This window comes from Metopolophium dirhodum, chromosome 1 (genome assembly GCF_019925205.1).
Source record: "Metopolophium dirhodum isolate CAU chromosome 1, ASM1992520v1, whole genome shotgun sequence".
NCBI classification, from domain to species: domain Eukaryota; kingdom Metazoa; phylum Arthropoda; class Insecta; order Hemiptera; family Aphididae; genus Metopolophium; species Metopolophium dirhodum.
Window position 1 is genome coordinate 23,329,619 of NC_083560.1, and position 72,089 is coordinate 23,401,707.

The 72,089-nt window shown below is 28.0% G+C and overlaps 5 protein-coding genes and 1 long non-coding RNA gene across 8 annotated transcripts; 4 read left to right on the plus strand and 2 right to left on the minus strand.

The window, feature by feature from the left end:
* Positions 1-6,034: 6,034 nt before the first annotated feature.
* On the plus strand, positions 6,035-9,923 carry LOC132934477 (uncharacterized). The gene is made up of 3 exons (XM_061000780.1): positions 6,035-6,351; positions 8,251-8,917; positions 9,825-9,923. Exons 1-3 carry the CDS (start codon positions 6,035-6,037, stop codon positions 9,921-9,923), a joined length of 1,083 nt encoding a protein of 360 aa, XP_060856763.1.
* A 2,933-nt stretch (positions 9,924-12,856) lies between these two features.
* LOC132936444 (uncharacterized) lies at positions 12,857-15,318 on the minus strand. Of its 2 annotated transcripts, XM_061003176.1 has the most exons (7): positions 15,243-15,318; positions 14,616-14,709; positions 14,209-14,319; positions 13,953-14,144; positions 13,723-13,885; positions 13,570-13,658; positions 12,857-13,508 (listed from the first exon to the last, which is right to left on the minus strand). In XM_061003176.1, exons 1-7 carry the CDS (start codon positions 15,255-15,257, stop codon positions 13,300-13,302), a joined length of 873 nt encoding a protein of 290 aa, XP_060859159.1. In that variant the 5' UTR covers positions 15,258-15,318; the 3' UTR covers positions 12,857-13,299. The 2 variants fall into 2 exon arrangements, with proteins under 2 accessions (XP_060859159.1, XP_060859160.1); XM_061003177.1 differs by lacking the exon at positions 14,209-14,319.
* A 335-nt stretch (positions 15,319-15,653) lies between these two features.
* LOC132936010 (uncharacterized) lies at positions 15,654-21,595 on the plus strand. The gene is made up of 5 exons (XR_009663383.1): positions 15,654-16,182; positions 19,294-19,498; positions 19,555-19,671; positions 19,815-19,923; positions 19,987-21,595. It is a non-coding gene; the product is annotated as an uncharacterized LOC132936010 (long non-coding RNA).
* A 9,084-nt stretch (positions 21,596-30,679) lies between these two features.
* Positions 30,680-35,321, plus strand: LOC132937134 (protein Mdm4-like). 2 transcript variants are annotated; one of them, XM_061003964.1, is made up of 6 exons: positions 30,680-30,774; positions 30,982-31,032; positions 31,099-31,245; positions 33,025-33,191; positions 33,539-33,724; positions 34,743-35,321. In XM_061003964.1, exons 2-6 carry the CDS (start codon positions 30,984-30,986, stop codon positions 35,100-35,102), a joined length of 909 nt encoding a protein of 302 aa, XP_060859947.1. In that variant the 5' UTR covers positions 30,680-30,774; positions 30,982-30,983; the 3' UTR covers positions 35,103-35,321. The 2 variants fall into 2 exon arrangements, with proteins under 2 accessions (XP_060859947.1, XP_060859946.1); XM_061003963.1 differs by lacking the exon at positions 30,680-30,774 and adding an exon at positions 30,840-30,908.
* Positions 35,322-51,850: 16,529 nt separating this feature from the next.
* Positions 51,851-52,639, minus strand: LOC132934487 (uncharacterized). Its single transcript, XM_061000791.1, has one exon. The coding sequence runs from the start codon at positions 52,637-52,639 to the stop codon at positions 51,851-51,853; it is 789 nt and encodes a 262-aa protein (XP_060856774.1).
* A 2,669-nt stretch (positions 52,640-55,308) lies between these two features.
* On the plus strand, positions 55,309-55,749 carry LOC132934151 (uncharacterized). Its single transcript, XM_061000426.1, has one exon. It carries the CDS (start codon positions 55,309-55,311, stop codon positions 55,747-55,749), a length of 441 nt encoding a protein of 146 aa, XP_060856409.1.
* The last annotated feature ends 16,340 nt before the right edge of the window (positions 55,750-72,089 follow it).

Genomic DNA, 72,089 nt, shown 5'->3' on the forward strand with positions numbered 1-72,089 from the left:
TCAGTTTTTAAAAATAAAAGTTCTCAGTAAGTAGGTACATTACTTGATGATTGGAGAAACAACAAAAAATTATGTAAAACCGGGATATTTTACGTAAATCCAGCATTTGGAGACAATTAATTTTCTGATTTTTTTGTAATTATTCAAAAATCAATATTTGTAGATACTTGACATTTTCATTATACTATTAGCATTTTCTATACGTGTTATATCGGTATAGATATTTCATTAATCATAATAACGTCATTTTGTATGCAAGTTATGAAAAACCCTCTTCATTTCAAAGGGAAGGAGGTCCAACTCAATTATTTTTTTAAGTATAGGTACTTCAAATTTTTTTTAACTAAACCTAAATGTTCCGCACGTTGGTTGTAGTAACTATAGTTAACTTTTAAACTTTTATCTTAATTTTAGATGAATGTATTGATTTTACAATGATGTGTGTTTTTGTTTTTGTGTCTGTCATCACGGTTTGGAGCAGTAAAACTGCTTCGATTTTCTTCAACAGTATCTATTGTTGGATGGGAAAGTGAATCTTATTAGGGGCGAGACCGTTTTCGACCAAAAACGTTTTCGGCCGATTCACTTTTCGACCAAAACAAAAAGTTTTGTAATATGATATGTAGAATAAATAATTGGTATATAATTTTTGTAAAATAGAATACCCATCAAAGCTGGGTAAGTTAATAATTTTTTTTAACTCAGTTAAGTTAAGTTAATATGCATCAATAACAAAAAGTTAAAAGTTAAAAGTTAATTTAACTATAGGTGAACTCAGTTAAGTTAAAAGTTAATACACACTTTTTGTTAACTTTTTATTAAGTTAAAAAAAAGTTAATTTGTTTATACAACGCTTTACGCTAGCGTACTTAATTTTTTTCCAATCCAAAACTAAATTCTAGGATATAGTGTTTATATACAGTACTTCCATATAAGTTAGATTCGAATGATATAAATTTTTAACTTAAAACAATTTTCGATACATATTTTTTGACATGTAAACGAAATAGACTGAAATAGTGAAATATTATAAAATTAAAAACAAAATAAATTAACTTAACTTACTTCTTAAAATGAAAACTTAACTCGTTAATTTCACGTTAATTAAGAAAGAAATTTAGTAAGTTAACAGTTAAGTTAATGAAAAGACAAAAGTAACTAGTTAAGTTAAAAAGTTAAAATAAAATTAACTTTTTAACTTAACTTTAACTTTTTAACTCGTTAATGCCCAGCTCTGATACCCATTATATATTAACATTTTTTTTTTTATTACTATTATTACGATTTATTATATACGATCGGTGATCGTCGACTGTGATGGTTACTACCATATTATATAGTTATATCAGTATAATATGTAGTATGTACATTGTACCTGCAAGACGGGGCATGTGGGTGCAAAAGTACAAAAAGTACTAAAATTGGCTACAAAATCTGCTAAACAAACACTGAACACAGTGTCCCTTTTGCCCCCCCCCCCCTGGATCCACCACTGCAATAGGTATATCATTCATACCTAGCTTACTCGTCGTTATTGGCTTGAAAATACTCGAACATATTTTGTATTCTTAATTTAATTATAAGGAAAATCAATCAGTACCACCATTGATTGTAATTGATTATAAATACTACTAAGTACCATGACTAAGATAAATATCTTAGTTTATAATTATCTTAGTTCATGCTAAGTACTAATATTTGTGATAAAAAGTACCTACCCAGTAGCCTCATAGGTATAGGTAACTACTTGGTAAAATGGTTAATCTTCGACGACACAGATATAATATAATATAATATATCTGTGGTCGACAACGACAGATGGCGCCGCAGGGACTAAAATTGTGTGTAGTACGAAATACTAGTATAGAATACGAAATTCAAAAGTGTGTAATGGCCTGTAATAACAAGTGACTTTTATTACAGTTTTGCATTATTAATTTAAAAATTATTTGATGTTACATTGAGAAATAGATAGATAAGAATTTTAAAAATTATTATTAGGAGTCGTTTTTACAAGTTTTATTTACAGAAAAAATTATTTAAGAATTTTTTACCGGGGATTTGTATTTCGCTATTCACTGTATGTATAGTTCAGTGCATTAACTGTAAAATTAGGTATGTATAATAATTAATAATCGTATCCAATACACCGACATAAATCGTTTTATTGTGATGTAAGTAGTCTGTAATCTGTAGATAAAATAAAATTGACTACTCTATGTGTGTTGTATATGTATGAATTAAATACACTTTTTTTGTGGTAGTGGGGGGGGGGGGGTGCTGCAAAGCACGAAAAAATTATACTTTAGCCTCTAGACAACGGTAAACAATATAACTATAGTATAATAATAATATTTTGCTTTCGTCATTTAATTATCAACGAAAATAATTTTAATAATCTTTTTTAATGAACTACGAAAATAATTTTGATACTGCCTACAAATAAGTCAACACGGGAAACTCTCGAAATCAAGCGCATCTCTTTACTCTATAAATATCCGAAATTAATAATTAAAAAAATTAATATTGTTTTTTATCAAACCAAATTTCACATTTATCCATATGGATTACAACATTTTTTTTCTATGTTTAAATCATTATCAAGTCATACTTGTCTGAATTTTAAAAGCAAGACTGATAGGTAATATTTCTTTTTACGGATATTTACTTACAGAAACTGTACTGAATAAATGTACATCGTATATTTCTGTATGTCATATACTATTTGTACCGAAGTAAGTATAGGTACCTACTCATTTTACGTCTAATATAAAAATACAAATTGGATTTTACGAGTTTATAAATACCTATACAAATTTAGATTTCTAACAAAGTTTCTAAAATTATATAAAAATAAAGAAAGTATATAATACAAGACTATAATATGATGTTGCAATAGTAGTTGAAAAATATTTAAAATACATACCTAGACACAATTTTTTTTCATAAGTATTTAAACTTCAAATGTTGACAAAATATGTAAATTTCACAAAAATGTGCAAATTACTTTGAGATAGAAATTCATAAAAACTTTTCTTTTATAATCTAAGATTTGAAAATGTAATAAAAGATTTCTCATAAGTTTGTCTACCTTTATCAAAAACCAAATCTCTACAGGAAAGTCAACTTAAACTTTTATGAGCGTTTTAAGTTTTGAAAATTTTACGATATTGGGTATTTACTTGATTTCTCATGTAGCAATTTTCTTATTTTGTTTTAATTCAAAAACCAATAGCTTGAAATAGCTAATTTCTAATTAATTGGCTATAGCTTAAAATTTAAAGCGGCATACGGACATTTTCAGTTTTCAATTTATTTAGTTTTTTTTTCTATAAATCTCAATAAAATTGTATTTGTTGGGTCAAAAAGCTTGAAAATTAAATACTAGGTTCCTGATTTATTGTTACAACAGCAGTTGAAAAATATTGAAAATACATATTCACGTTTAATTTTTTTAAGCGCTTTATGTTCAAATGTGAACGAAATTCATCAAATTGAAAGTGTACAAACTATTAAGTAGTGGAAAATTTATAACATTTTAAAATTGTATAGCTAATTAAGAATTAAAAGACAGAAAAAAAACATTCAATATTGTGAAATCAATACATTCATCACTCCACTCAGAATCTAAAATATGAATATGTGATGATATATATATAATATATTTTCATTATTTTTATATTTCTGTAAGAACAACTTATGAAGAACCCAACATTAATATTTCTTAGTTTTTGCGAAATAAAACTAAAAAAAGGTGGGTAAGAGGGTGTTGCTCTGATGTACAAAAGTTTACAAGTGGGTCACTGTAACGGATGGTGTTCAATTTGAATTCAATGATATAATATCATTGTATAAGAAAAACGATTCTGAACGAAAACGGTCAGTCAGCCTATGATATTACTAAGTATATTTGATGATATTATTGTGAATAAAGTAATTTATATATAACCTATTTACGTGGAGCCTTGTTTGAAATTTTCAATCCTTAGCTATAAAAGTTGAACATTTTATAAATTTTTAACTACAAAATAATCGGGCATGTTTGTTGATTTGTATTATTATTTTTTGTCAATATATATATATACTAACTGTCCCACCCGGCCTTGCCCGGGCCAAAGTTACCTCAGGTGAAATACATTCGCAATATTATAACTTATAAGTAAAAGTTCAATAACTCAGAAACACATTAATTGCATATAATATAAATATATATTATATTATAGCTGATCTCGTTCACTTCGTTGCTCGTTAAAATATGTACCAACGCTATATGATTCAAACTTTGTTCAATTCGTTTATTTAATAATCGGTGAATGATGTTCAAAACTTAAACATTTTCATCGATCATTATGAATATATAATTACCCGAGAGACACGCTTGTATGTATTGTATGATATATATATATTGTGGATTGCAGACCCCTCGAAGTGCGTACGTAATTACGAATGTTTTATTAATACGCGTTGATATTAAGATGTACATGTGTCGAAAAATTAGTCTTAGGAAAATCATTTTTACTAAGCTATATAGTTAAAGGTCTAAAATTATATTCATTATTCAATCATGACCAATAGCAACCTTACAATAAACAAAAATATATTATTATAGCTGATCCCGCGCACTTCGTTGCCCGTTAAAAGTGAAAATCTTAAAAAAATTTCGATTGTTCAACTCTTTTTGGGCGTAACTTGTTACAGTAAGTGCAACTCAGACAGCCTGGTATATGTCAGATCACGGACAATGTGCGACAGCATATCAAGTAGATATCAGCAGCTATAAGTGGAACTAAGTCACCTTTGTATACAATATATAGTATACTATATATAGTCAATGTGTTAAAATTCGACTTGATGCATTCTTGGGTATGGCCGAATTACATTTATTTTAGTCGAACAGCACTTAGGTTTAACCATTACCTTTTTTGAACACAAGTGCAATTCGACCATTTCTTTTTAGGTAATAAGTGCAATTTGACTATCCCGGCGTGCTTGTACCTGATCTGCCGATAACCAATGGCAACCAATAAAATAATAAAACTAATTTCTACTATTTATTTCTCCTATATCCAATAGCAACCATTTATAAACAAAAATTTCCAACGTAAATCTCAAAATTCCTGTTTGAGCACCTCCTGGGGTTGGACTTTATTAATTTATGCCTATGACACTCGCAAAGAACGTGGCTTTCTATTGGTGAAAGAATTTTCGAAATCGGTTCAGTAGTTCCAGTGATTACCCTCAACAACGTCAACTAACAACTCCTGTTTATATAATAAGTATAGAAAAAATGAATGTTTTTGTATAGATTAGACCTCTGTGTAGAAGATAGGCTAATTTAAAAAGGGTTAAATTTGTTTTTTTTTTATTCATCGGATTTTAGTACGGTTTGGTTAGGATTTTGTATTAATTGATTATATTAATCCACCGTAGGTGGAATTAGGTAAAAACGATAAACTCGGTATAACTTTGATACTTTAGAGTTAAATTATATACACGTACGTACAAACAGCACGGGGTCCGCGATCTAATACAGGTAGATTGCCTACCTGATAATTAATGATAATATACTGCTGCGAATTAGAATTTTTATTCTGGGCAACAGAAAAGTTAAGATAAATCTAGAACATCATACACCGAATATTAGATAACGAATTGAACAAAGTTTGAGTCATAAAGAGTTGGTACATTTAAGGTCTATTTACACATAACCGTTCCGTGTCCGTTCCGTATCCGCACCGTCCGTTCAGTCTCAGTGCAAGTGTATTTACACTTAACCGATTTGTATCCGTGATGTCCGTTCAGTATCAGACATCAGTGAAAATTATTAAGCTTTTTCATACCAACTAACTTACTTCATTATAGTACTATACGTCTGTACGAAGTACACGTTTGTACCTATATTACTTTTCATTTTGTGTTGTATTAATAGTTTGTGTTAATAGTTAATAATTAATATTAAATTACAATTTATAAATCTAATTAATTTTCATACCTATTTTTACTAACTGTTATAATCAATTATTTGAGCGGAAATATGGCTGAGAACTTAGATGACATAGAAGATATAGCCGTCCTAGCATTGTTACTAGATGAAGAAGAAAAAATAAATAATAATACAAAACAAAAAAGACTTTGGGTTCACGACGTATGGAAAAAAATAAAAACAGAAGGAGAATTTGCCACTTTATATAAAGAATTAGTGGATCATGAAACGAAATTTTTTGAATATTTTCGAATGCCACAATACAGTTTCAACGTATTGTTGCATAAAATTGAACATGATATTAAAAAACAAGACACTTTTTGGAGAGAGGCCATAACACCAAGAGAAAGACTGGCAGTTTGTTTAAGGTACGTGTACAATTTTAATATGTATATGGTAATTTATTTTTGTAAATTTAATTATGCTTAACAAATTTTAAATTCTTTTAAAATAAATTTTTTCTTGTAAAATTAATAAAATAATATGAATTGCTTTTAAAATAAATTTTGTCTTGTATAGTATTAACAAATGTTGAATAGTTTCATAGTAAATTTAAAAAAAATGTAGTTGGTATACAACTAATATATAAAAATTAACATTTTAATATTAAATTATTTGTAAATATCTGTGTATACTTCTACGTCTGTAGGTCCTTGGATGTTATAGGCAAAGTTCTGAGAAGCGTTTAAAGACATATCTTGACTTGAATGTGCAGGGGATGGTGACGCAGATGAACAATACAATGTATTTTTTGGCACTTAAACATAGGGATGGTTTTGAGCATTTTTTTGAGTTAATTGTGGAGATGGCGGTGAGGACAGGTAGTGCGATGTAGATGTCATGTTTCTTGGTTCTTGTACGTATTGGTTGTTTTGAGATTGAATTTTATAGGTAAGGTTCTGGGTAGCATTTAAAGAAATATTTTCACTTAAATCTGCAGGGGATGGTGGCGCAGATGAACAATACGATTTATTTGGTGACATTGCATTTGTTGGCACTTGAATATAGGCATTTTTTTGAGCATTTTTTTTAGAAAATTGTGGAGATGGCGGTGAGGACAGGTAGTGTGATGTAGATGTCATGTCTCTTGGTTCTTGTACGTATTGGTTGTTTTGAGCTGCATTTGGAATAATATTTTGATTAAATTGCTGATATGTTGGCGATGGTACAGTAAAATATGGCACTGTATGTGATTTTTTTTTCTGTTCTTCGTCTAAGATCATTTTCATTTCATACTCTTGGACTATTGAAAATATTTTGGATTTCACTAAGTTTAAATAATACGGTGTAAATGTCTTAAGTGTTGGTGAGAAGCCTGCCAAAAAAGCATCAACTGGATTATTTTGAGCGAAATTGGACATATTATTTTCCTTTTTTTGCATAATATATTTCATCAACGTGGTTGAAGCCGAATCTGGTGTTTTAATTATTGAACGTTTTTGGACCAATTTTTGAACTGGCTTAGACGACCGGGTTTGTTCAACATTTTGCGATTGCTCACCATCTATATCGTTCATGTTCTCATCAATTTGAACTGTAGCGTTTTCATTTTCATTTTCGTCCACGTTGTCATTGAAAATGTCTACGTTGTCTTCATTGCCAACTAAATCTTCTATGTTTCCCAAAGTGTCCCTTTCTTGTAGATGTGGTTTTAAGAATTGTAGCTGGTCATCAAATTTATATTTTTTCACTTTTTTAGCGGCTTGCCCACTTGTTGTTTTTTTTATGGATTTTCGATAATTATCTCGGATATTGTTCCAACGAGTTTTGCAAATTTTTCCTATAATTACATGTTGATACTATAATAATAAAACAACTAGTGTATTTCATTATAATAATATTAAGTTCAAAATAGATAATATTTACATGCTTATTACTAGGGCCCGGATTTATATGCATAAGTTACAATTTTGAATTATAGTCAATAGATCCGGAATACATAGTTTTATTTTGTATATTTTTTGCATATTTGAATGATAACCAATGTATAATTTATACATTTATATATTTATAATATGTCATATTTCGTATGTTTTACTGTTTTAGTACCAACACATAATTCCGGGCCTTACTTAATACGTTATTTTATATTTTACACATCAATAATATCATAAAGAAAATATTTTTATTACGTATTTATTCATATATTTACACTTAAATTTAAATCATAATATTTATAAACTAAAACGAACTATTAAATTATCATTTTACTATTTTCTTATAATTGTTATGTAATTAAAAAATTATAGGTATATTTGATGTTTCAGATTTTTGGCTACAGAAGATTCCTTCACGACAATTTCATTTAGTTATCGTCTAGGTCATACAACTGTTTATAGAATTGTAATTGAAACTTGTAAAAGTATAGTAACAAATTTAATGTCAGAAGTAATGCCACAACCCACAGAAGAAAGATGGAAACAAATTGCAAATGATTTTTGGACCAATTGGAATTTTCCGAATTGTATAGGTGCGTTGGACGGAAAACACGTCACTATTCAAGCACCACCAAATACTGGTTCACATTTTTTTAACTATAAAAAAACATTTTCTGTCGTGTTACTTGCATTAGTTGATGCACAGTACAATTTTATAGCCGTAGACGTGGGCGCTTATGGAAAAAACAGTGATGGCGGAATATTAGCACACTCTAACTTGGGAAAATCGTTAGAAAATGGTTCGTTAAATATTCCAAAAGATGAATTTTTACCTGGAACCACCATTTCTGCTCCATACGTTATATTAGGAGACGAAGCGTTTCCTCTGAAAACGTACTTGATGCGACCATATCCAGGGAAGCAACTAGATGATTCCTTAAAACGAATTTACAATTATCGTCTTTGTAGAACTCGTAGAGTAGTGGAAAATTGCTTTGGGATTTTAGCACAAAAGTTTCGTGTTTATAACAGGAGGATACAATCGAAGCCAGAAAATGTGGATTATATTATTTTATCAACATGTGTTCTTCATAATTTCATAAAAAAATATAATAATAGTGTCACTGAAAATTTTCAAAATATGAATGATCCAACTTCAAACATAACTTTGAATGATATACCTATGCAAGGAGGTGGTGCTGGGCGAGCAGCATTTGCAACTCGAGAACTATACAAACATTTTTTTAATTCCTCAGCTGGTTCAGTGCCGTGGCAAAATGAAAAAATTTAATTAAGTGTATTTTGTTTGATTTACATACATTTATATACTTTGATATTATTAACTATATAGTAAACTAATTTAAAATAGTGTACAATAATTATTTAACTAAAAATATTATTTGAAATAATATACATATATTATTAATTCAATTGTATTTATATTTGAATTGATATGATTTGTTTTGGAAAAAAATACACATGGCATTAAACTTGATTTATTGAATTTTGAATGTAATACATATTATTATTATAATTACCTATATTTACGTTATAAAATACATTCCGTGCATGGAATAATAAAACAAACATTCATGCAGACTTGGGTAGAATACTTTATGATAATAATATTCCTAAGTATTCAAAATACTTCACAAAAAGTATTCCAAATATTTTTCGAATACTTTTTTTTAGTAGATTTAGATTTCAATAACAAAAATATTATTTTTTTCAATTCTGTGTTTAAAAATGAGCATTATTGAAATACACGCCCATCTGGCTAACTATTAGCTATATTCAAATTAATATAATTAATAAGTAATAATTAGTAATATATACAAGTATACCTATATAAGAAAAAAAGTATTCCGAATACTGTACTCAGAATACTTGTAAAAAGTATTCAAAATACCGTATCTAATACTTGACTTGTACTTATATGTACCGAAAATACGTCTCCGTATCAGTGCCATCCGACAAAACATAGTTTTGAACAAATAGAATCGGACGAGACGGATACGGAACGGGCACGGAACGGGTACGGAACGGACAAGTGTAAACGATAACATTAAATTTAAGCCATACAATGTAAAAACGTCGGACACGGACCGGACGGTACGGATACGGACCGGACACGGACCGGATATGCAACGAAGTGCACGGGATCAACTAGTTTTATATAAATTGATTTCTCAATTGTAGTAGGTATAAATAGGTATAATATAATAGGTATAATAGGTATTATATGGATATTATAAAATATAAATATAGATATTTAGCTAATATATGTATTTATCTATTTAATTATTTATAAATTAATGTAATTTGGATTTGATTAAAAGTAATTCGTTATTTATTAAGTTTAGGTATATCAAAAAAAGCTGGTAAGTGGATGTCGCTCTGCTTTACAGTAGGTTACAAGTGGGTCAATGTATAATGGATTGTATTAAACTTGAATTCAATGATATAATATCATTGTATAAGAAAAACAATTCTGAGCGGAGACCGTTTGTCAGTCTGGATTTTTATAATGTTATTATTTATTATAATATATAGCCTGTAAGTTGTATTAATATTATAATATTATAATTTTTTATTCGTTGTTATGGTGATAAACAAAGCGTAAGAAATTAAAATCCCATGTTTAGCGGTTTTTTGTAATTTGTCGGCAGTTTTTCCTGTGGCATTAAATAAATATTGAGAAATGACCTCTTGTACCAACTTGATTCAATTTGCTAAAATATAAGGTACTATAATATAGTATACATATTATATTGAAATCAAAGCACTCCTTCTGGTAGAAATGTTGTGTGTAGGATAAAAAAAAAACAAAAACTATTGTAAGCTTCGCTCAGAATCCAAAAATCAATTAAGTTAAAAATTAAGTTAATGAATATTAAATTTAAAAAAGTTAAGTTAAAATGTTAAAATGAACTTAAATTTTAACTTAACTTAAATTTTTTAACTCGCTTATGCCCAGGCTCTGTAATATAGCTTAGTATAGAAAGACAAATACAAATACGTATACGTGCCTATAATTTCTATTGAAATTGTATTGACAATTATAGAAAAAAACGTAAAAATATTGGAAATTGAAAATGGCCATAAACAGCTACCTATAAGAACAAATCAAAATATTTTGAAAATTTTTTTGTGTAGATAAATGGATTTTTCAAAAACCAATTTTGCGTAAAAATTCTAGTTTCTCATTAATTTGTGTTGATGTCTTTCTCGGTGCTTTTAAAAACTACTGAGTATTTTTAATAAAGTGAATCTAGTTGGTGCAATTGGGAGGTAACAAATTAAAATTCCCAATAGTTTTTAAAAGCGCCGGGAAAAACATAAAAATTAAGTATAAACGGGAATTTTTACGTAAATTCGGTTTTTGACAAAATCGATTTTGGTACTGGTGTAACTCTAAAACAAATGACCGTATATACATGCAATTTTCACTGGTTGTTTAAATTAGCATTTTCTATACACGATAAATTTTCAAAATATTTTGATTTGTTAAACTGTTTAAGGACATTTTCAGTTTCCAATTTTTTTAGTTTTTTTTGGTATGAATGTCAATCTAATTTTATATGTTGGGTAAAACAGTTATAAAATTTAATACAAGGCTCATAATAAATTGTTAAAGTGATAATTGAAAAATATTAAAAATCTATGGTCACAATTTTTTTTATAAGCATTTAAAGTTCAAAACTTGACAAAACGCGTAAAATTCACAAAAATGTGCAAATTATTTAGAAATGCATAAAAAATTTTCTTTTTGAATCTAAGATTTAAAAATCTAATACAAGATTACTCATAAGTTTCTCTAACTTTATCAAAAAAAAAAAATATTTACAAGAACTTCAAATTTAGTTTTTATGTGCGTTTGAAGTTCATATTTTTACAATATTGGATTTTTGTGAATATATGCGGTCACCAGGTTAGGTTAGGTTAGCCTATAAAGATTCATAATATGTAATATTTTTTTTATAAGTACTTAAACATTTATGAAACTCTCGAGCGTTTTCAAATTTATTGTAGTTAAAATTTTATAAATTGTTAAATTTTTATATCTACGTAATGAAAATTTAAAACAAGGACTCTCATAAACTGTACAAGACATATAACTGTTCATACTGTAATCGACAATTCTAAAAAATATATAAATATTAAACATAGTTATCTTTTAATTATTGTCGATAAAAACTTTTCACATGGTCAAAAATGTAATACAACGGTGAACGGTTCTCATATGTTGTTGTTAGTGTAAATTAAAAAATCTATAGTAAAATTGTATGAGCGTCTGAAGTTAAAATGTTGACGAAATTCATCAAAATTACGAAACTTGTCAAACTATTTCGAATACGAGAATTATAAAAAGTTTTTTATGTATTTTATAATTTGAAACTTTCATACAAGAGTACTGAAGTTCATACTAATGTTTTCCTACATTTAACAAACATAAAAAGTCTACGGAAAAGAGAAATTCATTTTTATTACGTGTGTTTGAAGTTAGACATTGGATATTCATCCTTGAATTAACAAATTCTCATTCAACGATTATCTTATTTTGTCGTTTTTCAAAAACTATTAACCTTTGTCCTTGCATTTTTATCAAATGTTTATTCTATATTTTTAAAGTAAATGATACAATTTTCAAAATAGTTTGACTCGTTTCGTTTATAGACATTTGAAAATGTTCTTTCTTTTTAGTTTTTATTCAACAAATTTCAATAAAATTGTACTCGTTGTTTCAAAAGGGCCTGGAAATGTAATACAAGGTTGCTCATATTTTTTTATAACAGCAGTTGATAAATATTAAATATCCCTAATATGAAAGATGTTTTCTAAAAGTATTTAAAATAAAAATTTTAACAACATTTACGAAAATCTTGAACATTTTCAAATTTATTGTAGGTACCTAGTTAAACATTGTTTATATTTATGCATTGAAAATTTAAAACATGGATTCTCGTAAACGGTACAAAACATATAAGAAAAAATCAAGTTCCAGGTTTAATGCCTGTTTTGCAAATGGGTTCCAATTCTTATAACCAAAATGCAAAAGATATTAGGACTAAATTAACCGAGTATTTCTCCAACGAAGAAGCCGTACTGTTTCAATACAACTATATATAATAACATTAACATTTAACACAACAGTTTCAACATTAGGTAAAAAAAACAAAATATAATAAGGAACTTCCTTAAATAAAAGAAATATCATATTAAACAAAATAAATTCACCTAATTACTTTTAGGTATAAAAACAAAATATAATAAAGAACTTCCTTAAATAAAAGATATATCATATTAAACAAAATAAATTCACCTAATTACTTTTAGGTATAAAAACAAAATTAATAAAGAACTTCCTTAAATAAAAGAAATATCATAGTAAACAAAATAAATTCATATAATTATTTTTAGGTAAATTTTAAATTGTTTCTATTCAATTTGTTCAATTACCATGTTAATGATCTTACGTTGTAATTTGAGTTTAGCATTTCTTGGCATGCCTACCATAATACTTGTCAAATATGCACAAAAATCTCTATCTTCATTGAATTGTTCAGGTTCTGGGGAAGTTGGAGGAATTGGCCTGCTATTTTTTAATTCATCAATTAGCATTGACATATGATCTCCCATTAATGATTCTAATGTACAAAATAATTACAATTAATATAGATAATAATCTTTATAACATATAATACATACTTTTTTTCCGTTTTGAAGGTTCATCTATATCAAATTCTTCGCTAGTATTATGAATACTACCCGTAGTACTAGGAATACTATCCGTAGTGCTATGAAATATAATATAACAAATTTAAAATTATTATATTTTATTTTTAATAAATTGATATTTACCGCTTTTGACATAATACTACGTCATCTAAAAACTGTAAACTTTTTAAATGAGGCCACTCTCTTTTTATAGATGCACTGCCAGATGGTGCAATTTTTTTCTCCCTAGTGTACTTTTTTTTTAAGTACTTCCAACTTTTTTTTAATGCAGGAATTGAATATTTTCCTATTTAAATAAGTCAATTATAATAGTAATTGGATTTTATAAATTGTCTAATTGCTTTTAGGTTTGCCATTAAAATTTACATATATACTATTCCACAGATTACTCTTGATCGTATCAGATCTTTCACTCAGTGACAATTTGAAGTTCCAGAGTGGTGCACATGGTTCAATTAATTCAATGAGTTTTGGCATATCAATTTTAGCAACACATTCCTCTTCAGACTTTTTATAGTTCTCAGCCGACACATCATTAAAATCACCTAAACATATTGTTTTTACAGTACTATCATACTATTAAACTATTAGTATTAAAAAAAATATTACTAATTTCTAAAGAATTTGTATTTTTAAGTAGTTTCTTATTAACCGTTTTCAAACTATTATTTATGTTTGGTTCATCATCCTTTGACTTTATCAACTTATACTTGTTTACTTCTATTTGAAAATACATAAATATTATAAAATAAAATATTGTAATTGTTTGTGTTAATTTATATAAAAATTGTATCTACAAGTTAAATAGGTGAGTCAACAACTTTTTGATACTCATCAGAAATATAAAGGCACTAAGTCAAAACACCAGTTATGTGCCTGTGCACACCAAAAAAGTGGTTAATTTAGGATGGGCAAAAGTAGGGGTGGGTGAACCGATCCTAAAATTGTACCGTTGTTGACATACCAGTTTAATTTATGTCTCAATTAAATTTAACCAACTAGTATTTTAAACATACTTCCTGCAGCCGTATCTTCTTTTAAATGATTTTCACTACATTTGTGTACGCTATTTTGTACAACAAATATCATACACCCAGCACACAATCGTCCCTAAATATATCAAATTTGAAATGTCTATAATACAGTATTTTACTATTTAGTTACTGTTTATCAGTACCTACGGGTTACATTAGCTCCCTACCAATATATTTTATAGTTTTGTACCAATTTAGATTTAATATAAGATACGTAGGTATTAATATTTAGTATGTATATACATTGTTGTGTGCAAAGGATATGAATACTTTTTTCTTATAAAAATTTATATATTAATGTTATTTATCATTAACATTACTGTAATTTTATAACTGAACTTTTTTGTTGCTTCTTAGAAAGAAGGAACACATTTTTAATATGCATATTCTGCCAATGAAGTCTGCACATGCCTATGGGTTCATAAATAAATAATATTCAATGAATTATTAGTAGTATATTAGTGCACTACATAATATAGTATGTTATGGTATGTTAAAGTTAATATATTATATTTTTAGTATATTTGAACTTTAGTATGACAGTTGTTAGTTCATGATGTTGTCCTAATCTATAAATCAAAACAAACGCAGATAGATACAATATCTTACTTTTACATAGCTCATATTGTTGAGTGTTGACTCAATGTACCTATAATATATTTAATAAATTTAAAATTATAGTTAGTAATATTTAATATTTATTATACATTTTTTTCTTATCAAAATATAATAGATAACATTAAATCGCACTACCACATCGTGACCATTGTGACCAGCACGATCAAAAGTTGAATATATTCAACTTCGCGGTATTCGCGGTATCGTGTTGGTCGACACGATCATATTTTTACAACCACATTTTGGTAAGCCAATCAGAAAAAAGTATTTTACACGACACGACAAGACGCGGGCAGTAGTGAACCCGCCTTTACTGTTCGTACTGTAACCAACAAATCTAAAATATGTTGCAATCACGACAAATTGACGCTGCCCGTCGTCGGTGTTTGATGTGTCTTTGTGAGTTCCCGCGTTCGATCGTTCACTGTTGGCGACGGCCGACGCCGGTTTGCTTGTCACTCGAAATCCGTCGTACAAACAGTACAACCCAGGGGTGGTGGTGTTGGTGGAGCTGGTGTTGTAGCGGACGCGACCGCCGGTCGATACAACGTATACTCGTTACCACGGTATACTATCACAGAATAGATAGTTAACTGATACTGATACTACCTAATCGTAGGCTAGCCGCTCTTGTTTCGTTTCTCCTGTAGTTGCTGTTTCTAGTTTTTTTTTTTATCGTTAACCGTTTCGCGTCCGTGACCTGTGTATGACGACTGCGTTCCGTCGGTGTTCGTTTTCTCCATCGCGTTTTCGTTCGTTTACATTTTAACTTGAAGTAACGGCGAACCTCTCGTCTCGTAATTCGAACGTCCGTCCTCGGGTGTTGGTTATTTTTGGCTGCGACGGAATTCACGTAACACGTCATCGTTATTTTGTTTACAACGCTCAAATTGTCTGCCTACTTTTATTTTTCCCTGGACATTTATCACAGGTAATTATTCGTTTGTTTGTTTTGTTTATTAATTATATCGATGATACATTCACGATTATAATTTTATAATATTATTAATTTTTTATTTAATAGGCGTCAAGAGGACATGATACCCTCATGACGTGTTGTCTCCGTCTTACAAGTGCGTAACATAGCACATTGTACGCTTAGCAAAACACTTGTAGCTCTGTTAATTTATTTAATCTCAAGTCAGACTAAGGCCCGATTTCACCAACACAGTTAATCACGGTTAACGTTTAATCGGCTGATAACAGATATTTAACCAGCCAAATTCGGCCGATTAAAACTCCGGTTAACTTTAACCGTGATTAACTGTGTTGGTGAAATCGGGCCTAAGGTAAGATTATTATCTAGGCCACCTCGTGGGCTTTTAATTATATTTTAATTTTTAAGCGAGTTATGAGTACCTACTTTAAGATGTACAAACAATTTACAATTTTAAAATACTCATAGCTCGCTTTAAAATTAAAATATAATAAAAAGCCCACGAGGTTGCCTAAATAATAACCTTAAGTTTAGATTTTATAAGAGATCATTTCACTCTAATTTTTAAACTAACTGAGCTACACGTGTTCTGCTGAGCGTAGAATTTACGCACTTGTAAGCCGGAGACAACCCATGCAGGTATCACATCCTCTTAATCATAATATAAAGGCGTCCGGTGCCAATGTAATTTTGTACCCAAAAATAGGCTTTATGGGAATAATGATCCTGTTCTGTAGAATCAACCATATTTTTTTATCAAACACGAGACTAAACAACTAAAAGGTAATATTTTACAGGCCGCATCAAACTCAGTTTTTTAATATTAAATATTAAGATATTGAACTTTATAATATGTCTTCAAAAATAATTGTAATAACATTTTAATAATCATTTTTTACGAATTATATTATACCTACCATTATTTGAAATAAAATAAAAAATAGAGTTTGATCAGTCTGTAGGAAGTAATTTTTTTCTCAATATAATACACGTTATCAACCCCTTCTAAATAAGTATTATAATTAAGACGACAACTAAAATATTAAACTTAATTTTAAAATTTTATAGAATTGAGGAAAATTTGAAAAACTGGCACTGGGTCCCTTTAGCGACCAAGTATATGAACTGTCATTGTGCATCATATTTATTATTTAAAAGGGCACTACACCCGCATACGTTCTGTCTATCTTACAAACACATAACATAGCAAATCGTACACTCAACTGTTAGTTTTAAAAACATCATAGTGAATAGATATCTGATAAAATGTAAAGGTTAGATTATTATCTAGTGAACCTCATAGGTTTTTTTTTAGATTTTAATTTTGAAGCAAGTTATGATTATTTTATAATGCACAAACAATTTACAATTTTAAAATATTCATAACTGTTTTAAAATTAAAATTGTACAAAGTTCACTAGATAATATTTTTACTTCTAAATTTTATAAGAGTTCAATTCACTATAATTTTAAACTAACAGATCTAAACGTGGTCTATTGAGTGTACAATTTGCTATGTTAATTATAATAAAATGAAATATTTAAATTTAAAAATTAATATTGTATTTGGAAAGTAAGTAGAGACCGGATTTTTATGTTTTTACATAATATCTTTACTGAGAGATAAGCTTTCTTGACAATTTATTTACCTATGAACCGATATACAAATAATTTTAGCGCATAAAAAAGAATACTTTAAGGTTAAAGAATATTTTGTGTAAAAAACATGTTGTAGGAATATACTGCCATATTGGGTTCAAATTTGAATATTTTATAAAAATCTAATAGATAAAAAAAAAATTTTTATTTAACTTATTTTTATTATTTTTTGAGTTCATAAGGCTGAATCATTTAAGTTTGAGTTATTTTAATACATAATATTATTCTGTTGTTTGTTTATTCTATATGCAATATTTTTTTTATTTTTAATATTATTATTTTTTGAATTAATTCTGGCTGAATTATTTAAGTTTGAGTTTGAATACATAATGTTATTCTGTTAATGAACTATATGCAATTATTTTTATTTTTTATTTTAGTATTATTATTTTTTGAATTCATAAGTTTGTGTTACAACAGTTAAATATAGGTACACCAGTATGGCAGTATATCACCATAATATATATTAAATATAACTGTTTATTTTTATAAACTGTTACTTTTATTTGTTTTTCCAGTTTTAAATACATTTTTATAAAAAAGAATATTTTTTCATAAAAGAAAATTTTTGCATTTAAAAGATATTTTGATGAAATTATAGAGCATAGAAGCATCTTATTTTCAAGATTTTAAGCGCATATAAATCTCCTCTCTAGTAATAAGTATAGGTATGTGTGTACCTACCTATGCAGTACCCACTTTCAATCGGACGAAAAATCAATAGTGCAAGCATCAGTGTTGGATAAATTACTATTTAAAATAGAATAGGTACCTTCTAGTTAAGTACGTTAAATATTTTCATTACCATATTGACTATGTTAAATCTACTAATTCTACTTGTGTACACCAGTAGCAGTATTTCAGCTATAAAAAATGTCAAATAATATTATTATTAATTATTATTTTACGTTAGGAAAAGATAGTTATATATATATATATATATCATAATTACTTTTATTTTTGATTCCGAGTTTCTACTAATAACATCAATTCCTGGAAAATTAATAATTTATTTGATTATTATTTAAAACTTGATACCTAACAAAAATTCAAATAATTGATTTATAATTTTATTTTTGTATATCCTAGCCCCCCCCCCCCCCCTAAATGTTGTCTTACATTTTATATTCATAACTTATTAGTTATTTAAGCCTGGAGCGCCCCGGTACGTCACAAATGAATCTACACAAAGCCTTAAAAATAAAAACATTGGACCAAACAACTAACCAAAATCCATTATAATAGGTTTCACTCCAAATTCCAACATCAGTTGTATTCTTCACTCTTAAATCTCCCGTTATCATCACATACTTTTCCTGACAACCAAACACACAGGCTCAAAAAGCGCTGGTGCTGTGACCTACTAATTTAATTAATTTAATAAACCAATTCTTCTTAAGGGATTCATCCTCTGTTTCATGGGTTTGTATGTATTTTTAAATATAGATTCGCACAAGGCCATGTTACCATGTGACTTGCCATAAGTGTATGCCGCGGCCGATGTATTTCTCCAAGGAATGTGGCAAGTTATTGAGAGAGCCAATTCGGTACTATGAAGTATTGGATAAAGGACAATATTTAAGAGAATTTAGTATGGCATTTTCAATCAAGAATAGCCCAGGGGTTGCATTTTTCTCAAAAATGTATCCAAGTAAGAACTTTCAAGTTTCTAGTGATTCCCTGTAATCATTTTTTGTTTGTTAACAGTAGACGTTTCGACAACCAATTATAATTCAACCAGCATGATCAATAGAAATTATTCTAATCATAAGATTGAATTCAACGACTTCGGATTTTGGTACAAATTCGTCGATAAAATGCATGGTACATACCACAGTTTTTTTGTTGATTTTTTTCGTTTTTGACTTACCATGTTTTAACGTTATTTCATTATAGAAATTCACAATTTTGATTTGATCTTTCAATTTATATTCATTTAATTATATTAATTATTTTATTTAATTAAGGTAAAGCAACAGGATAAATTACTTTATAGATGCCAAGTGTGTTCTAAATCCTTTGATAGATCACATTGCGAAAGACCATAATCAGCCAGCTCAATCAAGCTCAAATGGAGTAAATGAAAAACTAAATATTTTAACTAATCATCATGTCCTAATTATATTATTTTATTTTTAGGAAAGAGAAACTGAAGACTTATGAAATCGGAACCATCCATGACTCAAGAAAATAGCAAGTGAAGTCTCCTTTAGATGAAGATAAAAATCAACAGGATTACAACAAAGGCGCTGTCGATATAGATATGATGTTGAACGGCAATATCTTCACTCAAGGATCTGCAGATGTTTAAAAAAAAGAAGAAACTGATCAAGAAACTCCAAACAGTGTAAAAAAAAGTTTATGTAGTTTATGTTAGCCACAATCTATAATAATAATCCTTCAAACAGTGGGGATTCACAAAACAAAGCTAAAGTTATATAAAACTTAATTAAAAGTTAGTAATCAATTTTATTTTTATAAGCTCCAGTAAAATAATTTAAAATTTCCCTTTGGGTTTTTTTTTATATTTTTTTATCAATAACTTTTAAGTGGCATAAATTAGGAGACTGTATTATTTATTATAATATTATAAATTAAACCACTATATTTTTTATATTAATTTTTTAGATAAGGAATATATTTAAAAATGAAACTAAAAAGTTTGATAGATTTTGGAATACAATAAACAATTCTATTTAATAAATTACTTTATTTATACAATAACTGATGGTAAAATTTAAATTAAATTAACATAATGCAATAATGTTTAAAAAAATTGCCAAACATTAGTTAGTTTCTACTAACATAAAGTAATTTATTGTTTAATATTAGTGATCTTCGAGGTGACCTTATAATATATTTTAACCATGTACCTAAGTAATACTTATATTCAATTTCCAATCATACTTGTGTTAAAGGCATTTTACAAACATTTAAATATTCATAAATTGTTGTCATAGTTTTATAGTTTTTGTTAAATTATTAATTATGACAACTTTCATACTTTGTATACTGTAAAATAGAAAAGTGAAATTCTATAATTACTATACATAGATATATATGTATTAGTTGTTTTACTCCGCGTCATGAGAAAATGCAATCGCTGCATTGCACTTTCAAATGATTTACTCGAGCAGTCGCGAAGCCAATTTTCCTCTTCCAAGTGATCACCAGTTACTGTATACACTGCAAATGCAATAAATACGCTGTTATGCATGAAGGCAGTCAAACGTAATGTAAACAGAGTGAGAATTATAGTTGTATTCTCTCATGACACAAAGTATAGTAATTTTTAATTTTGCTCATTATTTTTAAGCTATTACATCTTAAATGTGGAAGCTAAATATTAAATTACAATATTCAAATCATGAATCCAAAAATTTGTCATAGTTTCAATAATTTTATTTAAGTTTTTTTAATACAAATTTTAAACTAAATATTAAATAACCTATATAGGTGTATAATATATACTACTAAATAATAGTGTCACCCAGGCTGCTCTCCTCAAACTCATCACAATGTATAATCTATTTTCCTGAATCGTATTTACTTATTTTGCCTTACTGTAGAGATTGTAAATTTTCTTATAAAAATATATATATATATATTAAATAAGAGTTAGTTTATTTAAAATTATTCTGTAATTTTTAAAATTATTATTTTCAATACAAGTTCTTTTAAATATGCATTTGTTCATAGTTTTTTAAGTTTGAGCTTAATCAATAATTAAGACAACTCAATTACATCTAAATTTGCAAACTTTAAAAATATAAAATGTAATGTTTATATAATAAAAAAATATATTTTATAAGTAACAAAATCAATAAACATTAAATAAAATATATATATATATATATTATACCTAATTAATAATAGTAGCTAAAATTATTAATCTCCATTTATAATTAATTATTGATTTATTTTTAGTTAAAATTTAAAATTATTCATTTAATACTAATAATATTATGGTTCTGAGTAGAAATGTTTGAATTATGTTTAAGAGACAAGCTTAGAAATATATTATTATGCATTTATGGCTGAATCTTTGTCATAGTTTTAATAATCTAAGCTTAATCAAGAATTTGGGGAACGTAACATTACATTAAACCACATTTGCATATAGTAGTAAAGTACTAAAATTAAATTATTGTAGTATTATAAAAAAAAAAAAATTAAAATGTTTAATCTCAAAAAATTAATTATCCATTAAGAAGGGTATTCCACCCGGTGATTTTCTGTCTAATTTGTATGTTTGGCAAAGAACCCATCTAAAATCCTATGGCGCGTGTGTGTTAGACAAAAACAGAAAATCACAGTATCGAATCCCCTTAATATCTAGAATTAGTAATGTTTGTTAGTTATTTCCTAAATGTAAATGATAGGTTACTATACTGAAGAGTATTTTCTCAAGTATACACTGTTATTAGTTTTAAGACAAGTTTAGACGCATATTATTATGTTCAAATCATGGTTTTTATAATTTTTGTTAGTTCTGAGGTTAGTATCCTAAATAATTATTTTCAATTGCAGAATTCGATATTACTTTTAAGCCAAGTACTTAGGCATATAAATATTTCTTAATCTTTGTCATAGTTTCAATAAATTTAGTTTAATTCCTGAGTGTTTTAACTTTAAACTATGTTTACATATTGTATTGTTGTAAAATTAAAATCTAAATGTTATGTGTAAAAAAATGTAAAAGTGAAAGTAATAAAATATTAAACTAATTTGTAGGTATTAATTAATTATTTTTAATTTATTATATCCTAAATTGTTTAAGTTGATATTTTATAATAATATTGTATTTACAATTTTGATTTAAACTACTGTTAATATTTTTGAAATTAGTTTATTATTATCTAAATATGCATGTAAGTCTTTGTCAAAGTGTATAATCAGTAATTATGTAATTGTGGTAACTTAAATAGATTTTTACATGCTGCAACAAAAAAGATAATATGTAAAAAATAATTCATAATTTGCAATTTTATTATTAATTTTTTTTCTGTAAGCTGTGTCTGTAAGCTATAGTATTAGATTTTAAAATTGTAAGTTTATATTTAATTTTGTTCAAATTCATAATTATTTGTAAGACAATTTCATAACATCTATGATTCATTAACAGAACTCGGTTAGTTAAAATAAATAGTATCTATAGTAATGCTTTAATAGTGACTTATGGTGTACAGCAAGAAACAGTTCTAGGACCATTATTCTTTATATTATTTATTAATAGCTTATTTGACATAAAGCTAAATGCTAAACGAATTTGTTTTGTAGATGATACTGTAATTCTAATGTCTGATAAATTATATGATGAACAACTATATTCTAAGGTAAACATGATTGTAAACCATAGGTAATGGCGGTTTAGATGGGAACACAGTGCACACTTTTAAATTCTCACTGCACCTCTTTAGCAGCCCTCTTGCTGTAAATGTTATTTGTTCATTTAATTCATCAATAACCTAATCAAAACAATAAAATATTTCAAACTATTGTATCAATAAATGATATTGATTTTTTCATAATTCCTAATCAGCGATTCAATTGATTCGAACACCACCAAATTATTGTTGTAGTAATGTATTACAGTACTTCTGCTACTCCGACACTCAGTAAACTTTCTTGGCTTTGCTAACTCCTGACTGCCAATCTATAATTGATACTCAATACCCTTGTTAACAGTTCTGTACAAAACAACTAAACAACATTACATTTTAAATGGTGATCATATAATATGTATCAAACTATTTACCTTTAAATTATATACTATTGGTGAAAAATTATGTGTTATTAATTTTATTATGAATTGTGTTTTATAAAATTTTAAATTTTAAATGGCGATCATATTATTTTATAAATTAAACTATTTTCCTTTAAATTCTAATATTAAATAATACTCTTATGTTTAACAAAATTAGGAAAATATTATATAGAAAATAATTGCAGAAAAGGGTCAATATAGGCAATTTTATATACGGTTGTACACGACTTTTTCCTACAACCATCCATTGATGTTTAAGGGGTTCTAATAGATGACTAATATATTCTAAGGAACATTTTTTAGGCAACTTGTTATGCATTCGGCCGTCGACCATGTCGTTGTGTTACTTATAAATAATCATTGGAGTGAGAAAAGGTGCAACTAGACCAATCTTTTTTGACAATTCGTAAAGAATTTCCAGACCGCCACAACTTTAACACAATATAATATATATTATATCCGATCAAAAACATATGATAAAACATATATAAGAAATGAGAGCCAAGTTCAGTAGTATGATATATTCCTTGGTTGTGAACTTCAATGAAAAAATAAATAAGATCTAAATTGGTGCCAATTTCAATAATGGCAATCCTGAAATTTATTAATAACAACATAAAATATTTTATAACAACTTGAAATATAATTTTTTATTATAACTTAGGATAATATATTGAAAAACTATGGTCTAACTTGGCTAGTTCTCATATACGAATTATTACACGTTCAGTGTCGACAAATCTTTCCTACAATCATCCATTTATGTTTATGGTGGCCTAATAGATGACCAATAGATTCTAAGAAACATTTTATAGACAACTTATCGAAATACAAATAATAATTGAACATTATGGCTCATTGACGTTGCGTCTCAAAAATATAATTATTACTATAACGAGGTATAAATTGCAAATCACGATTATGGATATATGTATGAGTCATAAGGCTAACAATACAAATTTTAATATTTCTCATTATTTCAATAAATTATAAATGTTTTTGAAAAGAAAAATGTACACAGAAGATACCATCTGGCATCTAGTCCTTAAAAAAAAAATTTTAAATATATATATATATATGTTACTTTATATTCCCGAATAAATTTTTGATATTTTGTCTTAATTCAAAAACGGATAATCCTAAATACTTGAAATTTTCACCAAATGTTAAAATTACCATTTTCCATACGTGGAAAAATGTTCATTCAATATTGTCTTTTTTTGAGGTATCTATAGCTATAATAATTTTTTAATTTTCAGTTGGAGATTCATAAAAGTTTTTCTTTTCATAGCTAGGATTAAAAATATTGATAGAAGATTTTACATAAGTTTGTTTAGCTATAAAAATAAAAAAATGTTTCTTAAACGGAACATACATTTCTTATGAGCTTTTGAACTTATAATTTTTATAATATTTTTTATTCAGTGGTAAATTATTGATAATTTTTGACATTTGGTTATTTTTCCAAAACGAATATTCCTAGACTCTTGAAATATTCACTAAATATTTATATTAGTATTTTATATGTATGGTAAAATTTTAAAACAATTTTTATTCTATTTGAGCTATTTATAGCCATGATAATTTTTTCAAATTTCGTAATTTATTTTTCAGTTATAAATTCAAAAAAGTTTTTTTTTTCATAACTAACATAAGACATTTTTTATAAAGGGTTGAGACAGATACAGTTCTATTAAATTTAACAGATGACTTAACAAATTTAAATGTGTCTGATTTAAAAAAAAATTGTTTATCTATGTAGCAATAAATTAAGTCTTGATCATAATATTTTGAGTGAAATAGATTGCAATTCAAGTATTTTAGAATGACCTCAAAAAATGATTTTGATTACCAATTTTTTAAATAGATATTCGAGTGTTAGACTTTCATTTGGTAAACAATACACTGCATTTATAAATACTATTAATAAATGGTATATGCTTAATTAACTGATTTTATTTTCTAATCATTTAGTAGGTATTTGTTTTTTTTTTTAAATTATACAATAAAATGAGATGTAATTTTGTATGTACATAATATTATATAAATAAATTAAATAATTCATGATTTATAATTTTTATCCCATTGTACAGTTCATTATTTTAATATTTAATACCTTAACTAATATAAGGGTAATAAGACTTTTAACTATAAAATAACTAAATATCAAATAAGCACTTAAAAACTTTAGTTAAATTGCTTACAATATTGTCTGTTATTATTTGTTAATAAAATTACTACAGAACTTGAGTCATGGAGTGACAGAGTCAACCATTTATTTTTATATAATAACATAACCACTGAGCGCTGACCTATTACCTATTTGTTATTTATGTACAAAATATTTTATATTATTATGTAAAATAGTATTTAAATAAAATATATAGACAGCAACTGTAGTGAAAACTACATTAATTTTATGAATTTGTAATTATGTTTATGTTGTCACAATAATATTGATAACAGATTGTAAGTATTACCCAACAAACTTGGCTTCAAAACTTCATACAGCCATAAACAGTCGACTATTATAGAGTCGGGCATCTAGTATAGTAGTAAGTATATTATATCTGTGCATATATCGAAAAACAACGATCAATTATTATTAATTTTATTAACTATCAATCAATTATTTCGATCGAAAGTTCACAATCGTTTTCAATAGATTTTATAATGGACCCCCAGTCGTCGATTTCGGCTCGTCGACGGACACTGTTGCTGTTGTTTTTGTTGCCGCTATTTCGATCAGTAGCATTTTCAGGTACGGTGGTATTACGTACCCACGTATTAAGTAGTCATATATTAACTATGTACAGCGCGCCGCATGTTTCTAATAATATTTGACACTATAACTAATAAGGCAATTAGTATAGTATAACATGCGGAGGTCGTTGCAGAATCGTAGAGAAAACAATTAAACTATAGAAGGTGCCGTCACATACGTATCTTTCCTGGAAAGCCAACGCCCATACGCAGGATACGAGTCGACCAGCATACCAAATACGAGACCCGAACTCTGTCTCATGACCGAGCTTAGCCACTACTACAACCACCCACTCCAAAGGACACAATCATATATATAGAAGCCCAGGACAAGAGCTCTTCAGACGGTTAGGGACATTCAGAGTCAGGTCGTAACACCACTCACAGTTTATATTCTATCTTAAAGAGTCGTAACACCACTCTTTTACACCATATATTATAACAATGTATTTTTGTACTACGTTAATAAACATTCATCATACCTAGTACATCACGTATTCTATCTCTGCGTTGATGTATATATCGACGTCGGTTGGGACGTAACAGTGGCAATGGCTGTGGGTGGAGGAGTGACATATAACGGCGGAGCGGGTGATTCATACGAGAGTAAACGGTCTGACAAACTTGAAAGGAACTGTCGTAGTTCAGCTTCAGCCCGACTGATCTTCGGGTTAGGCGTTGTAGGATAAGGAGTAGGCGTTATTAAGGGGGCTGCAGCTCACGTATTTTTCATACGTTTTAGAGCAATAAGCGGTGGTAAATTACACATACTTCGGAATGTCCGATTTAAATTTTTTATACATGTTTGAATTCATTGATAAAATATCTAGGTTTCTTAGGAAGTCGATTTTCACTTTTCAATTTAAAATGACCTTAAAATAACCATTTTTTTTTTATAGAAATCCCATGAAATAATTGCATTACATTTGTATTTATTTTGGGCACATCTGATTTTAAATAAAAAAAGTGATTCCTAAGAAACATAGTCTAGAAGTTTATAAATTCAACCATTTTTTCGAAATTACACTCGGACTTCGGGAAGTATGATTAATTTACTACCGCTTTTAGTAGTTTTTATAGTCATGCAAACAAGAATATATTTCATTTTTCGCGATGTATTGACATGTGCGTGCGCGTGTGAGAGTAGTTTCCGGCGCGGTTGCCCGACTCGACGTGACAGCGATTCTCGGAAACAATTAGCAGATAAGGATTAGTGTATAGGTATACAAGAACAATTAATAGGCAACAATAATAATCAATAATAATAATAATATTTTTCCAAAATTGAATACAACCAACATATAATATAATACTACCTCTGAATCATTTTATTTGAACACTACACTCTGATTAGTAAAGTTGTCTGTGAGTTTCCGGTGGTTTGTGCTTTTTTTTCATTAATTTACAAAATGGGTAAAGACTGGCATTTTGGGCGAAAAGCTAGATGTAAGTTAAGTGCACCTAGGTTAAAAAAACATCGATTGAACAATTTACAATCAAGATTGAAAAAAAGTGACATAGATCAAAGCTGCGATGATCAGGTAATTATATAAACAGATATAAAAATTACAATAATATAAATATTCTAAAAAATTGAAGATTATTCACTACTTATTCATTATTCTTTTATTTTAATTGTAACAGGAAAAAACACATTTACTAGTGTCCGAAAATGTTTTGATAGATGATGTGAATAATATAGAACTTACTACTGAAACTAGGCAAGTAAAACTGTTTTTGAATATAGGTCACTGTAAAATTGGTAAATGATAGTTCTAGGAAAAAATAATTTATTAGGAAGGTATATTGTATATTATGTTACATAATTATTAATTATGCACTAACCATTATCATAATTAATAAATTGTATTTTAAAATTACTTGTATATTAAATTATTATATTAAAATGAGTTAGTAAAAGGTTAACAAAAAAATATTTTACTATTTATTATTATTATAACTTACTATAATATGTACCTATGTAAATTAATTATCACATGTACCTATAGTAAGTAAATTTGAGTATACAGAGGCACAGAGCAATTAAAACATATTAGGTATTTGAAAAAATTACTATTTAATAATAAAATATTTTTATTTCTATTTAGTTATTAATATGACGTATTATATAATTTTTTCTCGGACTTTTTTTCCTTTCATAAAAATATATAAGTTGTATTAAAATTTTTATAATTTTGAATAAAAGCTACAACATGAACAATTCTTAAAAAATTATCAAAAATTGCAAAAAAAAAATATAAATTACATAATAAAAATTCATATACAAATGTGCGTATTATCAAGAATAAGTATCATAGTTACTGTAGATACTTGAAAATTTCACTGAATGTTTATATTAGCATTTTCTATACTCTATACAACTTTGAAAATAATTTGCCTCTTTTTGAGCTGTTTATTGATATTTTAAAGTTTCAAAATTTCAATTATTTAGTTTTTTTTTCTATAAATATCGATAAAATTTTATTTGTTGGGTCAAAAAGCTTAGAAAATTAATACAATACTCCCGATATATTGTGACAATAACAGTTGAAAAATATAAGCATTTAAAGTTCGACTTTTGACAGAATTTATCAAAAACTCGAAAATTATTCATTGTAGTTAAAAAATTATAAAAATTCAGTTTTTTTTCTTTTACCGGCTTTTTTTTTTATACTAAAATGCATTAATATGCTTAAATATTAACAGATACTCATTTGTTAATTGCATATATGGGAAAAAGCCGTATATTGATTTAGATGTACAGGGAAGTAGACGTTGAGCGTGTATAGTATACAGTACATGTTTTTGGAATATCATCTGATGTCAATGGCAAGATTAAAATTTTATCCTGAGATGTCATACCTAAATATAATTATAAAAAATTATAACTGATGAAATAGGTACACACATAATTATTATAGTATGTTTTGATATTTTCTGAAGTAAAAATGTGATTAGATATTTATATTCTAAGTACCAGTAAATAATGTTGGCTCAGCATGAGGTTTGAGCCTATTCTTTAGATCATTTAGGAAACATTGAACATCTATAATAATTGTTATATAAGATTAAATATTATATATTGAATTTTTTACCTGATTGGATCTTTAGGAAAAGAGAAATAACTAGTACGTCGATTTTCTGACATCTTATTATTACATAAGGTTACAATGCATTTAATTCCATACCGTACTGTAGCAGTCTTCATTGCAATAAAATAATATAGTAATAATTAATGTTTAAATAAACAGTGAAGTAAAAAAGCGAGACACAGACAAACCTCAAACTACATAATATTATTATTATTTACATTATTATTTTGTTATGAATACTCGTGTATGAATGATAACAAAGACTGCTAACTGGGAAGACGCAATTAGCAATTAGCAGAATTCGCGCGACCAACGCGATAACGGATTACGCACACTAATGTTCATTTACTACCCACGCATAGATACAGTATTAATTTATATGTCACATGAATTGCCTAAATAGTACTCCTTAAAATATGGTATGCTCCAGCCCCCTTAAACACGAAGCCGGTGTGTGGCGCGGAATCGCTGTAGTCGGAACGGCGGCACCAGGAGTGTAACGAGACGACTGCCGGCTCAGAGCTTTGTGTAAACTCCTCCAGATGGCGGGCCGACGCATAGACGCACACGACATACGCATCGTCACACACACTCATACTACACTATTCTCCGCAACGTTCACTCGGCCGAACCTCACCACGGATGCCAGGGAGGGGGCCGCCGTCGTTGGGTAGTACGCGAGTGGAGGACGCCATCCTATATAACAGGGAGGGGCAACCGGCGGCCCGCGTATCATTTTTCACTGGCCCGTGCTACATTTCAATTTAGTTTATAAAAAGTAAAGATTTTTCTGTATTTTATTTTATTATATTTATAAAATTATGAAAATCGATATAATGTTTATCTTAAAAAGTAGATATAAATTCTTAACTAGTATTGAACTATTAAAATATGTAAATTGTATTACATTAAATAATATAGGGGTAAAGTTAACATTAGGTTTTTTTTTTGCTTTCTATGTTCTCTGGCCCGCTAGATTTTCACACATTCAAAATTGGAAAAAGTCATTATCAATAAATCATTATCACATTATGTCACATACTGTAATAGTTGTACACGGAACCAAGGTTTAAATCTATAACCAGAGAACATAACCACGGTCTTATTAATGTAAGAATATTAAGAATAATAATAATAATAATTTATAACCACAATTTATTATTTGATTTGATAAAATAATTTTGTGAAATGTGACTTATGAAATCATTATCATAACTCAAAGAATCATTCATATTTTATTCGGTCAAGGTACCAGGTTTGATGGGAATAAAAAAAATTGTTTTAAGCAGAGTCCGTTTTAATGAGGTACCTACCTATTATACTGTAGCAGAAAACTAAAACTAATGCTATTTATAAGTTGTATAAATATATAATTTAATAGGTAGGTACATTAATATATTCAATTTTATTACTCATTACACTGTCTACTGCTATAATAAGTTTGTTATTTTCATATTTATTTGGAAGTTATAGAATTTTCTGGTAATTAATTTAAAATAAATTAAATTTTAGATATGGTCCATACTTTGAAAAGACAAGTGAACGATATGAATGCTAATAATGGTATGTAAATATTGTTTTAAGTTATTGAATGTATATTTTGAACTTGTTTTATGATTCTGATGATAGTTTTGGACGACGATCAAGATGCTACTTGGGGAGGCAAAAGGACTAGATATATATACAACTATACTTTGCAATGTTCTGATTTGATTTCAAACACAGCTGATTCAGATGTCACAGAAAGTATACATAGTGTTCAATCAAAAACTACAAGTAATTATTTTCTACAAAATATATTGATTAAATACTTTGACAGTTTTTACTTTTTATTTGTATGATGTAGTCTATTTGTAAATTTTTGATAGTCATTTAACTTCCAGACTTCAACCATTATTACACTACATTAAACTAACATTTTAAATATGAGAAAATAATTATAAAATCAATATTCTGAATTTTAAAAGTAAAGGTACATGTATTGATAAGGTTTATTTACACAATTATGTTTAAAAAAACTTAGTTCAAAATAGTTAATTTCACAACATTTTTCCTGTAATTTTACCATCAATAGAATAAATTGTTACCATTAAAAAACAATTATACACATTAATTGGGTGATGCTCTTATCATTCAATCATTGAACACTTATTATTTTAAAAAGTATACATTTTATTGATAACATTTTTTTACATGGTTCCTAGTTGTTAAAAAAATAAATGTTAGTTAATATTTTTATTCTCTGCATTTTTAAGTTTTTTATAATATGGCAACATTTATTTTTAAATTTTATATTCCAAAAGCCAAAGCAGAATATTTTTTTATGTTTTTCGATACATTAAAATTGAATTTAGTACGAGTAGCTTATGAGTTATAATTATTTAAAGTTTAGTGCAGTGGAGTGGTACGTGATGACCCCATAAAATATTGGTCTATTACTCTGCAAATCTATACTTAAGATACTTACAACTCATACACTACTCATCATAAATTTGATTTTTATGTACCGAAATACTCGGAAAAGTATAATGCTTTCGAAGAATTAAAACTGTATGTTATCATTGAAAAAAGAATAATTATTACCAATTGAAAATGATTTACTAAATACCATTGATAAATTACTGTGGCTCATAAAATTCTAAAAAGGGTTTTTTTAAATAATTAATTTGAATTATTTGTGCAACATTTTTTTAAACTTTTCTACTAAATAGTTTGATTTTATTTATAATTTATAAACTTTTGAAAAATAAAATACTGTAAAATATTTAATAAAAGTAGAAAAATGAAAAAAAAATTGTTCTGTATTTACTAAAGTAATTAATTGTAGTGTCTATATCATAAAAAAAATTGTCAACTAAATGAATTATTTTTTGTACTTATCAAAATTAAAAGAATAGTATATTTTAACTATTTTGAATAATCTTTTTTTTTAAAAATAAAAAATAAATTGTCTCAAGTATTCCATAATGTTTAAAGAAACTATTATTAAAATATATAAATTCTCTTTTGTGAGTTCCGTCTAACCTCAATTTCAGTTCTATTTAAGAAGATGTCATACCCACATGTTTTGTCAACGTCTTACTAATGCATAATATACCAAGATATACATCCAGCAGTTTCAAGAGAAAAATTATCTTCGTTGGTCTTTACAAAATTTAATTTTTTAAGTGTATTACGAGTAAAATATTAATATTTAAAAATGTTTATAATTCACTTAAAAATATAAATTTCATAAAAAAACAAATAATAGAACAGATAATGTTCATAAATTTAAGTTTGTTAATATATCAATTCACTGTAATATTTAAGCCAACAACACAACATTGGAATTCCTGTACGCACATTTTGGTATATGTTGCGTTAGTAAGACAGAGACAACTCACTTTGGGTATATTTTGAGCACTCCTAAAGGATAAATAAAAATTATAAGTAATTTAGCATCAATTGTATGTCTATCTTATAAAGATTAATCTAATTTTAATTTTATTGTACAATTTACAATAACAACTATACATTATTATGGATATTTAATAATTAGTATTACTCATTTCTTAGTGGAAGCAATAAGCGAAGCAGATCTTTCCTCAGATAAGAGTTGTGGAAGCGACTGTGACTGCAATGGTCAAACCAATCATACAGAATTTGATGTGGTCAGCACTTCATCGTCTTGCCATAATATAGAATCAAATTCTTCAGATTCCTCAATGTTGATAGATTTTAAGGTAAAATACAAACCGTTTTTGTTCACAATCTTTGTAAAAACTTTATGACTATCTTAGATATATTATTTTTTCATATATAATGTTCATCTTGGCTTGAAATAATTTCTTCAAGAAAATGCCGCACAGTGTTGTTGCCGTCGTAAGAACATACAACACAACAATTTTATATTTAGCAGTTACAATTTTGTTTAGTAAGCGTAATAATATAGTGAGCCTATTGACCTATTGTCAAACTTAATAATTATCACACAAATTTGAACTGCTGAATACAAATTTGATATGTTGTATATATTTTGTAAGATTGTCAACATCTTAGTACACCAGATATTCTATTTTTTTTTTTTTAGGTCACCAATAATATTATAAATCGTTATGATACTTTACCAGACAATGGATACAATCCTGACGACACTGATGGAAGAGTAACTACTCCAAAAACAGATTTACCTCCTCCAGCCTGTTTTAAAACATGTCTACAATGCAGAAAAGAAAACCCCAATCCCTACTTTCAATACTGTTTTGTTTGTTTTCGAGTAAGAATTTGCAACTTGATATGATTTTGTAATTAATTTTAATGTATTTATTTATAAGTGAATTACACAACACACATTTGTGTGTTGGTATGTCAGAGTAGTACTAAATAACTGTTAATAATTGATAGATATATAATTTCATTGTTACACAAATTTTTTTTTTTATCAATTATAAAAAAAAAAGTCACTATAATCAAAATCATGAAAGAACACTATTTAGAGATATAAGTGTGATAATAATAATTTAAGTTTTAATTATGGGAGATAAATAAAAACATCTGGTACCAATAAACTGACAACATTTGGGTTGGATAAAAATACTTTAATGCAGTATCATTCAAAACTGTATGAAATAATAATACTTCAATGTATACAATGTCATATAAACCTCATTTTTCAAATAATATATACTTAAAAAAATGCAATAATTTTTATCATATTCTTTTTTTTCATTTTGAACAAATGAAATAATAATACTTTTACTTATTATTTGTAATTATTACTTGTATTAATAACATTCCATTCATTCATTAGTAAAATGGCTTTTCATGTTTCTTCCATGAATGATTTTTTAATATTAGAGTAGATTTTTTTTTTACAAATTGTCTACAAAGTAGAATATAGACAAACAGACAAGTTTTAGCTTTTTTTTTTAAATGATATATGCAAATCAATGGTGTATCTAATTCAATGAATATAATGAACAAATAAACACATTAACGGGGTTGACTTGGCACCTTTTATTTCTTAATAATTTTTATATTATATTATTTTACTCTAATATTAAAATATAAGTAATGGGTTTTGCTACACGACTACAATATAATATTCAGTATGATGAATAGAGACAACAATTATGACCATCTTTATATTTTGTGTTGACAATCTTGTAACATACATCACAATACATTATATTATAGGAATTAAACATAGTTAATTAATATATTTTTATTTATGTAGGTATAACACTGATGATAAGGATATATTATTTAATCATAATTTAATAATTTTATTTTAGTCTAGAATGGAATTTTTTGGGAGTAAGCCTCGGCCCAAGACAAAAAATGTCAAACATTTAAATGTGTCCAAGCCAAAAACAGAATACAACTTACTTGAAGATTCTGAGAAATCCAGTCCATCAAATTCTCAACCCGGTGTTTCAGCTCGTATTGAAAATAGTAACACTCAGATGAATGAAAATATTAATAACATGTGTAGCTTATGTTACATTATGCCTAAAAATGGTGCATTTAATCACGGAAAAATTGCCCATATTTATTGTTGCTACTCATGTGCTAAAAAATTGTGGAGAAAATCAAATAAATGTCCCTTATGTAATGTAACAATTAAATTTGTGACAAAAATTATTGTTGTCTAGTAATTATTATTGATATATATTTTTTTTTTAAAGTTTATAGTACATTTCTAGCATAATTTTATTATTGTATATCTTTCTAATTTATTCATTATTGTTCATTATTGTCGTATATATCTATAGTGTATTGTTGTTTATTATTGTTTACTATTTTACGACTATAATTATATTTTATTATTGTAGTATTCTATACTCTGTCTCATAGTATAGGAGTGATCTCAGGCAGCGGAAATAGGTTAAACTGATTTATCAAGTGGTGTAGTTTGACTTTACCTCAAAAAATCGGTCGCCACCTGAGGTTATTTTTATATGAAAAAAAGTATAGTAAGCTAGTTTATTGGTTAGTTTTTTTTTGTTGTAAATCATTGTGGTGATATTTGTACTAATTTTTAAACTGGTTTTTAGATTTTTTTCTCATACTACTTAGTAATTAACAATAATTGATACAAATATTAGAATTCGTAATAAATATTATTAATTATACTGTAACCTATTTTAAATGAGAGCTTGTTTTAAACTGAATACAACGATTAGTCCTGAAAATAAGTATAAATTTAATAAAACCGAAAGCTGCTAACTAAGAAACAGTTAGTCTTTAAATACCATCCTGTAATAATTAACAAAAGTATTTTGATACTTATTATTTATTTATTTCACTAATTTTGCAATAGTAACTTGAAAGTTAATCGATTTTGACTTGAGATGACTAACTTGCTAGACATTACAACAGGGTTTTCGACTTTACACTTTTTACATATTATGAAAAAGCACCAGGCATGCGACGACACATACCACTCTATCCGCCGCGGGCGGATTGCTCATTTTGGTTTCGTCTTAGACGGGTGATGACTGACTTGCTAGCTATTCTAACATGCCGGTTTTCGAATTTCCACTTTTTACATATACAAAAAACACCGGACATACGCTGGATACGATAGTATCATTGAATTGCCGATTTTCATGGGCCATGAAAGATTTCTAGACACTGAAACTCGACTTTCATACCGTCCCGCCTTCGAAATGAGACTGCCAAAGAGCCAGGCTTTATCAGAAATTCATAGTTTTGTACGCGGAAAAGCTCCCTTGGACGTCCATGGATGCAATAGGAGTAAATTTAATGTGACAAATATCATTTGGAGTTAATTCTTCTGATATATTTGTTCGAGAAGTTTCTTTTCCTTCTAAAATGTTTGCAATTGTTTCCATTGAAGTACAACCACAATTTTCTTTTTAAAACAGTTTCTATTTTTTTTCTACTTGTTATATTATTATCAATAACAAATTTTTATCACATTGAAACTTATAATTGGAAAAAAATGCATTTCGATTAAATAAAATCAATTTTATTATTAAGTACCTAATTATTATTTTTAAATATTTTTTACGGTTTCAACAATGAAGTCATCAGCCAAAACATTTTACATTTTATATTTTACACTATAATAAAAATAATATGTAGGTACATTCTACAATGTATTACAACTACATTGTATTATACACCAAGAGGTGTTATGTACAAAAGTTATTAATATAATAATATGGCACATGTAATAAGACCTGTAAAACAAATGGTCAATTTTATAAGATCCCGTGGTTTGAACCAAAGACAATTTTCGATTTTTTTAAACGATTTAGAATGCGAGTATTCAGGTTTACCATATTTTACAGAAGTACGATGGTTATCGTGTTCCACTGTATTGGAAAGATTCTGGAAGTTAAGAGATGCCATTCAAATATTTTTAGAGTCTAAAAACAAGACGTCACTGTTTTATCGGATCCAATGTGGTTACAAGACTTATCCTTCATGGTCGATATAACGAAGCATTTATCGAATTTAAATTTTAAATTACAAGGGAAAAATCAAATTATAACAGCCATAAATGACCATGCTAAGGCTTTCAAATGTAAATTAGATCTATTTAAAACACAATTACAATTTACAAAACGAAGACTTAACGCATTTCCCAGCATGCATGACGTATACAAAAATTAATAATGATCCAATTTCCTACAAAAAATACAGAAAAAATATGTATTTGAAGACTGAATTTGAAAATAGGTTTCAAGATTTCCAATATTTAGAAAACGATTTTGCCTTATTTACCTCTCCTTTTTCAATAGACGCAGTAAATGTTTCAACACATATACAAATGGAATTGATCGAGATTCAAAATAATTCAAATTTAAAAAATAAATTCAATGATGTTGGTGTTCCTGATTCTTACAGTTTTGTGCCAACACGATATGTAGAAATTCGTAGATTTGCAAGTAAAATTATTTCTATGTTTAGTAGTACTTATCAATGCGAGCAACTTTTTTCATTAATGAATTTATTAAACCTAATGATCCAGATTAACCGACACACATCTAATTGCAGTTAAAAGTGGCTTCGTCAAATAATATTTCTCCCGAAATTGAAAAGTTGGTGGGAGAAAAGAGATGTCCAATATCGTCTAAAAAGAATTATTAATATGTTTTAGATTCTGAGCGAAGCGATGAATGTATTGATTTTACAATGATGTGTGTTTTTTTTTATTTTTTTATTTTTTTTCATTTTTGTGTCTGTCATCACTTTTTAGGACAGTAAAAATGCTTGGATTTTCTTCAATAGTAACTTTTCTGATAGGAAAGTGAATCTAGTTGGTACTATGGGGGGGTCAAAAGTAAAAATTTCCCAGTAGTTTTCACAAGCGACGTGAAAAACAAAAGAAAAATTAAGGAAAAACGGGAATTTTTACGCAAAATCTGTTTTCGAGAAAATCGATTTTGGTTTTTGGTGTAACTCTAAAACAAATGACCGTATGAATGTTTATATTAGCATTTTCTATACACCATAAAATTTCCAAAATATTTTGACTCTTTTTGAGCTGTTTACGGACATTGTCAGTTTTCAATTTTTTTAGTTTTTTTTTCTATAAATATCAATAAAATTTTATCTGTTGAATAAAAAAGCTTGAAAATTTAATAGAAGGCTCCTAGTTTATCGTTTCAAAGGCAGATGAAAAAAATTAAAAATCCTTAGTCACAGTTTTTATTTATAAGCATTTAAAGTTCAAATTTTGACAAAATACGGAAAAATCACGAAAAATAGCAAATTATTTTGAGTTGAGAATTCATAAAAATTTTTCTTTTTAAATCTAAGATTTGAAAATGTAATATAAGATTACTCATAAGTTTGTCTACCTTTATCAAAAAAAAAAAATGTCTAGAAGAAACTTAAATTAAATTTGTATGAGCGTCTGAAATTAAATTTTTTTTGAAATGCAAGCCATGGTTGTAATATTGCTGTATTCGTGAATATATAAAGAATAAAATTGAAAAATTTGTACAAAACATTTATTTTTTCGCTAAATTTTTATGTGCGGCCCGCGTAGTAAACTATTTAATATATTTGGCCCCTTATATACTTTAAGTTTGACATGCCTGTTCTACATAATAATTAAACATTAAAATTTAGAGATGCAATTTGGTAAGAAGAATAGTATAATTATAGTTATAATAGTAACTACCTACATATGTGAATATTTAAATTCATTTTACAGATTAGTTTTTAAGTATTTACATTAATAAATTAAAGATTTTTATTGATAAAATATTTTCAAAATTAGTTGGCTGTGGAAAGAGTTTTATCTCTTCGGCTAAGTATGGCATTCAAGGAGGAGGTATTTTATAGATATTAGAGATGAGTAACAGAATTCGCACAAAGGTATGGTTCTTTTTTCATTAATTTATTGTGGGTGATGTTTGTGTGCCCGATTTTTCTACTTGACCATATTGTTTTTTTATCGTCTTGTACATATAGAAAGGGGGATACGAGTTTGAAACTAAAAATGTCTTGATTTGGTGGAGTATTTATTGTAAACATAAAATGTAGGATTATCATCAAACTAAACATTTCAGTTCTCCTTAATATACAATATAATATAATATTGAATGAAATATTTTCATTGGTCATATGAAATATAATTTAGTCATGTTGTGTTTATACTTTTTTAACTTATTTATTGAAAATAATATCGAAATAAGAGCCAGCTGGACGTTATAATAATATACCTTCCTTAATGGTGCACATGTTTATCGTAATTAATAATTATAGTTTAGATTTTAAAAAAACCAACAATTAATTTATTGGTACCAAACTTTAATCGCTGCGATTTTATTAAGTTATTACTTATTATAATATAATATTCTATAAATCGTCGTCTCAGAATAAAAAGGTTCTAACGTAATTTATGTAACTGTACAGGGGAACGTTTTTAAGTTGGACCTTGAATACATTTTTTCACCAAAAATACTCTTTAATGTACATCAATTTGGTTGTGTTATCCCAAAATCCTAGTCTTGATAGTTCCGGAACAAGGTTTTCTTCTCCTTAAACACACACATAAATACAATACATATACCTATATATATATACATGTATACATATATTATATTGCATAACAGGGACTAAAATTGGGTGTAGTACGACACTCTTTGTGTAGTACGAAATACTAAATGTGGAATACGAAATTAAAATGTTTGTAATGGCATGTAATAACTAGTAACTTTTTTTGCAGTTTTTCTTCAATGAGGCGCCCGGTGCCGATGCCATTTTGTCCTAAAAAATACAAGGTGCGTCGTCAACCAATCGATTTCGGACTTATCTAATTTTTTTGTACCCAATTTGTACCCATTTGAACCCTTTCGAAAAATGTTTGTACCCCTCTCCCTTTTACACAAAAAAACCAAACCCCGCGTCCGGGTGCTGTAAAAACTTCGTCCTGGCACCCGGAACTGGGCGGTCTGCGTTTGGACGAATTACCTTTTTTCGCTCATAATAAAAGTAATGTGTTTGGGCGAGTTTCTTATAATGTGTTTGAGCGAGCAATATAAAAGATAAAAGTCTAAAGATTAAGATAAAAATTATTATATATAATGTATAGGGAATTTTAGATCAATCTAAATATACCACAGTCTTATATAGAGGTCGGGCAGCTAGTAGAACTCTATCATATTTTCAAATATCAGTTTGCTTGAACATTGAAAACGCGAAGTTGTATTTTTATAGTGTTAGTGAGTTTATGTTAAATATGGATCTTAAAATTGATTATATTTTTAATACAAAACGAAATAAACGATGCATTTCAATTGAAAATTATATTTTTAGTGAATCTAACCACTTGAAAAACGGATCTTTTCGATTTCGGTGTACTAGCAGAACATGTACCGAGAGTGTTTTAGTAAATTCTATCATCGATAAAATACTATCTTTTTCAAATAATAATATACATAATCATGAACCAACTACTGATCATAATTTAGCTGTTCGGTGTGTTAGAACTGCCGTGAAAAGAAAAGCCGAATAAGACTTACATGCAAGACCAAATAAAATAATACGAAAAGAAATTCAAGACACTAATCCCGTTTTTATGGAGGTAATAGTTCATAATGACATTAAATTATTGAGAGAATCGGCTTACCAGTGGCGGTTTTCCCGGGGAGGCAAGGGAGGCAGTGCCTCCCTTGAAAGTAAAAGAAACTACACGGTTAATGTTATTTAAATTATTAAATATGTTTTGCTTATAATTTCAAGCATAGACACTTTAATAAAAGGGAAATTAATAAAAATAAATATAAATATAAATTTAAATTATGTATTGAACGGACTATGGACTACGGAGTATACCGTGCATGGTCTCGATCTTTCAAGTCCGTGGTGCTAATCAGCTCTTGAGTCATGGGTAAGAGAATGCCCAAGTGCCTGTGCGGCGTGCCGCACTGCCGCGTGCACAACAGACGAATATAATATTGTTTATAGTAATATAGTAATAATTTGACATATTGTATTACTATACAATAAACTAGGCTACGGCTGCCCCTCCATACATCCCGTGTCGGTGGTTCCCCACTTTCTCAGGAGGCAATCGCAGCCACAGTTATAGATACGTTACATGTGTACACAAATTTACACACACAAACGCACATAAAATATGCTAATAGCGCATGCGTGATTCTCCGCGGAGCTGCACACTACCGTTGCCTCCGTCAGAAAACGTCACAGGCTGTGACTCACAGCGGCTGACCGATAATTATTATTATAACTTTTGGGTACAAGTTATATTATTTAATCCCTACTTTATTCCACGTTATCACTAAATGAGTTATTATCAAGTTATTATAAGTTCGTACTGTGGGTTGTGTCTTCTGAGAACAAAATAAAGCATTCTAAATTAAAGTTATTAAAGTGATCAGTATTTTTTTGTTTCAAGTTGTTTTTTCGTATTTTTTAAAAATGAATCCAATTTATGATCCGATTGTATTGCTTTTAGAACATCCTTACAGACGTTGGAGTACATGTGACAAAAACGATTTACTTAGGCAAGGTAAATCAACTCCTTCTCTGACGTATTTGTCTGCAGACAAAAATGGCTCAAAAGTATTTTGTAGGTCTTTCAATTCCAACGTTTATACTAAACATCCTTGGGTATGTGGAAGTTTTTATTTACAGAGGTTATTCTGTTGGCCATGCATTTTATTGAGTCTCAGTTTTGTATAAATCATAGATGTACCTATATAGTATATTCGAAAATTATAAATTATAATTATATACAATATACAATATACCTACCAGTAATGCCAAATTGTAACTTAGTAGTTAGCATTTAATTATGTGTTATAGTGAAAATGAAACCGTTCTTTGACAGATTTTTAAAGAAAAAAATTGTATTTAAACAAAATAAATGAGTTTTTAGGACTGTGCGATTCGCTTTAATAAGTCCAGATGGGTAGGAACAAAATTGTTGCCTCCTCAAAATTTTAATGCCAGAACCGCCACTGCGGCTTACAGGATTCGTAAAAAACATTTTCCCAAAATACCCACAACTATTAATGAAGCGTTTGACCAACTGTTCGAAACTCAAGTTGATATTAAAACTAACAATGAACAATTTTTAAAATAAGTTACAATTAAATGACTGATATTAACTTATGAATTCGTTAAAAAAAGCCCGTATAGAGTACTAGAAACAACGCATTTTATATTATAGGCAAAACTTGCTAAAGTAATATGATTTTTAATGAACGATATAAATAGTATAAAATTATCTTGGAAAAAATACAAATAAGATAATAAATAATGTTGAAAACGTTGGACAAATAGTATAATTTCTTTACTAAATTTACTTATAAATAAATATGTATAACCGACATTTTTTTTTCTTATAATTTTTTCATAATTTTCATCAATCAATTTTTCTCATTATTTTTAAAAATTGTATTTAAAAATGATTATTATACATCATTTGTATGTGATCATAAAAATAATGAATAAAAAAGTAGGTACTATCAATTATAAATATCTAACCTATAAATAGCTTTTTCTTAATCGTTTTTAAATTTTTTTATTAATTTTCTTAACAAGTCATTTTAATTTATAATATATTCATTCGGTATTTGTTGTTTATTTATATATATATATTTTTAAATTCTTATTAAATATTTTTAGGAATAGTTTTAGATTATTTGTATTAATAAATAACGTTATGCACTTATTCCACCCACTTTACATGTACCTATCATCTAAAGTCCAAACCAATATAAAAAAGTTGGCAAATGATTAGCAAATATAAGCAAATTATTTTTGTAGAAGACATATTTTTTTTTATTAAGGTGGGTTAAGCTCAGGTAGCACACCCTGCACTTTATCCGATCGTTCTTCAACAAGCACCAGTAGTTAGGAAATAGTTGGACAAATCAAAATTCTATTTTTGAAGAATTTTCGCAAAATATTTCAGCCCAATCGTCTCAAAACAATATACCGTTAGTGGATATATTTTTTTATCAAATATATATTTTTTTATTAAATATAGATTATTTTTTATTAAATTGTGCTGTTTTCATTTGATCAAGATTTTATAATAAATAAAGATTTTTTTATAAATCGAATTTCAATAAGAAAATCCTTGTTGAAAAAAAAAATATAAAAAGAATAAACAATTTTAAAATGATTAAAAAAATCTTAACCCCCCCCCTCCCTCAAACAGACGATTTGCAAACTGTTTTCAAATAGATGGACAAATAATTTTAATTAATATAATTGAAGTCATTAAAAAAAAGTCACTCTGCTGTACAGTAGGTAACAAGTGGGTCACTGTAATGGAAGGTGTTAAATTTTAATTCAATGATATAATATCATTGTATAAGAAAAACGATTCTGAGTGAAAACGGTCGGTCAGCCTATGATTTTACCAAGTATATTTGATGATATTATTGTGAATAAAGTAATTTATATATAACCTATTTACGTGGAGCCTTGTTTTAAATTTTCAATCCTTAGCCATAAAAGTTAAAAATTTATAAATTTTTAACCACAAAATAATTAATAAATTATAAATTTGATAAATGTTGTCAAAATTTGAACTTTAAATGCTTATAAAAAAAATCGTGCCTATGTATTTTTAATATTTTTCAACTGCTATTAGAACGATATATCAGGAGCCTTATATTAAATTTTCACGCTTTTTTACCCAACAAATAAAAATGTATTGATATTTATAGAAAAAAAAACTAAAAAAATTGAAAACTGACAATGTCCGTAAACAGCTCCAAAAGAGTCAAAATATTTTCAACATTTTATGGTGTATAGAAAATGCTAATATAAACATTCAGTGAAATTTTCAAGTATCTACAGTCATTCGTTTTTTAATTACAATAAAATAAGAAAATTGTTACATGAGAAATCGAGTAAATATCAAATGTTGTAAAAATATAAATTTCAGACGCTCATAAAAATTTAATTTAAGTTTCTTCTAGACATTTTTTTTTCGATAAAGGTAGACAAACTTATGAGTAATCTTATATTACATTTTCAAATCTTAGATTTAAAAAGATAAATTTTTATGAATTCTCAACTCAAAATAATTTACTATTTTTCGTGATTGTTCCGTATTTTGTCAAAATTTGAACTTTAAATGCTTATAAATAAAAACTGTGACTAAGGATTTTTAATTTTTTTCATCAGCCTTTGAAACAATAACCTAGGAGCCTTCTATTAAATTTTCAAGCTTTTTTACTTAACAGAAAAAATTTTATTGATATTTATAGAAAAAAAAACTAAAAATATTGAAAACTGACAATGGGCCGTAAACAGCTCAAAAAGAGTCAAAATATTTTGTAAATTTTATTGTGTATAGAAAATGCTAATATAAACATTCCGTCAAAATTTCAAGTACCTAAGGCCATTTGTTTAAGAGTTGCACCAAAAACCAAAATCGATTTTTTCAAAAACAGATTTTGCGTACTAATAAATTCCCGTTTTTCCTTAATTTTTCTTTTGTTTTTCCAACGCTTCTGAAAACTACTGGGAAATTTTTGACCGCCCAAAGTACCAACTAGATTCACTTTCCTATCAGAAAAGATACTGTTTTAGCATTTTTACCGTCCTAGAAGGTGATGACAGACACAAAATAAAAAATAAAACACACATCATTGTAAAATTAATTCATTCATCGTTTTACTCAGAATCAAAAATTGGGAAATAACTAATAAAAATAACTATTAAAAAAAAAAAAAAATAATAATTAAAAATTAATAATAAAATCAATTTCTACAGTGTAACTTTTGTTCCAATTAATTTTTTTCTAATTTAATTTTAAAAAAGCATTTACAAACGTTTAAAACTTTTGTTCACCATGCATAGTAAAACATTTATTTTTTATTTATTTATACACAAAATAAAAAATGTAAATTCTAAAAAATTTTTGAAAAATTCTAAATAAACAATTTGTAAATATCTGGATTTTATAAAAAAATTTTAGAATTTACATTTTTTATTTTCTGTTATTTTTACATTTTTTACAATTTCTTAAATACCATTATTTTTGTTAATTAAATTGACCAAATTTTAAAAATCATTTTAAATTCAAAAAGTATAAATTTTTAAAAAATTTTTTATGAGAATTTGCAATTAAAGCAAGTTATAGGTACCTATTTTAAAATTGTAAATAGCTTGTACATAACCTAACTTGACATTCTCATAACTCGCTTTAAAATTAAAATATAATAATCCTATATCATTGCCTAGATTGTCTAAATTTTAAAAGAGGTTCAAATTCAATTTTATTTTTAAGCTAACGGAGATAATCTTGATCTGCTTAGTTTAAATTATTATTATATGCGTAACATTAAGACAGAGACAACAAATGTCACTGTAACGTCCCTGTAATGGGCAATTGCCGCTGCACTAAACCGCTCATTATCTATAGATTTATGATTTTTTAGCAATTTTTTTAAACCTACTTAATTAAAAAAAATTTAAATACTTGGACATTATTTTTTTCATCACATAAATTATTATTTAATATTTACCATAGACAATGCTATTTAAAAAAAAAAAATATTTAGAATGCATAAATAAAAGTTAATAACCATACTTAACCTTATTGCAGAAAAAAAAACCTGGGAAAAAACCTGCAGTAGATCCTGATGAAGTTTTTAATGTACTTAAAGATCATAAAAATTTAATTTTCGATTCCAACGGCAAATTAAAAAAAATATCTGACAAAATATGGAAAGATTTATCGAACCTTCTTGGAAAAAAAATATCGTTCAATTGTTTATATATTTCCGTCTATCAAGATCGTTATAGTCATCAATCTAATTTAAAAAATATACTTGGCCTAACTCATATTTCAAAGCAAACAGAGGAAGATATTTATAGTACTGATGATAATCTTGACGTATTTTCAATAACGATACCTTACGATATATATAGTAAAATAATGCCAGTATCAGTAAAGTACAAAAACAATGGTAAGGAAAGAAGATATAATATTCTTCAAAATGGATGGACCGATGTTGTCAATGATGCATTTATTAGTGCACATGGACTACCATGTAATTTTATATATAAGAGGGCAAAAGTATATTGTGATTCTTTTAACTGTAACAAATTTATTAGATTTTCCGCAAAATGTAAAGATTGTGGATCGAACTTATATGGATGGAGTTATAAAGCACCACAATTATAACAACCACTAATTATTCAAATACAGGCTAAAGATACAAGAGGTAGGAAAATGGAACATTATACTAAGCGACCGTTGAAAGGCTTAAAGCGATCCCTCGTAGGAGCAGAACTTTTAACGGATATACCATCGAATTGGAAGAGAAAAAGTGTGTCTAACTTAACATTTGGCTGTGACTTACCACCAAATGCTTACAGCAATAATGTTCTCAGTAAGGCGAAACAACAACATAGTGATAACGTATTGGGGATAACAGAAAAATGCCCTATAAAATCAGTCATAGAATTAAAACATAATTCAATTCACTCAGGATCAATCCACGGTATAGGTTGTGACCCCTTTCTCTTACACTATTGGACAAATCATCAGTTAGTGATTTATAAAGATGTATCTAAATCATATTGTCGTATATGTATCGATGCTACTGGAAGTGTGGTAAAAAAATCCAAAGAAGCTCCTTAAATTTAACATCATCAGATATATTTTTGTATATGGCTCATACAGATTTTGGACAAATTCCTATCACTCAAATGTTATCTGAAAGACATGATACATTAACTATATACTATTGGCTTGGACAATGGTTAAAATCTGGAGCGAAAATACCAAATGAGGCAGTATCTGACTACTCTAGAGCTCTTCTAGGTGCGATGGCTAAAGCATTTTCTAACTGTTCCAGTCTTCACTCTTATATTGACAAATGTTTTTTAGCTCTTAATGGTCATATTGGAGAGTTGCCTACTTGTTTTCTACGTGTTGATGTATCACACATGGTAAAATTATTTAGTCGTATTAAATGTCTTATTGGAATTAAAAACAAATATTTAAAAGAATTCTATGTTCGAGCATTGCGACTTCTGTTGACTTCTGTTATGCTAACTTCATTTAAAGAAATATTATGTGCGATATTTACTGTAATTTTTAGTGAAACAGATGGTTGGCTAATGAATGATGAAGCTATTGAAACCCCTGCGGAAAAATGCATAAATTATTTGCTTTCGTTGATGAAAGGGATTTCCAATGATACTTTTGAAACAATAGATAATGACGGAGACGAAAGTAATGATATTTTTGTTGAAAATGATGGAATCGTAAACCATGACCGAGGTATCGTGAATTATATTAGTTGTATTAAAAATGAAGGTAAGACGAATGCATCAGTTCAAGGAAATCGAATGTCAGCTTATTATTTACCAGAATTAGGAAAATATATACAACGACTGTGTTACGATTTTCCACTTTGGACTGGAATAATGAAAACTATTTTGGATTCTCCTTTTTTAATTGCAACATCAGCTCCAGTAGAAAGTAGTTTCAATGAGCTAAAAAATCAAATACTACGGTTCGATCGGCGTCCTATGTCAGTAGATCGATTTGTAATAAAGCATATCAATAGTATTAACAGTGACACTAAAATATTTTGTAGCGATCAAATGAGGGATAAACAAAAAAAAAAAACACTACCAATAAATTTGTTTTCAAATATTTCTGACGATGAAAACATTTTATTCTCATCTAACAAAAACATCGCCAAAAATGTATCGGGTAGCAACGACGTAAATTGTATAATAGAAAATAATGGAAAAGAAGATAATGCAAAAACAATAATTTTAAATAATATTATGACTGAAAGTGATGCCGAGGAAGAATTTTCAAAAACAGTACATATTGAAGACGAAAGTATGATAGGAAGTGATGGCAAGGAAGAATTTTCGAAAATATTAGTACATAATGAAGACAATAGTATTATGGTAGAAAGTGATGGCGAGGAAGAATTTTCAAAAATATTAGTACATACTGCAGACAATAGTATGGTGGAAAGTGATGGCGATGAAGATGATTCAAAACAATCTGATAATGATTATTTTGAAAATTGGAAAGGAAAAGGTCAAGAAGTACACGCAAATCCGACTTTGAAATATTCAACTAATAAAAAAAGAAAAAGAAATACCAAGTATATGGATAGTATACCAGAAATCGAAAAAATTAAAAGCATTCGAAACTTGAGGTCAAACAAGACTACACTTTTATTAAATGGTAACACTACAACACCAATACGTATAAATAAAAATAGATATATTGTAAATAACACTTGTTCATTTGATTCGGCTTCAACAGCTATAGCTATGGCATATTTGGATAATCCCTTTTATAAAAATTTTATAGATAACAGTAAAAACCAATTTTTGGAATTTTGCAAAAAACTTGTTACAACAAATACATCAGCTATTATTCAGAAAGAGCGACTAAAAATTCTAAAAACAATTTTTAAAGAAGATACAGGAATTACAGGTATTAATATCATAGACTGTACTTGTAATGTATTATTTATAGTGACGAGTCTTTTAAAAGATACTGCATCAGCTTATGAACATATCGAATGTAATAATACTAACTGTAAAAGTGTAATTAGAATTATACCTTCTCCAACAATTATTGTAAGACTGAAGGATGGATTTAAGACTCTAGAGACGAGTCTCCAAAAATATTTAAACGTTAAGAAGAACGTGTGCCTGGAATGTGATGAAAATGCTTCATCAACAAAGGATTTATGTCAACACATCTTCATCAAGACAGATGTATTTGCAGATAAAAGACAATTTAGGATTTCAGAATTTCAGAATTTCCTACAAAACTAAAAGTGAATGCAAAAACGTAAGTTATAGAATACTTATAATACAATTATTATAGACTATAATATATTTATTTATTTAAATAAGATTTGACATGGGCGTAAAAAAGCCAAAGACAATAAGTCATAATATTATACTGAAAAACAGTTATTATTAATAATTACTAATTAGATAAGTATTAATTTGTTTCTGAAACATGTTCAAATACATTATATTATTTGTATACCAATATAATTGTATGCTTTATTAGTCGCACACTTTTAAAATATTTCATTCTGAAGAAAATAAAGTTAGGTCTGTTATCACTATTATACGACATACTTTTATATATATATATATAAATGTACAATCTTAAACTTAATATTTTGATGTTTCAGTTATATACTTCATGGAGTGATAGCTTATGGATATAGTCATTATGTGTCCCATATAAGAAGGTTCAATGGTGTATGGGAAACACATAACGACCAACAAAAAAAAATTAAATCGCATATCAACGCAGAAAAAACAAGAGTAAACCCGCATATTCTTATATACATTCTGGAAGAGTAATATCACATTCAATTTAACACAAATACAATTTAAAATGTTTTAATGCAAAATGTAATATTACAAATATGAAATGAATAGGGCAAAGTGGGGGGCTGGCTAAAAAATTGAAAAATCCGTAAAAAATATAAAAAATGATTTGCAATTAGTCAAACTCGATTTGCAATTAGTTGCAATTAATTTGCAATTATTTGGCGGCATTTTGAAATGAATCGGGCAAAGTGGGGGGCTGGCTAAAAAATTGAAAAATTCGTAAAAAATATAAAAAAATGATTTGCAATTAGCCAAACTCGATTTGCAATTAGTTGCAATGAATTTGCAATTATTTGGCGGTATTTTGAAATGAATCGGACAAAGTGGGGGGGGGGGGGGCTACATGAAGTTGCCCCCCCCCCCCAATTTTGAATTTGAGTTTACTCAAAACTGGGTGATTTACAATTAATGAAACTCGATTTGCAATTATTTGCAATTAATTTGTAATTATGTGGTTGTATTTTGAAGTCATTCGGACAAAGTGGGGGGCCAACTTCATGCACATACTACGAGTACGTTCTACTACTACGAGACTCGAAAGACGAACAGATAACCGAACCTATAATATTGCCATACGGGTATGAAACAAACACGACTATATTTATTGCTGTAAACATATTATGTACAATATTTCGAAAATAATACGATAATATGAACAAAAATAGAAATGCGTCGCCGCTTAGCCGCTTAGCCGTCGGTCCGAGCGCTATAATAATAATATGGTCTTTCTATTTTACTAATAATTTATAATACGCTGAACGTTCACGTAATAATTCTGTGGTAGGCGATTCGATATAAATATCTACTATAATATTACTGTTATTATTTGTTATACACATTTTTCAATGAATAATATAATTCTTCCTAAAAATTAAAATACATTAGAAAAATTCAAAACTTTCGTTTTCACTGTTAAGAATTTGCCGCCCGGGGCAACTGCCCCCTTTGCCCCCCCCCCTTAACCCGGCACTGTACACAGACATTAAAATGGGGAGGCATTCAAATGTTCCTACTTTCTTAATTAATAACACCATTATGAAGTACCAAAAAGAAATATTGTGTGAAAATGATTCAGGTAACCTTATGTCTGTTAATAATAATATTATAGATATTGTATAATTTGTACACATTTTAAAATGTGTTTTTATTGTATTAATAAATAGATAGATTAACATAATATAGCCTGTTTAGTGGTAGGTACACTGTACAAGCAGTCTGGTAAGTGGTAGTTTCCAAGTACAAATACCTACCTAAAGAGTAAAGACACAGATACTTACTTTTAAAAAGTATTTAAATATTGTTTATTACTCAATTAGGTACCTTAACTATACCTAACTATACCTAACTTAAAATTGTATTATTTTCATTTGAATGTGAGCAGGTGGGTATAGGTATAAGTTTTATTTAAAATAATTAATAAATAAGATATTGAAATTATAGATTTGATGTATAATTAATGTATTGTACTGTTTATACTGGTACCTACTCCATAACAGCTTTGGAATATAAATTAATTGTTATATATATTTATTGTGAATAAATTACTTATAAGTAATGATACAAAAATATTAATTTTTAGTTCTCAGATTTAAAGGTCCATTCCCACTGCTCCGGGACGTGTCCGGGCCGGGCCCGTGCCGGAATCCCTCCGGGTGCAAGAAAACAATTACATATTGAGTTTTAAATACGACCGTTCTCACTTATCCGGGACGGGTCTGGGCCGGGCGTCCGTGCCAGATCCGGGCCCGAAAATTATCGTTGGAGACGATTCTCTTTCCGGGTTCCCGGACGTGTTCAGCCCGGCACTGACATGTCCGGACCAGTGTGAACGATGAAACGGGCCGGAGACGTGTGGTCTCCGGGAATTCATTCATATTTTGCCACGGTTGAAAAAGTCATCAGTAGTCAGTAGTCAGTACCATAGTACCAATATTTAGTATATTTTTTAAAAATAATATGGATTCTGAAAAATTAATTGAATTGGTAAGAGAACATCAAGGCTTATATGATTTGAGCCATCCGAAATATAGCGATGCAAATTGGAAAGACCTAAGATGGAAAGAAATTGGCCAAGTTCTTAATCAATCTGGTAAGTTGAGTGTATATAATTTACTATAATGTCCTTAAATATTACACGAAATATTGTAAATTATGTTTTAATAATATAAAAATACAAAATACCTGGGTATATGATTGTGACAAAATTATATGAATAACTACTATAAAAATGATTATAATGTAGTCTATTGATGAGTTAAGAAGTATACTAGTAGAGAATTATTTACTAAACTAGTTCTGGTATTTTAAGTAAGCTATTGAGTAGTTAAAAATATTAAGTGTTTAATAGAATTAGAAATATAATTATATATTCAAACAAATAATAAAAAACAAATTTAAATATTTAATTATAATGATAATTTTTATTGACAGATTGTAGGTATCCCAAAATATATTTGCTTAATGCTTATAGATTATACTAAATACAAAATTAATTTTAAATTAACATAATAGTTAAGTGAAAGTGTAAAACTTATATGACATCATCTTGCCATGAAACTGATCCAGCAGTAGAATTAAAAAATTCTTTGAAAAGTTCTCTCACCTGAAAGGCTGGTTGACTTGCATTTCCACCCTGTATTGGAATATTTTGTAATGTCAAATCTACTGCTGAATTGATATTTTCTTCTCTATTGTATGTTATCCTTCCTTCATTTATTTTAATGAAATTATGCAAAACACAAGTTGCTAAAATTATATTGTCAGCATTTTCAGGTTTTGCTTGGATTCTTCGGTTGAATATTCTAAATTTTTGTGTCAAAATACCAAACGTATTTTCAACAACTCTCCTTCCTCTGCAATGACGATAATTATATACTCTTTTTGAACTATCGTCGAGCTGTTTTCCAGGGTAGGGTCTCATAAGATATGTTTTTAAAGGGAATGCCTCGTCTCCTAAAATCACAAATGGTGCCAAATTTTCAGTTCCGGGAAGTTCAGTATCTGAAGGTACATTCAGTTGTTTACTATCTAAGCTTTTTCCTAGTTTCGAATTCATTAGAATACCTCCATCACTATTCCTACCATACGCGCCTACATCTACCACAATAAAATTATAATGAGCATCGACGAGAGCCATAAGTACCACTGAAAAGGTCTTTTTGTAGTTAAAATATAGTGACCCACTATTTGGCGGTGCTTGGATTACTACATGCTTGCCGTCCAATGATCCAATACAGTTTGGAAAGTTCCAACATTTCCAAAACTCATCTGCGATTTCTCTCCATTTTTGGCTAGTGGGTATTGGCATTACTTCAGGCATTAAAGTTTTGACTAAGGCTTCGCAAGTATTTGTCACTATTTCATATACTGTCGAATGCCCCAAACGATAACTATATGAGATCGTTTTAAACGAATCACCCGTTGCTAAAAATCTGAAATATTAGTGGATATTAATATATATAATAATTAAACCTCATATTTTAAAGCATAGGTAGGTACCTACTCTTCTTTTTTTTATAATATATGAGATATAAATCTAATTTTTATATATAATTAAGTTTCATGTCATTATCTGATTCAATTATTTTTTTGTTTTTTTATTGTTTTCTCTGCAATTATTCTAGCTGTGACTGAATGTTTATATGAGCAGTTTCTACACACCATAACGTTTTCAAAATATTTTGACTTATTTTGCTTTACTTTACTTACGGACATTTTCAGTTTCCAATCTTTTTAGTATTTTTTTTTTTCTATAAATATCAATAAAATTTTATTTAAAATTATTTAATTTTATTATAAGAATTTTAAAAATTCTTGAAAATGTAATAAAAGGCTCCTAATATATTGTTAGTTGTTACAAAGGTAGATGAAAAATATTAAAAATCTGTAGTCACAATTTTTTTTCTAAGCGTTTAAAGTTGAAATTTAGACAAAATACGTAATTGACAAAAATTTGCAAATTATTTTGAGATAGAAATTCATAAAAATTTTTCTTTTTAAATCTAAGATTTTAAAATGTTATACAAGATTTAACATAAGTTTTTCTACATTTACCAAAAATAAAATATCTAAAAACAAGTCAAAATAATTTTTTATGAGCGTTTGAAGTTCATAATTTTACAACATCTGATATTCACTTGATTTCTCATGTAGCGATTTTCTTTTTTGTTTGTAATTCAAAAACGAATAGTTTTAAATTTCACTGAATGTTTATATTCTTATTTTATATACACCATAAAATTTTGAAAATATTTTGATTTGTTTTGAGCTGTTTACATTTTCAGTTTTCTATTTTTTAAGTTTTTTTTTTTTATAATTATTGTCAATACAATTTTATTTTGTGGGCCAAAAAGTCTGAAAAATTAAGGTTCCTGATACATTGACAGAATAGCAGTTGAAAAATATTGAAAATACATAGGCATGATTTTTTTCATAAGCATTTAAAGTTCAAATTTTGACAAAATTACATATTTAAACCAAGAATAACAATTTTAATTATTTTGTTATAATTTAAAAATATTACTTGTTGGTATATGAAACTTTTAGAATACACTGTTATATTTTACATACACGCAATGGCATTTTAAATATAATTTTTTTGGGAAAAATGAAAGTAACCTACTCTACAGCAGAGCGATACCCAATTTTTTTGTAAGTTTATAATGGTATATTAATGAAAAAAAGTGTAATTCAATTACTAAGAAATGTAAAATAACGGAATACTACTATAGATAACGGACTACTAGATAAGTTGATTTTTGGTCATTCTTTTTTCAAAAATTAAATATGTTTTTTTTTTGATTTTTTCAAACAATTTTATATTTTTTTTGCTATTAATTGTGCTTTAAAATCTGAGCCCTAATAATAATATAATAATTAATATACCTATGTTAAATTATATGAAGATTCCTCCGAGGAAATCGATTTTGGTTTTTGTTGTAACTCTAAAATGAGAGTAGATACATGCAATTTCGATAGTAGTTTAAAAATATTGAAAACACTAAGGCACAATTTTTTTTAATAACCATTTAAATTTCAAATTTTGATACAATTTGATAATATCGTTGTGTATCTAAAATATAACAAAAATATAAAAAAAATACTCTAAAATAAATATAAATGTAAACAAAACAAAACTAAAAAAATTTAAACTTGAAATTGTATGTTAAAAGCTCAAAATGAACGAAAATATTTTCAAAATTGTATACTGTATAATTAACATAGACAATGAGAAAAAAACATTCAGTGAAATATATATATATCCAATTTTATAAAAATATGAACTCCAAACGCTCTTAAAAATTTATTTTGACTTGCTTTCATAATTTTTTTTTTTTTTTTTTGATAAAGGGAGAAAGATGAAGAAAGGTAGAAAAAAATATGATAAATCTTAGATTTAAAAAGATAAATTTTTATGAATTTCTAATTCAAAGTAATTTGTATATTTCCGTCGTTTTTACGTATTTTGTCAATATTTCAACTTTAAATGCTTTAAAAAAACTGTGACTGCGGATTTTTAAGATTTTTTTTTTAAATTTTAACATTCATTTTGATCATCATAATCCATTTTTTTTGAATTTTAATAGTTATTTTGAATATTTAAAACATTTTTTATGAGTTTTATCGATATTTAAGATTACTTTTAAGCCCGGTTTTAGATTAAATTGAGTGTTAATTTTTAATATTTCATTGTTAATTTAATTCTCAGCTAACACATGTAAAGCAAGATAGAGCAACATATGAGACCAGTATAAAAAAACCTTGAACAAACAAAAAACTACAAGTGGTCAAGCATCTAAGAAATTGCTGAAATACAAATATGAAGACCAAGTGAATTTTTTGAAACAATACTTCCAAGAAAGACCGACTATTTCAAATATTGAAGGAAGTGATTCTGGAGAAGATAATACGTATGAATTTCCTGATACGAATGTGGCTGCAGATACTATAAACAATTCTGATCACGAAGACACTGCAAATACAACAGCTATGTCTATGCCAACACATCAGCCTATTCAATTTGGGTCTCGTACTAGTACTAATGTAAGGAAAAAAAAGGAAAAAGAAACGGCATCATCGACATTGATGAAGTACTTATTAGAAAATAGGCAACGCTCAGAAACTACGACTTCAAAAGATCCCATAGATGCATTTTTAATGGGAATTGCAGCTACGATGAAAACATTAGATCCTTTTCACGCTAATTTAGCGAAATCGAAAGTTTTCACAGCAGTTCAGGAAGTCGAAAAGCTACAGATCACGCATAACCAATATCTTATGTACAACCCTCCTTCAGAAAGTAATTGGAATTGGACTCCTCCGCCTCTTTCTAATGTTCAAAGTGTTCAAAAAAACCTTCCAAACAACTCTGAAACCTGCCAACTGGTTTCAGAAACAATATCGTCTGATAATATAATAACACGTTTATAAGTTTTCGTTAGCAGTTTTATCAAGTATTATTTTTTTATAACTACAGCAGACAACAGTGATGTCTTAATTTTTATTTTTCTGAATTAAAAAGTTCATTGTTATTTATTTTTCGATATTTAATGGTAAAAATATTTACGAGACTTCCGCAAGGCTTCAAAAATAGTAGTGCTATATTCCAGAGAGAATTAAATAAATCATTTTCACATATTTTATACAAATCTATTATAATTTACATTGATGATTTAGTATCCTATGGCAGTAACTTTGATCAGGCGATAATCAACCTACGCGTAGCATTTGAAATCATTGACAAAACTAATTTTTCATTGAAATCAAAAAAATGTAATTTTTTCTATACGATAAAATCGAATTATTAGGACATGAAATATCAACAATTGGTATTCGACCGTTAAACAGAAATACAATAGCAATCACTGAATTTAATAGACCAAAAACAATAAAAGACGTCAGATCATTTATCGGGATGTGCTCATACTATAGGAAACATATTAAAGAATTTGCTAAAATTGCACACCCACTCACCGAATTAATAAAAGTTGGTAAAAATAAAATAATCTGGCTTGACAAACACGAAGAAACGTTCAATAAACTAAAAAAATGCTTAACTTCGAAGCCCCTCTTATTACATTTTAACGATGATAAACACGTATATTTAACAATAGACGCGTCTATATTAGGATTAGGAGCATGTATTGAACAATCCGATGACATAAACACATTACGCCCTGTAGGATATGCATCTAGAAAGTTATTAGATTCAGAAAAGACTTATCCTTCCACAACCCTCGAGTTACTTGGTTTATGTTATGGTGTCCAATATTTTCGAGAATACCTGTGGGGACGTAAATTTACAGTATTTTGTGACAACATAAGCTTACAATATTATAACAACCTAAAAATACCTTCCGCTAGGATAGCTAGGCTAACATTAAAATTATTGGACTTCGATTTCGATATTAAATACATAAAAGGCAAAGAAAACAAAGTCGCTGACTCGCTATCAAGAAATGCAATTAGCAATATTCAAATTATGAATATCATTAATGACGACAACGATGCATTAACTAATTTACACGATATTAAAACACAACAAAAAAATGACCAATTTTGTAATGACATAATAAAAGCACTATCAAATATGGAGGTACCCACCAACATAAGAAGAAAATCTAGACAATTTACATTACAAAATGAAATATTGTATTATAAAAGATACACACCACACCGAAAAGTTATAACCCAATTCTTGTAATACCAAAAACATTGATTCATGAAATATTAAAATCCTATCACGATTCACCGACAGGTGGACACACAGGCATATCACGCACTATTCATAAAATTCAAAACAAATATTATTGGCCTTCATTACACAAAAACACCACTAATTTTATTAAATCTTGTGATGAATGTCAAATCAATAAAAAAATGAGCGGTAAACCAATAGATTTATTACATCCAATACCAATAACGACAGGGAGACCATTAAATAGGATAACATTTGATTACTTAGGCCCCCTAGTATCAAGCAACAAAAAACGATATGTTCTAGTAGCCGCATGCAACACCACAAAATACATATTTACTAGAAATAGTATCACATTGGGGCTGTTTTAGAAACTTTTCGCCCGACCGAGGCACTCATTTCAGAAATTAATTAATCACTGATATATGTTCAAATTTAGGAATAAAACAAACTTTGTCAACGAGTTATTCACCGCAGACACAGGGGCTAGTTGAAAAAATTAATGGTGTACTAACAGGCTCTTTAAAAAACTACTTAACAAATAATGATCAAACAAAATGATCATATTTCCTGCCATACATAACACTAGCATACAGTGCCACACCCCAAACTACCACCAAGTTTAGCCCGTTTTACCTAATGCACGGCTTTGAACCAATATTTCCCATAGATAACAAAATCATTCCCGAAAACGTACCATATTATTTAAAACAATCACTAATAGAACTAAACAAAATAAGGAATAAGATACCACAGCAAATTCATAAAGCTCAAATAATTCAAAAAAAATACCATGATAAAACATATACAGCAATAAAGTATAACATTAATGACTTAGTTATGATTAGTTTTCCATTCCTCGAAGTGGGAAAGTCTCCCAAACTAGGACCCATGTACAGAGGACCATTCAAAATAATAGACAAAATTAACGATTTAAATTATAAAATAAAAATGACATTTAACAACAAAGAAACCGTCGACACTATACATGTACGGAGGTTAAAACCATACTACAGAAGGGACTAAATTAAGGCATTCTCGATTTTAACTCTTTAAATACCAATATAATTAATTTAAAACACAATGGGCTCAGCCCGTCAAAATATAAATATATACATATACTTTTGTTTTTCTTTCCTCTATCTTTCTTTTAAATTATTACAACAATAAAATAAACACAAACAACCTATTAAATATCATAAAATGCATAAAAATTCAAGACATGTCACTATAACATATAAAAAAAAATATATCAACCAAACCAAATTATTTATATAACACGCACCACAATAATTTCTAACAATATGAATTGAATATTAATACTTACACAAAAATAATGGAAAATACACTATTAATTTAAATTTAAGACTAGTGCATTACTATATTTGTATGCACATTATTTATTATTATTATGTATCACATAACTTAAATTACAAATTCAGTAAATAAAACCATACATATAAAAATATCCCAGCCATAATAGGTAAACCCATTATTATTCAAAAAAAAAGTTTTTTTTATCTATAATATGTAATACACTATATATTTTAATTTAATTTATTTATCATATATTGTTTCATGTTATGTTTTATTATACAGGTACCTAAATATTACAAACACACACTAACAATATATTGTTTCAGAGACCAAACCAAAACACCAAATCACCCATAACTAAAATATACATAAATAATTAATAAACAAATATATAATTAAATATTACCCTAAAAAAAAAAAAATAATAATAAACGCACACAACAATTTCACAAAGATGCACTCATTTAATACAAAATTAATATTCACATTTATTCTTATCCTAAAATTTAATCCCACACAAACATTCATAGCTTACGACTGCGGAGGTCCACAAGTCAACATAAGTGCATTTAATAGCATAAACGTAGACTTTTGCAAAAATCCAAAACCCACAGAGATACAATCAATACCTAAAATAAAATTACTGCAGAAAATTGAAATACATTCACAACAATACAAATCATGTCTCGTTTCCATAGATTACTTAATAACAAGATGCTCCACATTCGAAGACGCACAAATGGTAGAAGGGGGATTTTATTCCGAAATAATTGAATTGGGACACGCTCGATGCGAAGAAGTACACCACAAACTAATATATCAAACCCCGTTGGGAGGTATAATGTCAGGCCTACATATAAATGAAACTTTCATTACATCACACACAAGTGGTGGATCTTTAGACAAAAATGGCAACTGTATAGGAACAACATTTACAAATGCCAGGGGTACATGGAACAATGTAATAGTACAGGCTAAATATAACATTCATCTATCTGAGGGCACAGCCATGGCAAACACCAAAGAAAATATTCTAATTTTACCGACAGGGTCTAGATTAAAGTTATCAGATTCTTATGGGCTTGACCAATACAAGGGGGAAATAATATGGACACGAAAGACAAGACTGTAGTATATCAGAATACGACGGACCAGCCTCTATTGTCACAGCCGAAACCCATAACAATTATAAGATTGAAACATACGTTGTAGAGACAACCTACATAGCTTTTGCGCTAAAAAAAGTATCCATGACATTCGCCTGCAATATCCCGGTCATTCAGACTGAAAACAATCAATTACTAATTATATCCCACCCAATTTACGCAAACAGTTTCACTCCCAAACAAATTCAACCTTTTAATACTGACCTACTATCTTATATCAACACAAAATTTTTATACCTAGAATACACGATAAAAAGAACAATGACCAAGCTTTACGAAGACCTCATAAAAAAACAATGCAATTTTTAAAGACAGCTCCTCTTAAAGAAACTCACCCTCGCTTCATATAGCCTTTCCGAATTCGCATACACCATAGGAGAAGGACCCGGATATATTGCTATAAAAAACGGGGAAATCATATATCTCCAAAAATGTAAGCCTGTTAATGTAGAGATATCTATACAAACCTCATGCTTCAACGAATTACCAGTACTGTATAACAATAGAACACAATTAATGACCCCAAAATCACACATACTTCAAACTTACGGAACACAGATTGATTGCAATAAATATCTGCCACCCGCTTTCCAAAAAAATGGAAAATGGTTTTCATTAACACCAAAGCCCCATAAAGTTAATAATCCACAAACACTAAAACCAGATACCACACTAAGTTGGTCATACGAAAGTTCAGATAATTTTATGACGGCAGGCATATACACACCCGACATCATGAAAGCACTCCAAAATCACCTAATGTTCCCTCAAGAATCTGAAACGGCCCAAAGAAATTTAATACGACAGACACTAGGCCATGACGTTATAAACCAGGGCATAAACATAAAAAACCTAATAGATGAGCAAACTATAAGTAAATTAGTACATCAGGAATTACACAACATGTGGGGCTGGTTCACGAGTTTCGGCAATATAATGTCTGGCGTGCTAGGATTAGTCATAATTTGTAAAATGATCATAACATTTATAAACACTGGACTAAATATCACTTTACTATACAAAACATTCGGGTGGAGCATCAAACTTATTGCGGGTTTATTCTCCAACGTAACACACCACTTAATGCATAACACGCATAAAAAACAATACAGTTCCAGCAATTGCCAGCTTAGAACAATAAAAAATAAAAGGCACGACGCACGACAAAGAATCCGAACAGTTATTAAAATCGAACAACAGAAGACTATCAGTATAAAAAATATATCTAACTATATAATATAAACATTATAAACACAGAATTACATTAATAATAATAATATAAAAAAAATGGAAACCGAGACGTCACACAACACACTCAAACTATTCATTTCTCTTTAGTAATATAGACATAAATTATAGATTTTAAATAAAAAAATTACAGAATAACGTTAACAAATACAAATAACATACCTTAAGTTACTTACATAAGCACTAAAACCTAATTTAAGTCAGCATAAGCTTGAAAACAAATGTAAAAAAAAAAAGTTTTAAAAAAAAAAAAAATGTAAAATGATTAACCTAATTTAAGTTAGTATAAGATATAAAAGAAAATGTTAAAGCAAGTCAAGTACAAAGAATGTGTAAAATTTTTATAATTTATTTAAGTCAGCATAAGCATGAAAACAAATGTAAAAAAAAAGGTTTAAAAAAAAAAAATGTAAAATGATTAACCCAATAAGTTAGTATAAGATATATAAAAAAAAATGTTAAAGCAAGTCAAGTACAAAGAATGTGTAAAATTTTTTCTAATTTATTTAAGTCAGCATAAGCTTGAAAACAAATGTAAAAAAAAAGTCAAAAAAAAAAAAATGTAAAATGATTAACCTAATTTAAGTTAGTATAAGATATAAAAAAAAAATGTTAAAGCAAGTCAAGTACAAAGAATGTGTAAAATTTTTTCTAACTTATTTAAGTCAGCATTAGCTTGAAAACAAATGTAAAAAAAAAATGTAAAATGATTAACTTAATTTTAAGCTAGTACTAATAAGAAAATAAATGTTAAGCATAAGAAATACCAAAAAAAAATATATATATAAAAAAAATTAACTTTGTTTAACTTTTAAGTTATTATAAAAACAAAAAAAAAATGTCTATGAACTAAATACATTGTAAGCAAAGTAAATATGAAAAATGTATAGTTAGATTAGTTAAAAGTTAAAACTATGTAGAATATATAGGATAAAAACCAAAATATGTAATAATTCATAACATGTCAACATGACAATATATTGTACATAAATATTAAAATTAAAAAAAAAAAAAAACTGTATAGCTATCATTACAACACCAGATAGGGAACTTAAAATATAAAATATATAAGAATAGAAACACATCAATGGAATGCGGGGAGTACGAACTTTCAGCTTCAGTTCTATCTTCCTAATTTTTTGTTTTCCAATGTAATATGTAAACTTTAATATAATTTACATTGCCCCTTTTAGATTGTATTATAAAATTTGTTTTCTTTATATATATATATATAAATGTCCAGTTTAAATTGTATAACTTTTTCAACTTTCAACTTTCAACTTTTAATTTTCAACTTTCAACTTTTTCTAACTTTATCTCTCCACTACTTAAATATTTGTATTGCTCTCACTCTCGCCCACGAGTGGTGTTGTGAGGGCACAACACAAAAAAGTGCAGGGTGGATGTAATGATATGCTCACACACCATTATAATAAACTAAAATTGTACAGAATAATAAACAACGGCCAGACTGTCACTTGTAGAAATCGGTTGCATCAAATAAAATCATTGACAACGACAACTAAGATATTGACACGCATTCATAACAATATTACGTAGGATGTGTCGATGTGTGTGACTTTATTTTATGCTGACGCCGAAGAATAATCTAGTTCCCAGGCCCACGATAATTTAGTAACAAAGCCACCCACCACTTTCTGGTCAGCATCCTCGCGTCCGTCCCTTAAATCAGTGCATGAGCACTAACCACCGCAGTAACAACCTCTCAAGTACCAAAGAAACCGATTTCAACGAGCGACAATTGGACTTCTTATGCAAGCGATAATCAGTGCGTTCGTTAATTCAATTTGTGTATTTGAAGTAGTACTTTATTTTATCTAAAACCTAAAACTCTTACAATATTGTCTACGAACAACTGCGAATCAGGTAAGGCATATGATAATGATATAATATTTTATGTTGATTGCAGTCAATACATTCTATGTGCTTTTTTCCATAAAATTATATTGTACGGTGTATTTGATATAATTCTCGAATACACGATCTCGAGAGCCCTCCGAACACCTGGAGGAAGGTAATAGCGTAATTTTACTACTCTAACCTTTACTATTTTAATATAACTATCGACAGGAGTCGTATTTAATATTTATATATATTTATTTATATGTTATCTTATTTTACGTTATTACAATAGGCTGAATACATTTTTGGCGAAAACATTGAATTTTAAAATGTAATTTTGTATTTTTGTGTATAAATTATAATTATATACGTTTAATATACGTTAAATATTTAAGCAAATAATATTATTAAATTACAACAAAATAAACTAGTATTGTTATTATTTGGTAAAATATCTAATTTTGTCAAAATTATAAAATAAATATAATTATTATAATTACAATATTAATAAATATGATTTAAGATTATGCATTTTACTATTTTAGTATGTAGTTGATAGTTCGTAGTTAATAGTTAGTACTTAATAGTTATCAATGTGTCGTTTTTATAAACCTTTTTATTCACAATGTATACTCGGAATTATGTATTATGATTACTATCTATGTTAATATGTTATAATAATATTATTATATTTATATTTGTACATATTTAATTTAAAATGGAACGTGTAAAATCTAATACTAGACGTGTAATCTAATACCTAAGAAGTAAAAACCAACAGGGAACTATAATATAAATATTATAATTATAACATAATTAATATAATATTACATTAATCATTTTATTGTTGCATAAGCTTGAATAATCATAGCGTTATACTAAATAATAATTTGCTATTGTGATTAGTGATTAGTGATTAGTGATTATTGTTCGGTATTAATAGGCATACAATTATGTAACTAAAAATATCTGAATAACATTACCCATTTTATAAAAATTATGATTATAGTACAAGTGTTATGTCGTGTAATACCGTGTGAATCGGGCTTTATTAGTTAAAAATATAATCCATTATAACACAAAAATTATTTGTTATTATGGACAAAAAAAATTCTGTAGGTAGGTAATAAACTAATACCTTACAATATTAGTAGTCCTAACTAATAGGTAACGCGTAAGCAGTGTCGTGTTACGTAATGGTTAACGCACTGTTCCGTCATTTGCCGAGCCGGCTCGGCGCTCAAGCCGAATTACAATATCAACTAAAAACGCGCGCGCACGGTACGTCGCGTATGATATGCATCGACATTGTTGTGAAACGGGCCTACCCGCTTACCCGCCGACCGCTCAACAGTCAGCAGAATGAAATAATAATATCCCGACCTCGGAATGTTTGTTGATCTCCGCGGAGAGCGCGCGCTGCTCGGGCCTGGCTTCGTTGCCTGCGCTTCACCCTCGCGACACCGCCCCACCCATTCCCGTCCAGCCGGCATGCAGGCCAACAACAATATCATAAATATTATTAATTCTTAATATTATTTGTGTCCGAAATCGAGACGCACGCGCGCACACACATGATACACGACTGCAGTAGCACGTAGTAGTGGTAGTTGCCGCCGAGTTCCGAGAGCGGCGCACTGACACAAGTGTCGTCGTGGTCTGCTCACGGTGTTCAATGATGCCGCCGAGTTCCCTCCGTCCCGCACGACGGTTGTTGATTATCGGCGAGCGAGTCTGCATACGCGTACACACGATAGCATAATAATATTTTGTTGCTCGCACAGTCGCACGTCGCGACCTAGTGAGCATTCGAATGAATTCCGTCCGTTCGTGTGTATACAGATAGATGACTCGAATGCGCGCGGTAATCCTTTGAGCATGACCGAAACACCGATCGGCTCGCCATGCGAGTGTATTCGACCCATTCGGCGAACACTGACGAATACTTCCGAATTTGTTTACGAACACGTACGTTCGCTATTTTTGTTTGCTCGTGTGTACGCGCAATACTATGGAGTCTATAAGAAGGTTGAGAAACGCCGCTATAGACAACGGATTATAAAGAATAGTAGGTATTATTCAACACACACAGTTAAGACAAAAGCTATCAAGAGATATTTTGTACTATGATATAGCTGAACAGCATTACAGCAAAGAATAAACGTGCATAATTTAGCCAAGGATGGGTATTAAAGAGTTAAAAAGTAAAAGTTAAGTTACTTTTAACCAAGTTAAATAACGAGTTACTTTTTTTTATAACTTACAAGTAACTACTAACTTAACTCGTTACATTTTGTACCATGTTATTTAGTGACTTATGAGTTAATTTATTGTATTGTCACGTCAAGTTAATTTTGTTCCTAAACCACAGATTAAAAATATAAACAATTTTGTAAAAAGTATTTTTATATAAAAATATAAATAATAATCCGTAATATTTCATATATATATACCTATTAATTAATTTATAAATAATAACTTTTATAATATTGCATATTCACAGAAACAGAATCTATATTATTATAAGCAGAAAAGTTATAGGGTTAACCGCGTCATTAATAAAAGAAAAATATAACTATTACATAAGTATATAACTATTATTGGTATATTTACTTTCAGTATCTCACGTTCAGTATTACACGTTTGTATACTCATGACTGACATGAGTCATTAGTTATTACTCATTACCTAATCTATTAATTATTACGTATTTTATATTTTTATTCATGTGCCTCGTGGAATTACGCAGTGCTGTAGCTAGAATTAGATGGGCCCGATGCAAATTTAATCTGCGGGCCCATTACTTTCCATTGATGAAATCAAAAAATCAAAAAATTATATAAACACAGTTTATTAATAGACATTTTAAGTTAAAATTTGAACAATATCTAAACGAAAATTAACGATCTTAGTAAAGTTGTACTTTATGGTAATTTAAAAATATTATTCGTTGGTACTTTTAACTTTTAAACTATATTAACACTTAATAACATTTTATAATGCAATTCTTTTGGAAAAAATTAATTCCACTAACTGTATCACTAAGTAAACTAAATTACTTTAATGTAGCAATAACAAAATATGTATACTCAGTAATATAGGTGGTAATATAAGACGGTCAGTCTTCGCTCAAAATCGTTTTTCGAAAACTATGATTTTATATCATTAAATTCAAATTTAACACATCCATTACACTATTACAGTGTCTGCAACCACCCGGTACCTTATGTACAGCGGAGTGGTGTCCGTGTCTAGGTGCGATCCTAGAGTTATTTTTAGGGGGGTGTGGAGTGAATATTGCCGACTTTCAAGGATAAATCTGTCGACTGTATACTTATAAAGTTATAATATTATAATAATAACATTTCCTATAGTAATAATTAGGGATCAAATAGTTATTAAATTGCGTATTTGTTTCTATTTATTCATTTTGATTCTGACCTAGAAACAAATTTGATTCATATTCTACTGAATCGAAAAATTCTATTTTCTGTTTTTATTTTAAATGCATGTAATGATATTTTAAGAACATAAATGGATACTCCTAAATTCGACTTTTATGTATCAAATACTCTATCTAAATATTCTGCTTTCAAAGGTGAAATTAAAACTGAATGTTGTAAATTTGTAGTTAAAAAAAAGGTAGGAATGCAAAAAAGTTGAACATTTAATATATTTTTAACCACAAAATAATTATTACATTTTAAATTTGATTAAATTTTTCAAAATTTAGGCTTTAAATGCTTATAAAAAAATATGTATTTTTAATATTTTTCAACTGCTATTGTAACAATATATCAGGAGCCTTGTATTAAATTTTCGGGCTTTTTGGCCCAATAAATGAAAATTTATTGATATTCATAGAAAAACAAAACTAAAAAAATAGAAATTTGAAAATCTCCGTTAATAGCTCAAAACAAATCAAAATATTTTGAAAATTTCATCATGTATATGCATTGATAAAATGAACATTCAGTGAAATTTTAATGTATCTACATTGATTCGTTTTTGAATTACAACAATGTAAGTAAATCGCTACATGAGAAGTCGAGTGAATATCCAATGTTGTAAAGTATGAACATTTAACGCTTATAAAAATTTAATTTGACTTGCTTGTAGACACTTTTTTTTTATTAATGTAGACAAACTTATGATAAATCTTGTATCACTTTTTAAAATCTTAGATTTAAAAAGAAAACATATTTTTATGAATTTCTAACTCAAAATAATTTGCACATTGTTGAGATTTTCACGTATTTTGTCAGTTTGAACTTTAAATGCTTATAAAAAAAAAATTGTAACTATGTATTATTAATTTTTAACTGTCGTTGAAACAGTATATTAGGATCCTTGTATTAAATTTTCAAGCTTTTTTACCCAACAAATAAAATTTATTGACATTCATAGAAAAAAAACTAAAAAAAACTGAAACAGAAAATGTCCGTAAACAGTTCAAAACAAATGAGAATTTTTTGAAAATTTTATCGTGTAAAAAATGCTAGTCTAAATATTAAACAACTAGGGAAAAATGCATGTATTTATGTTCATTTGTTTTAAAGTTACACCAAAAACCAAAATCGATTTTGTCAAAAACGGGTAAGTGGATGTCGCTCTGATGTACAGTAGGTTACAAGTGGGTCAATGTATAATGGATTTAATACAATCCATTATACATTATACATTATACATTATACAATAGTGTAAATAGTAGGTATACAGTGTATCATTGTAAGCAGTTGTAAAAATATTTTGTTTGACTTACATCATTGAAACGAAATCTCCTTTTTATCGTTTTATAATCTGCAGGTAGGATTGCATTTGTAGCTGCATTTATATTGGTTGCTTAATTTTTGACAGAACAATTAACATCGGAATTCGGAATCGTAAATCGATTGACGTGGCTCTAACATATAATATACATTTAATCCATTAGCTTAAATTATTATTTTATTAGTAATTTAGCATTAATTCAAATCATATGGACTCACCAATAAAATGTAAAAAAGAAGAACATCGAAAATATTTGTGTATTTCCAAACTTTGATGTGTCCCTTATTTTACCTAAAATACATAATAAAATAAAATAATAATAATATAACTTAGGTTAGGTTAGGTTAATCGAACATTAAATTCTTATACAAAAAAATTATCTACCTATGTATTTTTAATATTTTTCAACTGCTATTGTAACAATATATAGATAGAATATAAAGATTCACTTTCTTATCAGAAATGATTGGACTGTTGAAGAAAATCTAAGTATTTTTACTGTCCTAAAAGGTGATGACAGACTAAAAAAAAATAAAAACACACATTGTAAAATGAATACATTCATTGCCCCGCTCAGAATCTATAAAATGTTGGATTTAAAGCTTTGGTAAATATTTCTAATACTGCGACATCGGTATTTTCCATTCCTATTTTTAGATATTAATATTAGTGAAAACAGTTTTATTACACGAACAAAATAATATAGCCATATAGGCTCTTCTGGGTATACCTAATATTTGATTATCCAACTGCCGAATTAAGATGTCAGCGCACTATTTGTTTTATTTATCTGGCCTACACGCAACCGACAAAACGCATTAATAACGCAGAATCATTTTTTCTATATTTTTATGTAATCTTAGAGTAAAATCACCCATTACAAAAAAGATAGAGAATAATATTTTTGAGGGAATGACATATCGATTTTAGATTTTATTATTTGAAATTCAAAATAAACAAAAAAACGTAATATTTATTACAAGTAAACTATATGTTAGCGCTTTATGTGTATTAGTTTTACTTGTCAATAATATGAAAGTTTCAATAATTCAATGATCCAATAATATATTACATTTTTCGATTTCTGAAAATTGCCGTCATTCGGGGTGTCAAAAACTTGCCACACATACACGTGTTTTCTTACCTACCGTAACATAGGCGCAACTAGGGTTAAAATTCTGGGGGGGGGCTAACAAAACTATTTATTAAAAATAACCTATAAGAGGCTTATATCTAAATCAATAAGGGATATTTTTGGGGGGACTAAATCTTAGTCAGGGGGGGTTTAGTTATTAATTATCAGAAAGACCCCTAGTTGCGCCAATGTTCCGTAACAACCGTAATACAAGGCCCTACCGTATCAACATTACCAACCATAGTTAATAATCCCCTACAACAGCTAATGACCATAGGCACCGAGCTTAAGTTAAATAAAAAAACAAAAATTAAATTAAAATAAAAATAAAAATAAAAAATAATATTAACATTGTTAAGAATAATTTAGTTATGATAGATGAAAATATGAAAAAAACCGAATCATGACCAATTACCTAAGTATATTATTATTTTTATTATAAATATACTATTCAGATAAACATGACATCAATTCTAAAGATAACTTATCCATAAGAGGCTTAGAAAGTGACAGATTAATAATTTTGGATCCTTATACGTTCATATTTAGTGAACGATACGTGAACGTCACTCGTTTTTTTCAAATAGAATGTGAATGTGAACGACGTTTATATATTTAATGAATTTGAACGGTTTTTAAGATGGTCATGAAGTTAGCCCCCCCACTTTGGTGGATTCACTTCAAACCAGCGGCAATATTTAGCAAATTAATTGCAAATAATTGCAAATTGGTTTTTAGAATTTGCAAATCAAAATTGGAATTTTGGCGAATTTTTTTGCAAATTTTGTCAGCCCCCCACTTCGTCCGATCCGTTCCAAACCAACACCAATATTTAGCAAATTAATTGCAAATAATTGCAAATTGGGTTTTAGAATTTGCAAATCAAAATTGGAATTTTGGCGAATTTTTTTGCAAATTTTGTCAGCCCCCCCACTTCGTCCGATCCGTTCCAAACCAACACCAATATTTAGCAAATTAATTGCAAATAATTGTGTGGGCTGACAAAATTTGCAAAAAAATTCGCCAAAATTCCAATTTTGATTTGCAAATTCTACAAACCAATTTGCAATTATTTGCAATTAATTTGCTAAATATTGGCGTTGGTTTGGAACGGATCGGACAAAGTGGGGGGGCTGCATGAAGTTAGCCCCCCCAAATCATTTTTTTAGTTTGCGAGCGTGCACTAAATTTGCAAATCCTAAAAACCAATTTGCAATTATTTGCAATTAATTTGCTAAATATTGCCGCTGGTTTGAAGTGAATCCGCCAAAGTGGGGGGCCAACTTCATGACCATGTTTTTAAGACGTTCAAATTTATTTATTATTCAATAAATATTGATTGATAATTCTATAATGATATATAATGTTTTATGAATTATAAAAATAAAATACATGACATTTCAGTGGGCACGCCTGGGCAAAAAACAACAATAAAATTATGATTTTCACGATTTTGTATTCGTATTTAAACAATACATAAAAATAAAATAAAATAAATTAAATGAACGACGAAATTAACGCATTCATATTTTCGAAGAACGTGAAAAAAAAATATGAATTTGAACGTGAACTTGAACGAATTCATTTTTTTACTGAACGTTCCTAACACTGGTTAATTTAATAATGATACAACAGTATAAAAAATACTTTTTAAAATATAATATAAACATAATTTGGTTCAGTTACACAATATTGGATCGATTGGTTGTATTACTTTATTATTTATTACAATATGCACATAACATTTCTAAATCTATCCTTATTTTAATTTGAACACATTAAAATATAAAAGAACTATTACAACAAAATATGTTTCATAATAGTTTAACAATTTATTATTATTATTAATATGATTTGAGATTCATAATAAAGAAAAAATAATATGAAATAAATGTATTTGTGAACTATTTGTATATAATTTGTATTTTTATAAAAATGTTATTAATGAAACATTAAAATAATAATACATATATACTACAAAATTAATGAATCTGAAATTTGGAATAGTGGTTCCTCTAAATTATAATGCTCTAGGTGTACAATAAGATGGGATTTTCCGATGTACGCTTTATTTTAAAGAGGCAGTCAAACAGGGCTCTTAAGATTCACGGTGCTAATTGAAACTTTTTTTTGTAGTTTATTAATGGTTGCCATTGGTTGCAGATTATACAATTAATAGTGTAAATTAGTATTTTTTTATTTTTGAAACAAAGTTTTTCATGGCACGATGCGGGGCTAGCCGAGAACGAAAGTATTTATCGACGAAATACTATAATTTATAATATTATATTAAACAGTTATTTTAGACGAAACATCCAATTTGTATTCCATCATACTGATCGATATAGTAATGCGATAATACTTTTTAAAACAGATTTGAATTCGTTATTATGTCTACTTGAGATTGGTAAGTCCACTTTTCCAAATTTCCCCTCCCCCCAACCACTAAAAATGTAGCTTGAATATTTTGAAATTTCGTAAGGTATTATAATATTATAACTAATAGATTATAGATAGTCAGATAGGTGTGTATTATCGAGATTATAATAATGTTCATTTATAAACACAGAATTGAAAACATAATATTTTTGCTATTTAAATCTAAATCTGCTAAAATAAAGTATTCAAAAAATATTTGGAATACTTAGGAATATTATTTTCATAAAGTATTCTGAATATGTATTTGAAATAATTTTAAAAAGCATTTTACCCAAGTCTGCAGTTACAAGCTTGCAACAAATTGTCACGCTAATAGCCTCGAAAAAAGAAACTATATCTTAAAACTAAATGTATGTGTGTATTTATTATACTCAAAAACAACTCAATTGAATTTAACGAAAATCTCAGAGATTGTTTTTAGAGATGTCAGAAAAGTTTAGAAAGTAAGAAGTTTAAACCACGTTAAAAATACATATTAAGTGGTAAATCCAATCTTGATTGTGACTTGCGGTTGCCCATCTAGGTTAAATTATTTCACAAACCTAGGCATGCGCCATACACTGACGCCGATTTGTCCGTGAACTGAGGAACACTGCCGTAAACTAAAACTGAGATACACCTATAAAGCGTATAATGTATATAGTATTATTGTCGCCGCCGCGACAATACTTATAATGCAATACAATAAGCGCCAATAATATATCCCACCACCGACCGGCTTACACACACACCTATATTATTACCATTTTATTATTATTTACCTTGTTTAATTTTGTATTAATTACATACGATTTATATTATAATAGCTGATCCCGCTGGCACTTCGTTGCCCGTTAAATGTACCAATTCTATATTACTCAAACTTTGTTCAATTCGTTATTTAATATTCGGCGTATGGTGTATGGTGTTCAAAATGTATCTTAACTTTTCTGTTGCCCGGGATAAAAGTTCTGATTCGCGGCAGTACATTATCAGGTAGGCAATCTACCTGCGGTAGATCGCGGACCCCGGCGTGCTGTTTGTACGTAAGTGTACGATTTAACTCTCAAGTATCAAAATTGTAGTACTAAGTTTGACGTTTTTACTTAATTCCACATACGGAGGATTTATATAATCAATTAATGCAAAAGCCTAA

Excerpts from the sequence above, each read along its gene's own strand:
- LOC132934477 (XM_061000780.1), top strand. The coding sequence starts at position 6,035 with ATGGCTGAGAACTTAGATGACATAGAAGATATAGCCGTCCTAGCATTG. Across the intron at positions 6,352-8,250 it reads AGACTGGCAGTTTGTTTAAG|ATTTTTGGCTACAGAAGATT; the intron begins GTACGTGTACAA and ends TTGATGTTTCAG. Across the intron at positions 8,918-9,824 it reads TACAATCGAAGCCAGAAAAT|TGCCATCCGACAAAACATAG; the intron begins GTGGATTATATT and ends TCTCCGTATCAG.
- LOC132936444 (XM_061003176.1), bottom strand. Across the intron at positions 14,145-14,208 it reads TACAAATTCTTTAGAAATTA|GTGATTTTAATGATGTGTCG; the intron begins GTAATATTTTTT and ends CAATATGTTTAG. Across the intron at positions 13,509-13,569 it reads ACCTTCAAAACGGAAAAAAA|AATCATTAATGGGAGATCAT; the intron begins GTATGTATTATA and ends TTTGTACATTAG.
- LOC132934151 (XM_061000426.1), top strand. The coding sequence starts at position 55,309 with ATGTCTATGCCAACACATCAGCCTATTCAATTTGGGTCTCGTACTAGT.
- LOC132937134 (XM_061003964.1), top strand. The coding sequence starts at position 30,984 with ATGGTCCATACTTTGAAAAGACAAGTGAACGATATGAATGCTAATAAT. Across the intron at positions 31,246-33,024 it reads TGTTCAATCAAAAACTACAA|TGGAAGCAATAAGCGAAGCA; the intron begins GTAATTATTTTC and ends CTCATTTCTTAG. Across the intron at positions 33,192-33,538 it reads CAATGTTGATAGATTTTAAG|GTCACCAATAATATTATAAA; the intron begins GTAAAATACAAA and ends TTTTTTTTTTAG.
- LOC132934487 (XM_061000791.1), bottom strand. The coding sequence starts at position 52,639 with ATGCCTGAAGTAATGCCAATACCCACTAGCCAAAAATGGAGAGAAATC.